The following is a 61,210-nucleotide window of genomic DNA, read 5'->3' as shown; positions in this document are numbered from 1 at the left end:
GGGGAAGGAAACAAAGGGAACTGTGTTATGAGGGAGATTACTTGGGGATTAGATGTAAACAGATGATTGCACATGTCAGGCCCTTGTTGCACTGATGAGACAGGATAGACACACACACACACACACACACACACACACACACACACACACACACACACACACACACTACAAAGCAGCTCTACACCAGCCCTCTGTTAACAAAGCATTAACTTGGGTATTACATAGCAAATCTTTGAGAGCAGAAAGGAGAGAAGAGGAGACCGAAAATAAGGAAGAGAACAGTGGACTCTCCCAACAGGAAGTTGGTTTTGAGATCCGTCACTCGTCACCTTTGACTTCCTGTCTCTGTCTGTTGACAGCCCCCTCCGCCATGTTTGTTCTTTCACACCAACTAACAACACTCACACACATGCAGGAGGAGGGTGAAGGAGGGAAGTGTCAAATAACCAATCATCACTTCTTTCTTTGCCTTCTTTATCTCTCAGTTATTCAAGGATGAGAGGACAACAAGGCCCTGTGTTTTGCATGGCAAAGAGAGAGAGACAGACATGGAGAGACAAACACCAAGATAGACCAACTCACGGAGATTTCCTCTGAACCTGCTTGATCCATTTGACTTTCTATAGGTGTTATTCACCATCTTCTACTGGCTGATTCTAACCCAAACCTGGGTATTGGTTTGTGCTACACTTAGACCTCCCCACCATGTTTTCATTCCTTCTCTCTCTGCCTAAACTGAGGATGATCAAAGCATGGGTCTGTCTGACACATCTCCAGGACTGGGCTCATCAAAGTCAATGATAGTCTACAGATCAACTGGAAGGCTTGCTCTGATTCCACTGCATTCTGGAGATAGAGTTTATCAGTCTGTACCAAAGGACTGAGACTTCGGGGGTCACCAGGGTCAGAGATAGCTGACTGGAGTATACTAAAAGACTCCAAGGTGTGGGGGATGCACAAGGTCAAAGACTGCTGGACAATGAACACCAGAGCCAGTTAAAGACTGCTGGACAATGAACACCAGAGCCAGTTAAAGACTGCCGGACAATGAACACTAGAGCCAGTCAGTGCAGATATGACACAGACAGACATGAGAGGGTCAGACAGAGACCAAGAGCTTGCATATGTGCCTATCAATGATTTATACATACATGACTGCCACCGCACCTCCATTTTACTACTCCCCCACAATTGTAAAAAAGATTTTGGATTTATTGATGTCTACATTCATTTTTACCATGTTTATTATATTACAGACAACTTAATGCACACTTTTAAATGACATTGTGTGAGTTAAACATACAAATAAAAAAAACATTTTTTTTGAGAGTACTTATGTTACTGTCCCCACAACAACCAAATAATACTTAAATACATGTTATTGCGTCCTTGAAACATTGAATTGAAATACTGTACATTCCTATGGAGGACTGCTTCTTCTGAGGAGTACCAATATGGCCGACGGGAGGCTTCAAAGCTTCTCATTGGCCAATACATAGCAAATTGCAATCTAGTGTTTATGTACATCATTGATGTCTACTGACAAATCTAACAACACAGAATGGAATGAGATTATACTAAATCTATTCATGCAGATTACATTTATTTAAATGTTAATTACTGTACCATATCCCCCTCCACTGGTTATGATTAAAACTACAACATTGACAAAAAGGCTGTGGAGTGTGGGTGTGGGTGGTGGGTGAGTGAAAACCTTGAGATGAGTGTGTCAACATCCTACCTAAGGGCACCGTGAGCCACGCATTCAGACATCGCTGAGAAATTCTGATCTTGTTTAAAACAGAAGCATGCACCCCTTCCTCCACATCAGCACTCTGTGGTGACAGTTTATGGATGGCAATGCACCATTTCAGAGTACACAAATTCAACGGCTGATATAGATATTTCAGCAAAGAAATATGATCTTATGTGAGAGACCGTTAGACAATCTCTAACTTTTCCTTTGAACTTTTCAATATTAGAAGAGGCATTTGTAGAAGGTCAACACAATATAATAGCCATATCTAGGAAAACCAAAGTTCCGAAAGGCTGGTAATAGGAGGTTGTACAATACGTTTTGTAGTGAATCATATGTTGATGATTTAAAGAATATTTGCTGGTCTGTGGTGTGTAATGAGGAGCAACCAGACGCACATTGGCACATTTGTGAAATTGCTTATTCCAGTTACTAACAAGAACGCACCAGTTAAAAAATGACTGTAAAAAGGGTTCAATCCCCTTGGATTGATGAGGAATTGAAAAATGTTATGGTTGAGAGGGATGTGGCAAAAGGTATGGCAAATAAGTTTGGCAGCCCAACTGATTGGCAAACGTATTGCAAATTGAGAAATCATGTGACTAAACGAAAACTAACTATACTATGAAACAAAGATACATGATATAAAGAATGATAGTAAAAACCTTTGGGGCACCTTGAATTACATTTTGGGGAAAAAAAGCCAACTCGGCTCCATCATTCATTGAACCATCAGATGGCTCATTCATCACAAAGCCTGCTGATATTGCCAACTACTTTTCATTGGCAAGATAAGTAAACTTAGGGATGACATACCAGCAACAAACGCTGACACTACACATCCTCTTATATTGGACCAAATTATGAAAGACAAGAATTGTAGTTTTGAATTCCATAAAGTCAGTGTGGAAGAGGTGAAAACTGTTTTGTTGTCTATCAACAATGACAAGCCACGAGGTCTGACGATCTGAATGGATAATTACTGAGGATAATAGCAGACGATATTGGCACTCTTATTTGCCACATCTTCAATTTAAGCCTATGAGAAAGTGTGTGCCCTCAGGCCTGGAGGGAGGCTAAAGTCATTCCGCTACCTAATAGTAAAGCCCCCTTTACTGGCTCAAATAGCCGACCAATCAGCCGGCTATCAATCCTGGAAAAAACAGTGTTTGACCAGATACAATGCTATTTTACAGTAAAGCACACTCACAGCCTCGCCTTGTTGGGGCAGGAAGTCCAAATAAGGCTTGGGTGTGGAGCCAGGGGGCTGCAAGATATCTCCCCTCAATAACCACTCCCCTCACCTCTCCCTGCCATCTGCCACAGCATTCTTTAACTTAGGGCTAGGCCCCTTTTTCTCTCCACTTCCTGCCTGAATGACGTGCCCAAAGTAAACTGCCTGTAGCTCAGGCCCTGAAGCCAGGATATTCATGTAATTGGTACCATTGGAAAGAAAACACTTTGAAGTTTCTAGAAATGTATAATGTAGGAGAATATAACACAATAGATATGGTAGGAGAAAATCCAAAGAAAAACCAACTAGATTTAAAAATAAATAATAATGTTTAGAGACCATCCTCTTAGAAATGCAAGAGAAAGGTCATATTGAAAATTAGCTCCCTGGATGCAATTTCTATGGCTTCCACAATGTGTCAGTTGTCTATGTTCAAGGTTTCAGGCTTGTAACTTAAAAAAAAGAAGAAATGTCAGTTTTAGTAGAAGGACACAGTCTTGGAAATTCTTGATTGCGTGCGCCATGAAGACATTATGGGCCTGCTAAAATCGGTTTCCTATTGAACATACTTCTTTCCTAAATAAATATTACAGTTTGATTACATTTTAGGGTATCTGAGGAGTAAATATAAATGTATTTTGACTTGTTGAAACAAAGTTTAGGGGTAGATTTTTGGATTCCTTTCTCTGCAAGTTGAATGAGTGGATTACTCAAATCGATGGCGCCAACTAAACAGACTTTTTGGGATATAAAGAAGGATTTTATCTAACAAAACGGCACTACATGTTATAGTTGGGACACTTTGGATGACAAATCAAAGGAATATTCTCAAAAAGTAAGTGAATATTTCATTGTTATTTGTGAATGTATGAAACCTGTACCTGTGGAAAAATATTTTGATGTCGAGTGCCGTCCTCAAACAATCGCATGGCATGCTTTCGCTGTACTAGCTACTATAAATCGGACAACGCAGTTAGATTAGCAAGTATTTAAGCATTCAGCCGATATATGACACTTAAATGTACATAAATGTTTAAAATCCATAATATTTATGATTGTTTATTTGAATTGCGCGCCCTCCAGTTTCACTGGTAGTTGTCCCGCTAGCGGGACACCAATCCTTAAGAAGTTTAAATGGAAGCCTCTCAAACATAATCCAGGTAGAATCAGGAATTCCCCAGGGTAGCTGTTTAGGCCCTTTGCGTTTTCAATCTTTACTAACGACATGCCACTAACTTTGAGTAATGTATGCTGATGACTTAACACTATACACGTCAGCTAAAAAACTGAAATGAAACTGAAATGACTAACATTTAACAAAGAGTTGCAGTTAGTTTCAGAGTGGGTGGCAAGGAAAAAGTTAGCTCTAAACATTTCTTAAACTTAAAGCATTGTATTTGGGACAAATCATTCACTAAATCCTAAACCTCAACTAAAACTTGTAATAAATCATGTGGAAATTGAGCAAGTTGAGATGACTAAACTGCTTGGAGTAACTCTGGATTGTAAACTGTCATGGTCAAAGCATATTGATACAACAGTAGCTAAGATGGGGAGAAGTATGTCCACAATAAAGCACTGCTCTGTCTTCTTAACAACACTATCAACAAGGCAGGTCCTACAGACCCTAGTTTTGTTGCACCTTGACTACTGTTCAGTCTTGTGGTCAGGTGCCACAAAAAATGACTTACCGTAGATTGGCAATTGGCTTAGAAGAAGGCAGCACGGCTGGTCCTTGGATGTACACAGAGAGCTAATATTAACGTCAGTCTCTCCTGTCTCATAGTGGAGAAGAGATTAACTTCATCACTACTTGTATTTATGTATTGACATGTTGAATGCACTGAGCTGTCTATTTGAACTACTGGCACACAGCTCGGACCCCCATGAATACCCCACAAGACATGCCACAAGAGGTCTCTTCACAGTCCCCAAGTCCAGAAGAGACTATGGGAGGCACACAGTACTACATAGAGCCGTGACTATATGGAACTTTTTTCCACATCAAGGAACTGATGCAAGCAGTAAAATTAGATTTAATAAACAGATTCAAAAACACCTTATGGAACAGCGGGGACTGTGAAGCAACACATATAGGCACAGACACATGCATACACACACACGCACGCACGCACACACACTCATGATAACATACATGCACATGGATTTTGTACTGTAGATATGTGGTAGTGGTGGAGTAGGGGCCTGAGGGCACACAGTGTGTTGTGAAATCTGGGAATGTGTTATAATGTTTTTCAAATTGTATAAATTGGCTTAATTTTGCTGGACCCCAGGAAGAGCTGCCAAGGCAGCAACTAATGGGTATATAATGGGTATCCATAATATATACAAATACATTGTCCCAAACTCACACCCACACTGTCACTCCCCCGCTAATATGTTGTTCGATTGGAGTATTACTAAAATACTTTATGTGAAAAACACAATGTAGCTGACCCAAAATCAATAGGCTACTTCTCAGAAATCTGTATGTGGATGGCTTTTCAATAGCAGCTGCATATATATTGGAAAGTTTAAAGTGGCTTAAATTAATGACAAAAAAGCATTTGAAAATTGTCATAGTTGCCACAGGAGTAGCAAATGCTGAGTTCTATTAAACTATTATTAATTTGAGCTTTTATCAATTGATTTGAAGCTATTAAGCCATATTCAACTGTTCAAAAATGTACTTGAAACATGCACTTTTTATTGATCTTCGGTAGTTAGGCCACATATATTCTGCTGCACCAGATTCTGGGCTCAATCGAACCCACATAGTTGTATTTACCCACTAGCTATTTTTCTCATGGCATTTGTTATTGAGACTAATGTTCAGTGCTGCATGACAACACAATAATAGCATTTATTTTATCTAGGTCAGGTGATCTGGGTTTGCTCTTGTCAGCTTTCTGCAGGAACCACTAAATAGGTCACGGTACAGACGAGGGGTTTTTGACAACCTGCTATTGTTTCATAACTTCACCACAAACACTCTCATACAGGGGAGGCTGCCTCATAATAATGGCTGGGACGGAACGGCATCAAACCGGAAACCATGTGTTTGATACCATTCCATCTACTCCGCTCCAGCCATCACCACAAGCCTGTTCTCTCCAATGTTTTTATTTTATTTAACCTTTATTTAACAGGGCAAGTCAGTTAAGAACAAATTCTGATTTACAACGATGGCCTACTGGGGAACAGTGGGTTAACTGCCTGGTTCAGAACAACAGATGTTTGACCTTGTCACCTCAGGGATTTGATTCAGCAACCTTTTGGTTACTGGCCCAACACTCCAACCACTAGGCTACCTGCCACACTAAGGTGTCACCAACCTCCTGTGCCCTCATTATATTATTACTGACTATTCTGAGCTTGTAAAAGATGCTGGACTCATCAGACATGATAGCCAAACACCTTTTTTTATGCCAATGTGGGGTGATGTTGCTCTGTTTGGGAAAAGTCGAGGGGAGCCTGAGTTGGCCTTGAGCCTGCAGAAGTCCCTAGATTTGTACGGTCACTACTGTATGCATATCAGTCAAAACACATACCATTCAAGCAACATTAGGTGTGGACCTATGATATGACCGTAACCAGGTTATACGACTGAGAACAAATTAGCGACAACCAGTGCAACAACTGATATAGGCCTGAAACTAAACGGGTCATGGGAACAGGCAATGTTCGCATCTCTGTCAGCCATCGTGCAGAGATGGGCTTCCTGTCCTCAATTTAGAAACCACAGGTTAGGAGTGAAGGACATGATTGACATGTATCAGAATCATCAACAAACACACACTCACATGCACACACCTGTTTGTAGGGGTATATAGGATCAGTCCGTAGGCGTGTTTGGTGTATCTTCTCTAGTCTACCATCACCATGGCTCCCACATACCTGGAGACAATCCTGCTTCTCTGCTGTGTTGGGACCATGTTCAGTTCAACCTCAGCTGCATGTAAGTTTACCTGGTAACCAATTTACCCGTTTAAGAGTTTTGCCCATGTACATGTACCACTTATTTGTTTTACCAATGTCTGATAAGGTCTAGCTGTGAGACCTGCCAACTCTGTTTTGGGGGTCATGTTGGTTAGGTTGGATCAGATTAGAAGACTAGCATTGTAGTTCACAGAATAGATTACAGTGTGTGTGGCATGTGGCTGACTGATGTTTGTGCATGTGTTCAGACGGTCCTAGGAGACTTTACTGTTGTGTGGAGTACCAGGAGAAGCCTATACCCGACCAGCAGATAAAAGGCTACAAACTACAGCGCTCCAAGGAGGTGTGCAACATCGACGCTATCATGTAAGCCCTGAACAAAGTATACACACACACACACACGCACCGTTACCATAATCTTAGAATGTATGCTCATATTTTGTCATCTCTATGAGGTCAAGGGTATAAACTACAGTCCTTAATTTAAACAATAACAAAGCGGGAACCCGCCTCTGTTTTGGTAAAAAGCTGAGGGAGGGGCCTGGAGAAATATAACCACTCTCAAATTCATAGTCAGAGCTATGGACGCAAGGACTGACTATCCACGACATATATATATATATATATAAAAAAAGTGGTTTTAACCATGTTGAGGCTATATCGTTTTACATTGTTTACAAACATTGGCGTCAAACACGCTTATGTATGGTGTGTTTTCTGTCGTAGCTTCTACACCTCGAAGAACAAAAAGGTGTGCGCCACAGTTAAGGACGAATGGGTGAGGAAGGCTCTGGCTCGTCTCAGGTACGCAAACACACTTCTCTTAATAAGACCACACATGCTGCCTTTCAACTGGAACACCAGTGTTACACTAGTGTGTACTCCTTGATGTTACACTAGTGTGTACTCCTTGATGTTACACTAGTGTGTACTCCTTGATGTTACACTAGTGTGTACTCCTTGACGTTACACTAAGGATATTGTGTTTCCATAGCTAGTGTTGACAGTGAGGACTTGTGAAGAACAGAATCAACAACCTCTGCACAATCACAACAGTTGCTTTGTGAAGTGTTAAAGTTCACAGTTAGCCCGTGGTATGTAAATGTCAGCTGAAAAGTACCAGTGTCCTGGCTTTGGAAAAATAAAATACACCAAAACCACAAGACTGGATGTCAATCGAACTTGCCGTACAGGTTTTACCCAGTGTCTTCATGTACAAGTGACTGCCTTCTAAAGAAAGAAATTCATGCGAGTCTGCTTCAAAATGTCCTGAGTTTCATGTTCTGTGTCATATGCAGCTCCGAACTGAAGAAGATGTCTAGCAGCAAGACTGTGACGGGAACCCCCCCCACCACCCCGATCTGAAAGGAACATCCAGCCACATCACCAGTAATCCCAAACGTTCAGTAATGTGGTGAAATGATGCAGCTATTATTTGAAATATAATGCATTGCATTAGCTCTGATGTTTGCTGTTGTTGATGACTGTAGTACTCGATTCATGCTTAAGCTTACAGGGGTCCTCTGAATCCACAATATAAGCTAGTAAAGTCAACGGCTTCAATTAATCATATTTTTTTCTACATTTAAATGTTGAACGTTTGTTTCTTTTAAGGTCGGCAGAAATAAAAAATTATTTGAGATAATGCCAGCCTTGATTACTTATTTGAGTCACATTACTGTATCACGACTTCAAATGATCACCTGAGACAAACCAAGAGGTTGGGGAAAAAATAACTGTATATTTAATCATTTTGAATTATATAAAGCCAATTCATACAATGTCATTTCCTCAATCCCAGTTAAGGCACAACAAATCCATAATGTCATCAGGAGTGTGTATTTGTGTTTAGAAGACCCCGTAGCACATCTGCTGGAAGGTGTCCATGCGGGCCACTTCACAGATGATGTCACCGGTGGCCGTGTCCTTGTTGTCCTCGCTCTCGAGGGGCTTGGGGACCGGCGTGCCCTGCTTGAGGTCATACATCAGCTGGAGGGGACACAACACAGTTACAACGCAGACCGGTATAATCACAATGTAGGCCGAGACACAAAAGAAAACGGGGACACACTCATCCTCTGTTGTGCAAGACGAGCCAACAAGGTCCGAGTTGGAAGTAGATGCAGAGACTTCCCATCAGCGCCATTACATGTGCTCTACCTGGAGGTACTCCTCGAAGTTGATGGACTTGTAGTTGTCCTTGTCCGCTCTACTAAACATTTCTTTCCTGGCCTCCATAGTTGATGCATCGTTGACCATGTTCAGAGAAGCGCAACTGTCAGGGGGTAGAGGGAGGTAAGTCTGTGCTCGCAGTAGCCACTTTATTCAAGTGTGATGGTTTAAAACCACGACTCACAATAAGACTACTAGTAGACCTACCTCGTTATTGTAGATGGCATTTGTGTGCGTGTGCTGCCACCTACAGCCCCCTAGGCCTGAGCTAAATACCACCGAGTAGCCACATGACATCAAAAGTCACATCGGCGTGTACTACGTTCACTCACAACTCGCCGAAGTCCAGCAGGCGGTCTTTGTTGGTGTCAAAAATCTCAAACTGCCGTCTCAGGTTGAGCAGGTCATCAGCTGTCCAGTGGGGGAACTCGTCCTTCAGATCCAACACACTGGTGTTCCAGTCGTAGCTGTACTCTACACGCAGGCAGACATACGGGTTACATTTATAAAAAACACAGCAGGCCAAATAACCCCCACAAGTAGTAAATACTTTCTGAACACACTGTACAGATCCTTTTTGACTTCAGATTGGTGATGTTAGTAGAAAAGTTTATAGGCAACATGATGACACAATATCAATTGCTTAAAACCGATCAATATCTTTGGTTTTGTACTGCTGATTTATGTCAGGGGCAGCGGGGGGGGGTCGCAGGACTTAGAACGCAGCTATTATTTGATTTCTCAAATACCACGGATAATTCGGGGACGGTCTCTCTATAAAAGTCGCTGGCCACACACCAATACACGGATATGACATTCAAACTCTCTCTTCAACAGCAACCAACCATTGTCACTGTTGATATCCTATGGCGGGTTGTGATTCGTTGAAGTTAACTAATCAGAGAAGGTGATTTGTTCCCTCTTACGTGATTGCAGCCTCCCGAAATCAACATCCGCCCATTCCAAAATATAGATAGAAGCCTTCTACAAATTCTCGTCAAACCAACCACGTATAGGTCATTCCAAGTTTCCGTACGGCCTTGATGTAATGTACGTTTAAACCAGCACATACTACCCAAACGCTTGGTCCGTTCTATTGATTTCAATGTGTAGTGATATGAGTGATTAACAATGTTACATTACACTTGCCACGTTGGTGACTCACGTCAATCAAAAAGCAAAACAGTTCAAAATGTAGCTCGTCTTCCACGTATTGTCCTCTACCAGGGAAATACAAATGATTCTTGAGTTGTGCTAGTGAACAGAATGTGCAACCTATCCCCTCTCGCTCTATTGAAATCAACTTGATATCGATAGGAGTAATTGACAAAACAGTGGTGTTTCTCTTCGTTTTGGCAACCCCCTTATCAAAAATTCAACACTGAAAAGTAGCTGTCCATCTTCTGCAGGTTGTCCTCTAATCCATGCTGTAAAAAAATATATCCAGTTTCCATGTTTTTTGTTGTTGTTGTTGTTGTGTTAGTTTCAACAGCACGTACAACCTGATTCCCCCCCTGATCAACATGAGTAATATATTGTCACTTTTGTCAAAACAACAGGGGTTTTGGTGCGTGTGTAGTTTACAAGGTGCTTGTTAAAAAAATGATCTAAGTAATATATATTATATTACTATTGTTGCACATGTATGTGTAGATAATACATTTGAATGTTTAGGTTTTCAATATATCAAACTGTTTCTGCATTGTGGTTATTGAATTGGAACTTCAAAACTGTTGTGACTTTGGGCTATTTATTAAAATCGGCTTGTCAACAAGATCAGCAACAGCATCATTTTCAACTAAGGTTTTCGGAATATAAATGGAATTTTAAAAATGAATTAAATCCAAAAACATGCTGTGATTGACTTATTTGATGATATACCAGAATTCACCAACATGGGTTTGCCCTGCCTATGTTAAGATGGAGCATTTGGCTGTTAAGGCTGTATTTCTTCATTATTTTATAGTCCTTAAAATTTCTCTCATCAAATTATATATTTTTTTCATGATTATTGTATTTATTATATTTGTATTTAACATTTTCTGTGTGTCCCTGATATCACTTTCCACCCTGTTACTTTGTAGTAATTTGTAGTAATTCTCCTTTAAGAAAACAGCCCCTTCTCACAATGACATCAAGTCCAGGAAGTGCCATTATTTTTTTGGGTGGGACATTGCTGTGGGGACTTGCTTCCATTCAGCCACATGAGCATTAGTGAGGTCGGGCATTGATGTTGGGCGATTAGGCCTGGCTCACAGTCGGCGTTCCAATTCATTCCAAAGGTGTTTGATAGGGTCGAGGTCAGGGCTCTGTGCAGGCCAGTCAAGTTCTTCCACACCAATCTCTCGACAAACCATTTTGTATGGACCTCGCTTTGTGTGCGGGGGAATTGTCATGCTGAAACCGCAAAGGGACTTCCCCAAAATGTTGCCATGAAGTTGGTGATGGTGAAGCGTGATTCATCACTCCAGAGGCCAATGGCGGCGAGCTTTACAACACTCCAGCCGATGCTTGGCGTTGCGCATGGTAATCTTAGGCTTGTGTGCGGCTGCTCGGCCAAGGAAACCCATTTCATGAAGCTCCAGACGAACAGTTTTTGTGCTGACATTACTTACAGAGGCAGTTTGGAACTCGGTAGTGAATGTTGCAACCGAGCACAGACGATTTTTACATGCTTCAGCATTCAGTGGTCCCGTTCTGTGAGCTTGTGTGGCCTTACCACTTCGTGGCTGAGCTGTTGTTGCTCCTAGATGTTTCCACTTCACAATAACAGCACTTACAGGTGACCGGGGCAGCTCTAGCAAGGCAGAAATTCGACAAACTGACTTGTTGGAAAGGTGTCATCCTATGACAGTGCCACGTTTAAAGTCACTAAGCTCTTCAGTAAGGCCATTCTACTGCCAATGTTTGTCAATGGAGATTGCATGACTGTGTGCTTGATTTTATACACCTGTCAGCAACGGGTGCTGAAATAGCCAAATCCACTAATTTGAAGGGGTGTCCACATACTTTTGTATATATAGTGTATATATACTCAGTTTGATCTATTTTCCCATGTTTGATGATGGTCTGTTTGTCTAATCCATACAGTTCCACCCTGTTGATAGGCTAAATTATAGAGAAAAGTAATCCAATTTAACCGGTTAGCATTATGCACCTAACAGGGATTTAAGATTATTCAATGATTGTAGTTTTATGCAGCTAACAGGAATTTGTGCCCGAGTTTGACCAATATGTTTTTCTTGAAAGTCAAACATTATTTTTTTTTGTATTTAACTAGGCAAGTAAGTTAAGAAAAAAATCGTATTTACAATGACCTCCTACCTCCCAACCGATTGAGCGCTGCCCTACGGGACTCCCAATCACAGCCAGATGTGAAACAGCCCAGGATCGAACCAGGGTCTGCAGTAACACCTCTAGCACGGAGATGCAGTGCCAAAGACCACCGCGCCACTTGGGAGCCCGAGTATTTCTGATAGGATATTTACAACAAATATTACGAGGTCCAAACTCACTGTCAAATTTGGCGGACTCCTTGATAGAGCGGATCCTCTGTTGGATCATGTCGTATGTGTAGCTCAGGTTAATCTCATGCATTTCCATTGCGAAATTCATCTCGTCGGAGTCTGGTGAGGCGTTGGGAAACAAGAATGGTACACCAGCCATGCACAGGTTATTCATTCAGCATTTGAGCTACTAACGGTTGTTGACGCCATTACCTTCGTTTAGATCAGGATCCACATAACTTTCTGGCTCTTTCACCAGTGGATATGACAACGACATCCCCATCTTGCACACTATGTTACCGTGGCTAGTTTGCACCTGTCAAGAATACAAAAGTACAGTACATTTAGGATAGCAGTTGATTAGCCGCTGGCCAACAGTTCGGCGAGTAACGTTAGCTAGCTAGGTAACGTTACGTTAGCGGTTCCAACTCGTGATTATTTTGCGTAATTTCGCTCGACTTGTTTACCGAATGACACGAACATCTAACGTAGCTAACTAACGCCATTCAATGTCTCATCAAACCTCCGTGTCACCTCATTTGATAGACAGGCTCCAGGTGAAACGTTAATAATGCCGTTAGCTGGGAAGCAAATGACTAGAAAAGGTCCGTTTGGAGCTTCGGATTTTTTTTGAAAGGAAACGTCCGAATGTCGCGTGTCAAGAGCCAGTGGAGTGCGAGATCGTGCATACATCTAGGAACTTTCTATCCCCCCTTCCATCTACACCAGTGCAGCAGGTCACACAACATGCTGGCTTTCATTTCCGTTTAGGCGTCCAACGTAATTGTATCAACTGTAACGCAAACCCTAGGAGCTGATGGAGCTTCGAAGTCAAGTGTGAAATGAAAGAGATGAAATAAGGAAAGGTCCATACATGTTGAATGTATGTAGCTGCAATGCTAAATTGAATCCGCCCGGTGGCGGCAAGAATCTATAAGTAGAGGCGATTCAGCCAAAATCTGGTTCAGAATGAAGCAATGAATGGGAGTGTGAAGCCACTTAACCCATGCAAATGGAGAATGTACAATACGCAGGACTCATGTTTCTAACGAAATGACTAAGGGGATTGATTATAAGATGGGATAGCAAAGGATTCAGTTGTTTTATTTGGTATAAATACTTGACATAAATTCTTACATCTCCAGTTTATTTCAACTTGAAAATAGGCTGTTGACCTTTGACTTTAAGATGCACATCATATGAATTAACTAAATGTTAATAGCATATAGCAAACTGCAATTCATACAAAGCCATTCAATCTACATATAAAACACCCAATAAATACTTCAACTGGCAATAAATAATAAATACACCAGTTTCTCTCATATTATCTCGATGGCTTTACATGTACCTTCTTTAGCATAAATAATGTAATAGTTTATCCTTTCAATTACAGGTTTAAACAACGCTATCCCTCAAGTTCAGCGAGTGACGATGATGATGATGATGATGGTGAAGAGCGTCCTCTATGGGGATGTGGTGGGGGAGTTGGCGGTGGGGACCTGTGTGTCCAGTGACTTTCTGGCCATCCTAGAAGAAACAGCAGCAAAAGTAAGCATTTCAACTTTCCATCAACCATTTATTTATTTTACATCCAATCTTTTCTCCTATGGCGCTTGTACAGGTCTTTATGCAAGTCACCTACTCTAGCCAGCCATGAAAGTATGTAATCTGTGAATATTACAGGATTAGCCTACAGGGAGTATTACACTATGTATATGAATGAATAGGACTGACTATTGATCACTCATTGGTTATATTGTCGAGGACTTACTCCAGTTGGAAGAATGCTTTTCGAACCCAGGACACTTTCCAATGGCTGCAGATGGTCTCTCCGTTGTCGGTCTCGAAGCTGTGCAGAACACAAGATGACAACATTGAGACAGCTGTCCTACTCTTTTGTCCTAACTCATTCGTCTGTCTGGAGGTTGTAAAAGTGGGCCTTAATACATTATGATTTGTGAAGTTCGGTGTTCTGTTGGGATGGAGAGGTTCTTACATGACAGCGTTGACGCAGGGGAGGGCCTTTTTCTGCAGTCTGGCGCCGATGATGGGAACGGTGATCTTCTGCTTGGAGACCTTTGTGCAACAGTTGTGAACCTTGTTGGCGTCTGAAGAGTTCAAGAAGCATATGTGGTTTAGTACAACATGTTTTAACCCACCACCACCACCACCCCGCTCTAATTTCCTCTAGTACAGCAAATTTGTAATAACTGATTTTATTCCAGAAAATATTGTATTTACAGAGTTTATAAAACACAAAAATAGGGCTAAACCAATAACTTTGCCAAGGGTTTACAGATCTCTTGGCATAATCTTAGTTGTTGGATGAACATATGCAAAGTTGTTGGTTCAAGTCCTGCAAGGGCTATACCCCCCAAATTCACTACAGTAGCAGACTGTACTTACCAGTGTCAGTGGCTGTTAACGAGAGAATGACAGCGAAGAGAGCGAGGCACGCCATTGGTCCGTAGCACAGCTGCATGGTTGCTATGGTGGTGTTCACAACTGTGTTCTTGTCTGATTCAGAAGGCTAGAACCGGCTGGAGGAGAGGAGATGACTGATCTTTCTTGACCAGGTCCTCAGCTTTTAAACCCTAAAATGAGGAACCTGATTCAGTCCGTCCGGATCTGTTTTTTATTTTTTCAGAGCGAGGATGGGGTTGGCAGAGGTCACTGGGGACGGGGGGACACTCATGGGTGCTTCTGCTTAGTCAGACAATTTCCTGCAAAGATTGTGTAATTAGGACCATGGTGTGCTTATTGAATGAAACTCTGAAAAAATGATGGTCAGGCCACTGACTAGATGGATTCAGGCCTATGGATTTCTCTAGTGTTGGAAAATGTAGAATTTATGTTGGATTTAGGTTAGGGGATGGTTCTTTCATGAGCCTTATAGGGACATGAATTTGCACGGGCCTAGTCCATTGAAATGAAACAAACCCAGGGCTAGGGGTGACCAGATTGTGATTTCCACTGTGCTGTGGTAGGTACTTGGGGTGTGTGTGTGTGTATGCACTACTCAAAATGTGTAGAATAGCAGGGAATTAGCAACTTAACAACTGCACATTTTTCTATACTGCCATACGACACTGTATGTATTTGTATGTGTATGTGTGACATGGTGGGGTGGGGTGGGGTGGGGTGACGGGGGCCACAAGTGAGGATGTCAACAGATATGTTTGGGCATGCTGTGAGGTCATGAGATCATGTGCTTGTGACTGCACACATTTCACAGCCCTCCTTCCTCCTCTCCCGCCCTCCCCCCACCCATCCTTCCTCCCACCATCCAGATCGGTCCTTTGCGGTCAGAGCAGGAAACTGAAAAGAGGAAGAAAGAGGGAGAGTTTTCCGTTCCCTGAAACCAAACCAATTCGTTGGCCTAGGGCAGGGAAGGGCAACTTTGATAGGGGTAGGGGACACAAAAAATCAGGGCCAGTCGCTCGCGGGTCTGTGTACCCCCCCCCCCACTATGAGCAAAACATTTCAGTGTCCCTCCTCTTGACAGCTGGGATAAAATATATATATATATATACAGTGGGGCAAAAAAGTATTTAGTCAGCCACCAATTGTGCAAGTTCTCCCACTTAAAAAGATGAGAGAGGCCTGTAATTTTCATCATAGGTACACTTCAACTATGACAGACAAAATGAGAAAAAAAATCCAGAAAATCATATTGTAGGATTTTTAATGAATTCATTTGTAAATTATGGTGGAAAATAAGTATTTGGTCACCTACAAACAAGCAAGATTTCTGGCTCTCACGGACCTGTAACTTCTTCTTAAAGAGGCTCCTCTGTCCTCCACTCGTTACCTGTATTAATGGCACCTGTTTGAACTTGTTATCAGTATAAAAGACACCTGCCCACAACCTCAAACAGTCACACTCCAAACTCCACTATGGTCAAGACCAAAGAGCTGTCAAAGGACACCAGAAACAAAATTGTAGACCTGCACCAGGCTGGGAAGACTGAATCTGCAATAGGTAAGCAGCTTGGTTTGAAGAAATCAACTGTGGGAGCAATTATTAGGAAATGGAAGACATACAAGACCACTGATAATCTCCCTCGATCTGGGGCTCCACGCAAGATCTCACCCTGTGGGGTCAAAATGATCACAAGAACGGTGAGCAAAAATCCCAGAACCACACGGGGGGACCTAGTGAATGACCTGCAGAGAGCTGGGACCAAAGTAACAAAGCCTACCATCAGCAAGGGCATTGAAGATGAAACATGGCTGGGTCTTTCAGCATAACAATGATCCCAAACACACCGCCCGGGCAACGAAGGAGTGGCTTCGTAAGAAGCATTTCAAGGTCCTGGAGTGGCCTAGCCAGTCTCCAGATCTCAACCCCATAGAAAATCTTTGGAGGGAGTTGAAAGTCCGTGTTGCCCAGCAACGGCCCCAAAACATCACTGCTCTAGAGGAGATCTGCATAGAGGACTGGGCCAAAATACCAGCAACAGTGTGTGAAAACCTTGTGAAGACTTACAGAAAACGTTTGGCCTCTGTCATTGCCAACAAAGGGTATATAACAAAGTATTGAGATAAACTTTTGTTATTGACCAAATACTTATTTTCCACCATAATTTGCAAATAAATTCATAAAAAATCCTACAATGTGATTTTCTGGATTTTTTTTCCTCATTTTGTCTGTCATAGTTGAAGTGTATCTATGATGAAAATTACTAACCCTAACCCTAACCCTAACCCTAACCCTCTCTCATCTTTTTAAGTGGGAGAACTTGCACAATTGGTGGCTGATTAAATACTTTTTGCCCCACTGTATATATCATTTTGCGTTCATTTGCAGTTTTAAAACAAGTTTGCTGCAATTCTACACATCTTGACATGGGGCAGAGAGGAACATGAGCCGGAGAGAAATGTTTGCAGTTTTTAATTTGATATCGGAGTGAGACTGACAAAATATTTGTTTTCTTAGCCAGGTCAGTAATTCGACCATAATAACAAGTTTAGATAGACTGTCAGTGACTGACATAACAAGAGAAAAACAGCTGATACACAACCATATTACGAAATTGCACCTTGTGTATTCTACTAATCTAACTCTCAACAGTAAGTTGACTGTGTAAAAAATAAATAATTCCAATGATCCGAGGGCTTTCAGATGGTCGGTGGGCGGCTAGTTGCTCATCCCTGGACTAGGGGAAGTTTCTTACCCTCACCAGCATCTTATCAGGCAGAAAGGTTAACCACAACAGGGAATATCGATGATGACTTTTTGCAGTGTGCAGACTGCACTCTCCTGTACTTCAGATTGCACTTTTGGCAAAGATAGGAATTGAGCGAAAATATGCCTTTTTGGATAAAAAGGCAACTCATAGTATATGCAGAAACGTATTGCCTAAAGCTATTGAGATGCATCCGTCCCATTGATTTCCTTAGAGACAGCTCTGTGTCTGTGTTACATATGAGTTTGGTGTGACAGGAAACAGGTAGATGGTGTGGGTTTTGAGTCATGTATGGACCCATGGGTTGGGTAGTCATGCCTTTCAGGGCACGGCCTGTCTCCAGACTGCATTGGGCAAGGTGTTTTTTTGGTGTTGTTGTGGTCGTTGAATAATAGAAACGTTCAGATAAAGTGCACCCTGAAATGGTGAAAGACAAATGACCAAATGTCTTGAATTCATGTTTGAAAACGCCATTATTCTCTAGTTCTGCATTGTGATTCCCCCTTCATGAAAAGCAGAAGTAGGCCTAGACTTTACCAGCAGTTTAGTCATTCAGATCCGTTTATCTGAATGAAGATGTAATTTAAGCTATTGCGAACGTCTTACATTTATGAATTAGAAAGGAAAGAGAGAGTGTAACAACAGAAGTTCTGCTTTTTCCCCATTCATAATCCAGAGTTTGGTCATTGCCAAGTTGTAAGAGCTTGACCGATCCCTTACCTGGGAATGTCATGCTGGGTTTAGTTTACATCTAGGTTTATTTGAACATCTTTGTCAATTCAGCGTACGCTAAAAAAGACTGTAATATGTGATGTCGGATGCTGTCTCGCAAAGCCTGTGTCAATGACTGATCTTGTCTAATGTTCCTTTGGCTGTGTGAACCTCTCACCTACTTCAGTTTAGGTAACTCTCTATTAATATATAAACTCAGCAGAAAAAGAAACGTCCTCTCACTGTCAAATGCGTTTATTTTCAGCAAACTTAACATGTGTAAATATTTATATGAACATAACAAGATTCAACAACTGAGACATAAACTGAACAAGTTCCACAGACATGTGACTAACAGAAATTTAATAATGTGTCCCTGAACAAAGGGGGGGTCAAAATCAAAAGTAACCGTCAGTATCTGGTGTGGCCACCAGCTGCATTAAGTCCTGCAGTGCATCTCCTCCTCATGGAGGAGGGAATGGCCCTAGCCTTCACCCTCCGATCCAACAGGTCCCAGACGTGCTCAATGGGATTGAGATCCGGGCTCTTCGCTGGCCATGGCAGAACACTGACATTGCTTTCTTGCAGGAAATCACTCACAGAAAGAGTAGTATGGCTGGTGGCATTGTTATGCTGGAGGGTCGTGTCAGGATGAGCCTACAAGAAGGGTACCACATGAGGGAGGAGGATGTCATCCCTGTAACACACAGCGTTGAGATTGCCTGCAATGACAACAAGCTCAGTCCGATGATGTTGTGACACACCACCCCAGACCATGACGAACCCTCCACCTCCAAATCGATCCCGCTCCAGAGTACAGGCCTCGGTGTAACGCTCATTTCTTTGACGATAAACGTGAATCCAACCATCACCCCTTGTGAGACAAAACCGCGACTCGTCAGTGAAGATAACTTTTTGCCAGTCCTGTCTGGTCCAGCGACGGTGGGTTTGTGTCCATAGGCGATGTCTGGTGAGGACCTGCCTTACAACAGGCCTACAAGCCCTCAGTCCAGTCTCTCTCAGCCTATTGCGGACAGTCTGAACACTGGTTGAGGGATTGTGCGTTCCTGTTGTAACTCAGTCAGTTGTTGTTGCCATCCTGTACCTGTACTGCAGGTGTGATGTTCGGATGTACCAATCCTGTGTAGGTGTTGTTACACTGGGTCTGCCACTGCGAGGACAATCAGCTGTCCGTCCTGTCTCCCTGTAGCACTGTCTTAGGCGTTTCACAGTACGGGCATTGCAATTTATTGCCCTGGCCACATCTGAAGTCCTCATGCCTTCTTGCAGCCTGCCTAAGGCACATTCACACAGATTAGCATCTGGGCATCTTTCTTCTGGTGTTTTTCAGCAGAAAGGCCTCTTTAGTGTCCTAAGTTTTCATATCCGTGACCTTAATTGCCTACTGTCTGTAAGCCGTTAGTGTCTTAACGACCATTCCACATGTGCATGTTCATTAATTGTTTATGGTTCATTGAACGAGCATGGGAAACGGTGTTTAAACCCTTTACAATGACAATCTGTGAAGTTATTTGGATTTTTACAAATTGTCTTTGATAGACAGAGTTTATGAACCTGAGCTACCCTTACAAGTTTATGAACCATACGAGTTTATGAACATCTGCTAAATTGCATATATTATAATATTATGATGATGATGATTATATTATTATTTAATTGATGTCTGTCTAGTTGGGTCCAGTGTCTGTCCAGTTGGGGTCAATTCTAATTCCATTTAAAATTCCACCTAGTATAAAACAAATATAAGTCATGTTTACATGGATTTATATATTGCCAGTATAGCTAACATGATCAGCCTGAATGGCTGAAGGAATTGGAATTTGTGTAATTGTTGGGGAATTGAATTGGGAATTGAATTCTTGGAATGCACCTAACATTGTAATTGTGGAGGAATTTAATCATCACTGAATTCAGAGACTGACCAGGAATTTGAATTGAATTAAATGGAATTTACAATGAGGGGGAATTGAACTAGAATTGCATTTGTGGAATTAACCCCAAACCTGGTTGTGTTATTTACTTCTCTGCCCTTTTCTGACTATCATGTGCAACCTGTCATCAAACCTTCATTACATTCAGGTTGGCTAGGAGTTTAAGTTATCTGTAGATAGGCCTCTCTCAGCCCAGAACATGGCTTAAAGAGAACTAGTTTGGAAATGACTATCTCCATGCTTACCCATTCATTTGCACACAAAAATGTGATGGAGGGAAGGACAACAGAGAGAGAGGGGAAGTGATGGTCAGAGTGTCCCAATGCCTCTCCCACCATAGGAATCCCTATACAGACGGAACAGTATATTAAATATGACTTAGCTAATATATCCTGGAGGCACATTAACATAGACTAGCCCTGAGGCTATACTCTCTTTGTCTCTCAACCGGAGAGCAACCCTCGGGCTTGGAACAGAAGTCTGTGTGTGTGTGTGTGTGTGTGTGGGCAACGTGCAGTGTGTACTTTTCAACACATGGGCTGTGATAACGGACTACAGTGTTCCAGTCTCTCCTACACACTTATCTCACCTACAGTACATGTTTGTGGTTAGACGACACCTCTGCTCTTTCTCTCTCACTCTCTGTCTTACTTTCTTTCTCTCTTTCTCTCTCTCAATTCAATTCAATTCAAGGGCTTTATTGGCATGGGAAACGTGGTAACATTGCCAAAGCAAGTGAGGTAGATAATATAGCAAGTGAGGTAGCAAGTGAGGTAGATAATATATAAAGTGAAATAAACAATAAAAATTAACAGTAAACATTACACATACAGAAGTTTCAAAACAATAAAGACATTACAAATGTCATATTATATATATATATACAGTGTTTTAACAATGTACAAATGGTTAAAGGACACGAGATAAAATAAATAAGCATAAATTTGGGTTGTATTTACAATGGTGTTTGTTCTTCACTGGTTGCCCTTTTCTCGTGGCAACAGGTCACAAATATTGCTGCTGTGATGGCACACTGTGGAATTTCACCCGGTAGATATGGGAGTTTATCAAAATTGGATTTGTTTTCGAATTCTTTGTGGATCTGTGTAATCTGAGGTAAATATGTCTCTCTAATATGGTCATACAATGGGCAGGAGGTTAGGAAGTGCAGCTCAGTTTCCACCTCATTTTGTGGGCAGTGTGCACATAGCCTGTCTTCTCTTGAGAGCCATGTCTTCCTACGGCGGCCTTTCTCAATAGCAAGGCTATGCTCACTGAGTCTGTACATAGTCAAAGCTTTCCTTCATTTTAATTTTGGGTCAGTCACAGATCTGTCTCTCTCTTTCTCTCTTTCTCGCTCTCTCTTTCTCTCTTCCTCTTTGTCTTTTGCACAGATCTATGCATACATGCTCGGCCACTTATATTTTAACTGTCTACATTGTATTATTATTACTTATAATTATTTTTATTATTGATGGTGTCTGCCTTATTTGCATGAACCGTACGAATAGGACACACAATCAATCTCTGTCCGCAGCTACTTTAAATGCTTCTTACTGTACAGTGGTTGTGTTGCAACTTATCTCATGCAAACACTGATGGAATGACTGAGTAGACCACCAACACTACCTCTACTTCCTTTCTTGTAAGCCCCTGTCTTTTGTTCACCTCTCTCACTCTCTTCCTGTCCCTCCCTCAGCCCCCATCACCTTTCTGTTCTTACCATGTCACACCTAGGCCCTGTGTTAAGAACACTTCATAACACATCATAAACCAGTGGAAAGAGCGCGTGTGTGTGTGTAAATTATCAGAGAATAGTAGCTCCACTCATCAGATAAAACCCTGACTCAGAACCCACAGCAACAGAAAAGGCATCTCTAAAAATAACCAATGATTCATCTGGGCAGTGATAACAATTACTTTCAGATATGACCCCTGCAAACAATAATGAGTTCGTTAGGACGACCCTGTGATGTCACGTAATAGTCGGCCTAAAGTCGTCAGGACGTCGTGTCCTGGTCCCTTGGTGGTTTTGTCTAGTTCTCGGTTGGTCCCGGGAATGTCCCCGAGGACGTTTTTAGGACGTTCTTGGGACGTTGTGTCATTGTCCCCTGGAGGGCGCCTGAACGTTCTTGGGATGTTGTGTCATGGTTCCCTGGAGGTTTTTGTCTAGTCCCCGGTTCGCTCCCGGGGACGTCACCTGATGGTCGCAAAGAGACGTTCTACCAACAAACAAACAAACATTTTACCCAGGGCACACGCACCCTAGTTTCATGACACATCGTCCTTGTTTACTGTTGCCAAGCCCATTAAGGCCCTGATTGGTGAACCACTGATGAATGTGTAGGGAAACTTCTGAAATTTGACAGATTTTGGTGGCCCAGCAGGAAGTCCACCCCAAGTCCAGAGGTTGTAAATTCAAACCCATGTGGGGTCATATTGAAAAGTCAGTGTGAAGTGATCATGCCAAATGCAATCATATAGTCACTGATTGAAGATTTTACACTATTTTAGCTGAACATTATAACAGTTACCTTATAACCCCCATACCATTTAATGACTTTACTTATAATCGTTTGGGGCACCTGGGACCATCACGTGTCAAACACCTCCAGGGGGCCATGACACAATGTCCCAAGAACGTTAAAGGGACTTTCAGGAGTATAAAGAACACGCGGCCACAGAAATACCATAACCAATGGAACGGTGTGTGTGCATGCGTGTGTGTGTGTGTGTGTGTGTGTGTGTGTGTGTGTGTGTGTGTGTGTGTGTGTGTGTTATTTAGAGAGGTCTAAACAATCTGTGCTCGGAGAGATGAGTAGCTCCACTCATCAGGTTTAACTTTACCTCAGAACCCGCAGCAACAGAAAACACATCTCGACTACGCAGGATTCATCTGGTCAGTGATGAGCATTACTCTCAAATAATATGACTAGGGGTTTTCCTGGTCAGTTTACCTTCAAAGTGATGGTCACCATGGTGCATACCATCATTATAGGAGTTGGACAATCACCACAGTATTTGTATGGCCTAGCAGAATATTTTGAGGAAATATCCTTGCCATCTGACAGATCAGTCTTGGATTGTTCAAACTGGACCTAAACAGTATTTACATGACAAACACTAACATGCTTATTTACTTTTTTTTTTTTTTTTTTGTAATGCATTTATTACCTAGTAAACTGTTTCTAAATCAGTTTAAGATAAATACATTATAACAGTAATGTGTTCGGCTTGATATTAGTTGATTTTACAGGTGTTTTTACTGCTGCAAAGCTTTGATATAAAAATAAAAGATCATTGGCAACTTCTCATTTTACCCCTGTGGTAACTAACTCATTCTCACACAGTGACAGATTGAAGTCTCCATTTTAACAGTGTCTGCCACACTTCTGCCACTACTGTGTGAATAGTACAGTACTGCACAGTCAGTCAGGGTTAGCGTAGGAATTGTTTGGCGTCCCACTCAAGCCACATCTTCCATTTGGATGTGACGCCTCTGAAAATGTCCTCCCTTGCATTCTCAACCTATCTTGTGGTTAGCTTCAAATGCTACATGGGCCTCTTATTAAACTGTCTCACTAATACTGAGAGACCAGTCGGGCATGTTATCATGCCATTTCTTAACCAAAACACAGCGCTTCCCTCTGTGTCCACATAGACATGCATTAAACCAGCCTCTCAGTACTAGAACTAGAAATATATGGCTAGAGTAGTGTCACTCACCACCGCTATGGAAACCCGCTAAGTCACCAGTGATGAGAAAGTGATAGCGGGGGAGACAGTCCTCATGGTTAGGGGGTTCTGTGGGAGGAAACCCGTCTGTGATGCTCTCTGAGTGTAGGAAAAGTATTTGCATACGGGTATGTTGTGTCTCTGCGTATGAGGTTGGTGGGCTTAAAAAGAGCTACAGTTCTGGTGAGCGTGACACATCTGACTGCAGACTCAGAGTCAGTGATACAGGCAGAATGAAGGCCCTCCTCGCTCTCCCGCTTCTCTTCACCACCGCTCTACTGATGTCCACCACTTCGGCTCAAGGTGTGTGTGTGTGTTCTGTGATCATGCATTTGGTTAGATAGTGTTAGATTCCACTCAAGATGTTTGTTCTTAGCATAGGAAGCAAATTGATGACGATGGAAATTCAAGAGGAAGAAAATGTTGTCATGCTTTATAAGTACAGTGGACATGGATGATGGTGATGATGAACATGACAATACAACTCTTCTCTCTCTTGTAGCCGGTGGATCAGTAATCTCCTGCTGTTTGGAGATTAAAGGCACTATAGTGCGCCGCAACCTGATCGATTCCTACTACCTACAGGACACAGCCATGTGTAACATAAAGGCAGTGACGTAAGTGCTCATAACATCATTGGCATTGTTGAATTCGATATTAAGAATAGCAAGCTAGGACTGATGGTGTGGTTAGCTAAACTAGCAACTCTGTTTGTTTGACTACCAAGGCAACTACAGTAGCTGTCGAGTAAACTTGCTAGCTACGTCAGTGGATGTTGAACACTTTTTTACCTGCAAATGAACACATCTCGAGCGGCAAATGTGTTAAATTATAGCCATGGTATAAAAGGCATAATCAACTCGGGGCTCTATGCGTTCTCTGGAAAATAATGCAACTGTGGAAGGTTAGTTTCACTCCGCTAGCGGGTCGTGGAACACACTTTTCACATTGTTCATTTTCCATTGATTATCCCTTACTTATTTCATCCTTTGTGAATGCAGTATATGAATGCATTATACCCAGATAGACAGTTGGTTCATAGAAAGCATGACTGTTTTGAGCGCGTATTGTGACTGGTCTAATAGTTTTTTTTAAACCTGTTCTTTCCCCAGGTTTGTCACAGTGAAAGGCCTACGAATCTGCTCTGACACTTCCAACCCCTGGGCACAGAAAACCATGCAGTACCTGAACGAGAAGAACAAGTCTCACACACTGCAAAAACATCACATCACCTCAACTACTACTTCTACTACAACCACCACTATCGCACAACCAGCCAACAACAACCCTCACAAAACAACATTTTCAGCTCGCCACCCCAAAATTGCTTCTCAATGGTCAACAACTCACCACAAGACGTAGAGGGAGAGAGAATTTTCCAGTTCCTAGTACAGCCGACTATTGACTTTGAATGTTTGAATATTTTCAATATGCAGCTATTATAACGTTTGTCACTTTAATGAATATCTTTATATATTTATGAATGATTCAATCGAATTTACTTCCACAGTGAATTTGATGATTGTGATTGTGTGTTAACTTTCTGGCTATTTGCCAGTATGCCTAAACAATGTATAATGTTTCTTAATAAAATAATAGTTTTAAATGGCCGATTTGTTGTCCTCTGTCATCCAATGTGATAGCCAACATGTGGGGAGGGTTCTGGTGCAAGATGGCTGCCATGCATCACCCTGGTGCGCGCTAGATATTAGCAATGGATGAGCAGCACTTTACAATACAATAAGTGAAAAAAATGACATAAAAGCAACGCATACCAATGATTAGGTGGGGTAAGTTAAGAAAAGCAGGTATTGATGTTAAAAGTGATGTTTTCTGCTGACCTCTAGCTGTGGATATTAGTCACTTTGTTCCACAACTAATTACCTATATGGCCCATAAGTTCCATGATCGTCACATCAGGCCATGCTAGAAAGGACAGATGGATAGACACACATGTTACACAAATGCTATTAACCCCAAACCTGAACTATAACCTTACCGTGAATTTGACCTCTTACCCTATTTGATAAAGAACAAGCTCTACCTAGTACCTACTCATCAAATCTGACCATATTGACACTATTATCCAGTTTATGTAATGTTCGTCGTCTTCCTCTGATGAGGAGTAAGAGAGATCGGACCAATTTGCAGCGTGGTATGTGTCCATATTTATTAAAATGAACACGGAAACAACAAAAATAAAAAAGAGAAACAACCGAAAACAGTTCTGGCTGGTGCCAGACACACAACAGAAAACAATCACCCACGAAACACAATAGAAAACAGGCTACCTAAATATGCTTCTCAATCAGGGACAGCTGCCTCTGATTGAGAACCATACCAGGCCAAACACAGAAATAGCAAATCATAGAAAAACGAACATAGACAACCCACCCAACTCACGCCCTGACCATACTAAAACAAAGACATAACGTGACAGAACGTGACAGTTTAGCATGGCCATCTAGTGACCTCTGTCTTTCAACCGTGGAGTCAGAACCAGACGGTGCTTTCTAGAATTAGACTCATTCTAGAATTATCCATTTCAATGGCTCCAGGAGAGAGGGAAAGCTGTGGAGTTGTTTCAACTGTATCGGTGTACACAGTAAAACATGGCTGGAGTTCCGGTGGAGCAACCGGTTAGCGCGTGGTGTACACTAACAGTGGCGGTTGATGTTAAATAGGTTACTACATGTGGGAAGAGAGAAAGTTAACGCTGTCTCTCTGTTAACCGGAGGGGTTTTGGGGGCTGCTGTGGAGTAGGTATGAGTGTTTGAGGTGTAGCGAATGCTCTAGTATGCCACAGCGGATTTTCCCCTTCCGTCTGTACAGCCACTTACAACACCTCCATTTCTGTTTCCACCTCTGTAAAGTCACATCGTTCTGTGCACTATGAATACTATTTAGTGTGTATGGTTGTGTGTAAGTCACACAATGTACAGTATGTTGCTAACTTAGCGATATGAGTTTCTTTGGATAAAAGCATCTGTTAATATTACCATATTATTGTATAATTCCTCATGTGTGTACAGTACCCTCCTTGGGTGTCTTGAAAGACAGTTAAAGCAAACTGTACCTTCATTTTGACTCTGATTATTCATGAAAAACATTTACATAAAAGCACTCACTTCTGGAGGGAGATTAGAAAACAATAATTTGTTGCTACTACATTGTTGGTAGCGATGATTAGGACTGCCTTTAATGCATTTCTTAAGTGATGTCTTTATTTTACAATTAGAGTTTGTTTGAGACTGGGAATGTCTTGTTCTCTCAAGGAATGAGAGGCAGTCTTGATTCGGAGTCAGAGTCATTGGTTTCTACTGTACCTGTATCTGTAGTTTTGCTTTGTTGTCATCATCAGTGACATCATTATCCTGTCTCGTTACCAGTGCAGTGAAAAGGTTCCAGTATTCTGTGTTTGTGTAGTGTATGTACTGTATGTATGTGTGTGTGTGTGTGTGTGTGTGTGTGTAGTCTACGTGGTTCAGTAAGAAGTGATGGAGAGGCTCTCTGTGGTCTGTCAGTCAGAAGGGGAAAAGTTAGGACTCCTACTGTTGTTCCTTTCTTCGCCAGTGTCAGAAGTAGAGGGTCCCACTAGCTGTGGTTAACACATGTTATCCACCATTAGGTAGGCTACATGTGTTAGCCTGACACAACCCACAGTGGAGGAAACCCTTCTACATTAAAACTATGCTCCTATCTTTTCCATGGAGACCAGAGAAAGGTTAGCAGGAGACGGAGGCAGCGATAATGAAAAGCAACTCAGTGGTTTAAAGGAAGAAGACAGTGTGAGAACAGGAGCAAACGTTTTCTGTGTGGCACTTTATTATCAGCTAGGCTGTATCACTGTCTAACGGTAGAGCTCTGTGGCTGAAACAACAGCTGTACACATTCTCTCGCGGGCCCTGTCATCGATTACTGGATTTACTTTGACCAGTTAGGCCGAGGTAATCTTTCATGAAAAATGCTTCTGAAAGAAAAGGTTTTAATCTGTCAGTCTGTCTTCATCACGCACATCCTGTATGTCACAATTTCTTATTATTATGTATTTGTATTTGTTTTGTTTTTCTGAGAACAAACTATCAGATATGTAACCTGTGGTTGAAACCAGGCCTGTATAAAGACATGCATATACGCACTATACACACACTATTCTACACACTCGATTCTAGAGTACAGGAAGTGGTGTTTTTGGTTATACGATGCTACGATTCAGTTCCAGTGAAAAGGTAGACACGCCACAATTATTTAGAAGATCATGGCCTCAGACTCAGATTAACACACTATTACTTTATTCATTTACCTTTAGCTACCCAGTGGTGTAAAGTACTTAAGTAAAAATACTTCAAAGTACTGATTAAGTAGTTTTGGGGGGTATCTGTACATGACTTTACTATTTATATTTTTAACAACTTTTACTTTTACTGCACTACATTCATAAAGAAAATATTGTACTTTCTACTCCATACATTTTCCCTGACACCCAAAAGTACTTGTTACATTTTGAATGCTTAGCAGGACAGGACAATTGTCAAATTCACGCACTTATCAAGAGAACACGTGGTCATCCCTGCTGCCTCTGGCCTGGCGGATTCACTAAATACAAATGCATATTTTGTACATAATTTCTGAGTGTTGGTGTGAGCCTGGCTAACCATACATTTTTAAAACAAGAACATTTTAATTGACTTTTACTCAAGTCGTTTTTTACTGGCTGACTCACTTCTACTTGAGTAACTTTCTATTAAGGTATAAAATACAATTAAATGATATTGGTCACATACAATTTTGGGGGGGCAGATTTTATCGCTGGTGTAGCGAAATGCTTGTGTTTCTAGCTTCAACAGTGCAGTAATATCTAACAATTCACAACAATACACACAAATCTAAAAGTAATAATGTAATTAAGAAATATATAAATATTGATTGATCTTCAAGATGTTCAAACGTTCATAGATGACCAGCAGGGTTAAATAATAATCACAGTGGTTGTAGAGGGTGCAACAGGTCAGCACATCAGGAGGAAATGTCAGTTGGCTTTTCATAGCCGAGCATTCAGAGGTCAAGACAGCAGGTGTGGTAGAGAGAGAAAGAGAGAGTCAAAAACAGCAGGTCCTGGACAAGGTAGCACATCTGGTGAACAGGTCAGGGTTCCCTAGCCGCAGGCAGAACAGTTGAAACTGGATCAGCAGCACAACCAGGTGGACTGGGGACAGCCAGGAGTCATCAGGCCAGGTAGTCCTAGGGCTCAGGTCCTCTGGTAGGGGAGGGAGGGAGGGAGACAGGGAGAACGAGAGAAGTAGAGGGAGCATACTTAAATTCACACAGGACACCAGACATAACAGACTGACCCTAGCACCCCGGCACATAGACTATTGCAGCATAGATACTGGATACTGAGACAGGGGTGGATCGGGGGACACTGTGGCCCCGTTCGACGAAACCCCCGGACAAGGCCAACCAGGCAGGATATAACCCCACCCACTTCTCTAAAGCACAGCTCACACACCACTATCGGGACATCAACACACCATCAACTTACTACCCTGAGACAACACTGAGTATTGCCCACGAAGATCTCCTCCACCACACGAACAAGAGGGGGCGCAAAACCAGACAGAAAGATCACGTCTATGACTCAAACCACGCACACCTCCTAGGGACGGCATGGAAGAGCACTAGTAAGCCAGTGTTTCAGCCCCCGTAATAGGGTCAGAGGCAGAGAATCCCAGTGTAGAGACAGGAGCCGGCCAGGCAGAGACAGCAAGGGCAGTTCATCGCTCCAGTGCCTTGCCGTTCACCTTCGCACCCCTAAGCACCTGTACTGACTTCACCTTCTGGATGATAGCGGGGTGAACCTAGTTGTGGCTCGGGTGGTTGAAGTCTTTGAGGATCTTTTTGGCCTTCCTGTGACATTGGGTGCTGTAGGTGTCCTGGAGGGCAGGCAGTGTGCCCCCGGTGATGCATTGGTGCATTGGTGCCCCCGGTGATGCAACCCTTGATTGTGGGCGGTGCAGTTGCCGTACCAGGCGGTGATACAGCCCGACTGGATGCTCTCAATTGTGCATATGAAAATGTTTATGAGGGTCTTAGAGGCCAAACCACATTTCTTCAGCCTCCTGAGGTTGAAGAGGGACTGTTGCGCCATCTTCACTATACTGTCTGTGTGGGTGGACCATTTCAGATTGATGGTGGGTGGACCGTCAGTGATGTGTACGCCAAGGAACTTGAAGCTTTCCACCTTCTCTGCTGCGGGTCCTGTCGATGTGGATAGGGGCATGCTCCCTCTGCTGTTTCCTGAAGTCCACGATCAGCTCCTTTGTTTTGTTGACGTTGATGGAGAGGTTATTTTCCTGGCACCACTCCGCCAGGAACGTGTTGAGCAACGTTAGCCAATTTAACTGATCAAATAATTGAGTTCATGATGTGAAAATTAGCTGGCAAATAAAGTCAGACAATTTTGCAACATCAGATGAGCTAATGTTAGTTACCTAACCAATTCGCTATAGTATTTACTGGTAACGCTATACGACTCCTTGCCGTTCCTCAAGTTATAATGCAGTGTTAGTTGCTTACTGGACCCTGGCAATCTGTGTGAAATGTTAACTAGCCAACGAACTAACTACTATATGTGAACTAATGTTTTGCCTCTACAGTATATGGTTAATTTTCAGAATGATAGAATTAGGTGAAAATGAGGCGTTGCTTGTTAAACAGTTAAGTGTAGCTGGAGCCGGGCCTGGCTTAAGCTGGATCCTACTATAGAGGTGCAAGGAACACCACACTCACTTCTTCTTTCTCACTTTTTCAATACAGTGGATAAAAAGGGGTATGCCAGGTGTACTCTCTGTCTGAAGGAGATCAATTATGCCAACAAAAGGGTATCATGCTCTGCTGGCACATTGTAGAACAGATATCCCCAGGCAGAACGTGTACAATGTAATAATGTGCAGTGTAGCCCAATGATATTGCTTTTGTTGTGTTAAACTTGACAGTAACACTTGGTGTGAGCGAGGGGGGATTATTAAACGTTTTACTCAGTGAATGTTATTTTTGCACACATGTAGCCTTGTGCACTTGATCTATGTCTACACTTATTCAGAGGGGTTGGGTTAAATGCGGAAGACACAATGATCAGGCCTTTCCCTTTCCCTACTATAGTGGCCACGATAATAGAGCAAAAATGTAATGCCTGTTTGTTTCATTCTATTTCTACTTAAGATAGCTCCCGAGTGGCGCAGTGGTCTGGGGCACTGCATCTCAGTGCTAGAGGCATCACTACAGACACCCTGGTTCAAATCCAGGCTGTATCACAACCGGCTGTGATTGGGAGTCCCATAGGGTGGCACACAATTGTCCCAGCATCGTCCGGGTTTGGCCGGCGTAGGCCGTCATTGTAAATAAGAATTTGTTCTTAACTCACTTGCCTAGTTAAAAAAAATAAAAATAATCCCAAGTGCTATATTTAGATGTGTGTCTGGTCACAAGCGTTCTATTGTGAAGGCTGTCATGGCTAACTGCAATGTTAGTGTATAGTTTTTTTTCTCAAGACTCGAGTGTCATTTGCTGTAAAGTCTAGGCAACAAATAACATTGGATTGCTTTCCTTACATTTTGCTGTGAGTTAGGTTCACATGAACCACTTTTTATTTTACACAAAGAGACTGATCATGTACAGTAGATCATGTTATTTGTTGTTTAATTAGTTTAAACCTGCAACATGTTTCAGTGCAAAACAAAAGTGTCACCTTTTTGGGCCCTCGCCAGTTTACATCCCCGTGTAATGAAAGGAGATGATTTAATGTTATTCATATGGGACAACTGTCATGTGATAGTGGCTTATTGTGTTAAGACTTAAAATACATCATGACCACCAGGTGACAAAAGTTATCATGATTATATCGTTTTATTGACTTAACATAAACACGCAGTATTGAGAGACAAAATGTACAAATATAAAGAACATTAAGAGGTAGCAGGGTAGGTAATAGATACAAATGTAACTTTAACACAGACAAGCATGTTATTTACATGTACTTTCTACTCATTTATCATGGCCGCTGTTGAAGTGAGCAGGGATGTGGGGTTTAAATGGTATTCAGATCAACCACTTGACTGTTACATGAACTTTCATTGTATTCCTTCATTCATTGTATACACTTCTACCCATATTTCTACCCTCGGCATCTGTTGCCAGGGTCGTAACCAGGGTTAGATTTTTAGTGAGGTCTGGATGCAGTAAATAAGCTTCAACTTTTAAAACATTTCTATACAAAAAAAAAATTATGTAATTGTATTTAGAGAACTGCAAAAACAAGCAAAATTGACCCCAGCCATGATCACCTTGGCTGCAGTAGGTTCATTCACCTCAGTCGATCTACAAACACAAAGCCTATTAGCTACACAATTGTAATGTTACATCCCTGAAAGGGGGGAAATATGAGAAAGGATTCACACTGACACATAGCATCAGCGAGGAAAGGAAAACATATGACATGATTTGAACTGTGTTGTTTGCATTTTGATTGCATGTTAATGTAAGTCTAGGCCTATATGGAAGAAAGGCCATGTGGAGATGTACATTCTAGTCATTTATCAGAAGGTCTGAGAAATGTATATAAAAACTAGGCTACATTCCACAAAGGTAGGCGAGGCAACGTACTGTACTACCATCATCCCAAGAGGCCTGAACCTTTCTCAAACATGCGCTAGTGGCAGCCAGTGCAATAAAAAAAAATTGATTTAAAAGTTCTGTGCTATGATTTTTTTTTTATTCAATATTTTACTAAAACAGCGTTGGTCCCATATATCAGTGACACAGAGAGTAAAAAAAAATAACTTTGTGTCCAGTCCTCATTGAAATGTTTATTTCTTTACAACATGCCGACATAGGCAGATGTCCTTGTACTGCTTTTACATTAGTTGATTTTCTTGCTCTCCTCCTAGAGGCAGAAATCCACGATTTAGACTTAACATCAATTGTGCTCAGTTACTCAATTGGTTTGTTACACCAGTTCTCTTGCGCCCTCTTCCCTCTCTCTTTCCTCCCCTCTTCCTTCCTTTCCCCTTTCCCTTTTTGGCTCCCTTCTTCTGTCCCTTTCCCTGCTTACGTGGCACTGCCGGTTTCATGGTCACTGTCTTGCCCTCCTTTCCCTCCTCCTCCTCTCTCTTGATTGCCTTGGTTTCGTCCACCTTTCCCATGGCCTTCCTTACCCAGTCACGTCCTGGGTCACCACAGATCGTCTTCCTTTCTATGGTGTGTAACCTGGAAGTAGATGAATCAAGAGGTCAATTGTCTCCTCTGGTGAGGTTATTTTTTTATTCACTTTGTCCTTTTCTGATCACGACATTGGTAGTGAAGTAAAACCAGGAGTTATGTATGACAGTGTAGGATACTCTCAATAGGATAAATTCTTATCTTTACTGTGTAGTGTGACTGTGTAGGAAACATGAATATAGGGTACTCACACTATGACTTTGATGGGACACAGTGCTGTAGTCTGTACGGTGTAGTCCACTACTTTCTTAGGGGAGATTATTTTCTGAGTCAGTTTAAGACAGCAAGTGTTGACTGGTCCAAAGCCTATACAGGGTAAAACATGGCAATACATTACTGGTTTACACACAGCTACACATTACATGCATACACCGTCGACACGCACACTTTCTGCCGTGAAATAAGAGGTAAGAACTCACTTGCATCGACCCCGGTCATCCATGTGGCTACACAGAGCAGAGAAGAGAACACCAGACTCAACCTCATTTTTAGGTGTTGGAAGTTTTCAGATTTGAAAGTCTTTAGGTATAGAAGTCTTCATTTGCTGCCCAGCCGTTCTGACTGATCGGCTATCTCTTAGCCCTGGCCTTATAGGTAGAGAAAGTTCCACCCACACCATTAGGTCTGATAACCCCCCCTCTTTCATCTTCCTCTTCTTCCTCCGAAACTATTTCCCCCCCACCCTGTGGTCTATCACTAACAGAGTGACTCTGCTGTGGTGGTGGAGAGGAAAATATGAGCGCTCACTATGAACGGAAGATTGTGACTAAAAGACCCCTCACAACAAATTAACACACACACACACACACACACGCACACACCTCTTATACTGGGCCACAGGTCTCTATTTAGAGAGATAGAAGACAGCGTGAGTTTGGTATTTAGTATTTTATTAGGATCCCCATTAGCTGTTGCAAAAGCAGCAGCTACTCTTCCTGGGGTTCACACAGAACATGAAACATAATACAGAATGACATAATACAGAACATCATTAGACAAGAACAGCTCAAGGACAGAACTGCCATCAATGTATAATATTAAACGCTGGACACGGGGAATGTATGAAATGATAGTGTATGCTGTGCAGTAGTAATTTGTGAATTCTTTCCCCCCTGAAGTGGAGAAATGGAGTGAGGTTTTCAGTGGGTGTGGGTGGGTGACAGTAGCAGAGCTTTTTTTACATTGTCTAAATGGGGCCTGTAGAGTTGCAATAGCTGCAATAGCTCTCTCCTTGTCCCATACAGTGAAGTCAATGTCATTATGTCCTTAGCTCAGGCCAGGTCTGAGTTAAACTTCACTGCTCCAATTCAATTGTGTATAGTTGTGTGGCATCGGCTTCCTATGTGACAGACAGCGGATGTGTTTTACCGTGGGCAAGGTTGCAATGGCAGCTGTACTTGCTGAGGTTGGACTTTGAAACGGACGCCACATGTCCACTTTAACACAGCACTAGATCGACAGGGCTAGGGAAGGAGGGAGGGAGAGAGAGGGCAGAGGCCCAAATATTCACACTTTTGCACAGCAGTATAGCCACTCCGGAGAGAAGTACTTAATGCCAGGCTGAGTGGCAGTATAATAGACCTGCTTTCCATCTTATTACCACGTCTAACTGAACAGAACAAGACAGTGCACACAGAGAGAGAGAGGAGGGTGAATGACAGGATAAAGAGAGGGGGAAAGGAAGAGAAAGATAGATAGATAGGGGACTGGACGGCAGTGAAATGAGGAGATGTAGAGAGGTGTATATAATGAGAGGGGTAGAAGGAGAGAGATAAGGAAGGGTAGAGAGGGAGAGGGGCCGAAGGAGAGGTATAGTAAAAGGGAGGGAGGAAATAACTAGGCCCCAGTTGGAGAAAAGAGATGATCACCACATTTGTATTCTCAACCATAACTCTTAACTCTAATGCTTGCTCTGATATTAGGAGTGAACCCTTGAATCCCGTCCCACGTGGGATACAGCTGAACGCATCCCAAATATTAGTTTCCTTTCTCGTCTGTCAGTAAACAACATCAAATCTCCAGCGACATAAAAGCCTGAATCACAAGCATCCAATCATTAGATTAGGACTTGGCACCTGCTTTTCCCTGTACACTCATTCAATCTGTGTGGAGATATATATCCTTACGCACATGCACGCGCACGCACACACACACACACACACACACACACTCTTTGAGAGTCATTGTCAACTCTCCATACAAGCACCCTGTTTATCTATGCAGGGGTGAGAATGGCTTGGTAGAATATTCATTTATTTGTTATTCATTTATTGGTTATTCCCTGGTTCTTTTGGATCACTGACTGCGCTGCAGATAGAAATTAGATTGGTGATACGGCAGGCGATTGGAATGAGCGTTGCAGGAAATTACAATCAATACTGACTCTCATATCCTCACCCGACATCGATCTGGGAGCTGAGAGGAGAGACTCATCGTAAACAGCCAGGAAACAAACATGACGGAGATAGAATAATGCACACACACACACACACACACACACACACGCTAATACTGACACACATGCACACAAATGAAGGGTTGCATTAAATAGGCTTATTGTTTTATAGAACCCTGAGGAGAGTCAGATAAGCACATGAGAGCCAGACAAATCTCCACCGTACAACACACACACACACACACTCACAGACACACACACACACACAAGCAGACAGACAGACACACACACACACACAGAGAGATGTGTTTGTTGTTCTCTTAGTGAATTGATTATGGCTGATCAAAGTTTGGCCTGTCACACAGATGTAAACATAATGTATAATAATAATATATGCCATGATTGTTTTGTCTATAAAAAAACATCAGCTCATGGCCGCTATTGAAGTGAGCAGGGATGTGTGGGTTAAATGCTATTCAGATCAACCACTTGACTGTTACATGAACTTTCAGTGTATTCCTTCAGCTTAAATACACTTCTACCCATATTTCTACCCCCAGCATCTGTTGCCAGGGCCGTAACCAGAGTTTGAGTTTTAGTTAGGTCCGGATGCAGTAAATGATCTTCGACTTTCAAAACATTTCTATACGACTAAAAAACGTTAAAATGGTATTTGGAGAACAGCAAAAACAAGCCAAATTGACCCCAGCCTTGATCACCTTGGCTGCAGTAAGTTCATTCACCTCAGTCGATCTACAAACACAAAGCCTATTAGCTACACAATTGTAATGTTACATCCCTGAAAGGGGGGAAATATGAGAAAGGATTCACACTGACACATAGCATCAGCGATGAAAGGAAATGCAAACAATACAGTTAACTAAACAATCATGACATCATTTGAACTGTATTGTTTGCATTTTGATTGTATGTTAAAAGGATCCGCCCCTTTAATTAAATGTTCGCCTAAAATGATATACCCAAATCTAACTGCCTGTAGCTCAGGACCTGAAGCAAGGATATGCATATTTCTTGATACCATTTGAAAGGAATCACTTTGAAGTTTGTGGAAATGGGAAAGGAATTTAGGAGAATATAACACATTCGATCTGGTAAAAGTTAATACAATTTGTACCATCGTCTTTGAAATGCAAGAGAAAAGCCATAATGTATTATTGCAGCCCAGGTGCAATCTATAGTTTGGCCACTAGATGGAGGAGGTGTATGTGCAAAGTGTTAGACTGATCTAATGAACCATTACATTTCTTTTCAAAATGTTGCATCATAACTGCCCAAATGTGCCTAATTTGTTAATGAATAACTTTTCATTTTCTAAATTATGCACTCTCCTCAAACAATATGAAAACTAGGCTACATTCCACAAAGGTAGGCGAGGCAACGTACTGTACCACCATCATCCCAAGTAGCCTGAACATTTCAAAAGTGAGGAAATATGAGAAATAATTCACATTGACAAGAGTGCTGCACTATCTGAGGCACATTGAGTATTCATTGCATGTTTTCATTGAAAACCTATGACTCCTGGTTGAGTGGACAGACAGAAAGACAGACAGGCAGGCAGGAGGGTGGGCAGTGTGAATGTGTGTAATAAAACAGCTTAATAACACTGCAGAGGTAATTACACTTCTGTAGAGCAGCCGCGCGTGAACTATTATAACACAGTACCAAAGCACTGGCTGCCTCCTGCCCAATGACTATTCCACAGATTGTAAGTGGCTGTGGAGGTGCAATGTGATGCTCCTACTTCACACTGTAGCTAGTGTGTGTGTGTGTGTGTGTCAGCTCCACCCCAAGGCAACCTTTTTCTGAGAGTGCCCACAGGGGTGGCAGAACCTTTGATTCCTCAAGTCTTTTATCATTTGCATGTTTAGCATGGTGTGTGTCTGTGTGTGTTCTTCTCTGTGGGTGGATGTAGTGGCTAGACTAGAGTGTGCATGGAAGTATATAGCCTCGTGATTGTTCTTTTATTTACTTACTTTTAATGACATTTTTTAAAACTTTATTTAATAAATATTTTCTTAACTCTATTTCTTGAACTGCATTGTTGGTTAAGGGCTTGTACGTAGGCATTTCACGGTAAGGTCTACACCTGTTCCATTCGGCGCATGTAACAAATAAAATTGTACGTTGATGACCTTGCTCCTTCAGAGAAGCCAAGGAACAAATGTAGGACGCTACCTCCCACAGCATGGCCTTCGCTCCAGATCAAAACTCCAAACCTACAAACCAAGGTTCCCTTTTTCCAAGCTATACGGAGGGTGCTCTAGCAAACAAACAGCAGAAACCTGAGGACACCGTCCAACCTGGAACTGAGTGAGTAGTGTTTGGTCTGATGCTATTTTGAAAGCCAAGAATATATATATCTTTTTTAATAAAAAAATAAAGTACATTACAATGATATATTTTACTTTATGGGGACTGAATGCTGAGTTAAGGCTCCCAGGTTTGCTAGGACAGACCAGATACAACTTAAATTAGCACTGAGGTGTGAAGTGAGAGGTGTCGAGGCCTTTGGGCCCAAAAAGTGGTAGGAGTCTTTGAAGCCCCATTTGAAGCCCCCTCCCGCTGTTCAAAGACCATCCACTGGAATTTTCTACAATAAATCTGCCTCCAGAAAAAAAAAAAGCTTCTCCCAAGTGGGTGTGTCACCTACTCCCGTTGTCTGCTGCACTGCTGCTTGGATTCCACCTGACGATCTGTTCACCGTCTGCCCTGGCCTGTCTCCCCCTGTCTGGTACAGGTACCCCCACCGCACTCCCCTCTCTCTCCCGAGCTTTCGCTTGCCTCCAACACACAACGCACTGTTGGGGCGAGTGATTCGGAACTTACAATGGCTAGCCCCAAGTCGTTATATATAAAAAATATTATATTGTACATTTTGCTATTTGTCTCATGACTCCTGCATGCTTTGTTGACTACGAACTTTCTTTATCCAACCGTGGGACAGACTATGTTTGTTCCCACACTCGGGAGGCCCAAGGTCTGTGTAACCACTGTCTATTGGTTACACAGACTTTTGGCCTCTCATCCTATTCTAACCACCTCTTGCTGGCTTTCTATTCATGTTACCTGATGAAATTGCTGTACAACATGATCTTGTTGCCATCTAATGCACATTCAGATGTCATAAATCAGCACTGTAGAGCTGTCCCTGTACTCTGCCGTGCCTTGATTGTATTACTGTTGATGATATCTGGAAATGTGCATGTACACCCTGGCCTGTCTAATGCTGCTAGCCCCAATTCTGACTTGTGCTCTGATATCTGCTTCACTGATTTCTGCTCTCGTAAAAGCCTGGGTTTTCTGCACGGTAACACTAGAAGCTTATTACCTAAAATGGATCAATTGAAAGTGTGGGTTCACAGCTCCAATCCAGATGTGTTGGTCATTACTGAGACGTGGTTAAGGAAGAGTGTTTTGAATACTAATGTTAACCTTTCTGGTTATAAGCTTTTTCTGCAAGACAGATCTTCCACAGGTGGTGGAGTGGCAATCTTTACTTTAGGATCACCTTCAGTGCTCGGTTGTCTCCATCAAGTCTGTCCCAAAACAATTTGATTTGCTGGTTTTAAGCATTCAACTTTCAAATAGCTCTTTGTTGACTGTTGCTGTGTGCTATTGTCCTCCATCAGCACCGGCCTGTACCCTACCTGCCCTAAGCTCTCTCCTTGCACCTTACACTAAGTCTGAATTTGTCCTGCTAGGTGACCTGAACTGGGACATGCTTAAACCACCTGACCAATTCCTAAAGCAATGGGACTCGCTAAATCTTTCTCAGATTATTACCAATCCCACAAGGTATGACTCCAAACACCCAGAAAAGGCTACTCTCCTCAATGTTATCCTCACAAATAATCCTGATAGGTATCAGTCTGGTGTTTTCTGTAATGACCTTAATGATCACTGTTTTACAGCATGTGTTCGTAATGTAGCTGCTCAGTGAAAGGACCTGTCCTGATTTGTCATAGACACTTACTAAAAAACTTTAATGAGCAAGCCTTCCTTCATGAACTGACCTCTGTAAAATGGTATAGAATCAGCTTGATCCCCTCTGTCGAAGATGCTTGGACCTTCTTTTTTTGATATTTTCAGTGGTATTGTTAACAAACACACCCCCAAAAAGAAAATGAGAATTAAAAACAGGTTCAGCCCCTGGTTCGACCGTGATCTTGAGTTACTCCACCTCAAGAATTACATTTGGCGAAAGGCTCGGCACAAGCATACTCAGGCTGACTGGCTGTGAGAAATAAGGCAAATGAGAAATAGGTGCACTCAGGTTATCCGGAAGGCAAAAGTTAGCTACTTTAAGGACAAGTTATCTCTCTGTTAGTCTAACCCAAATAAGTTCTGAAAAAAGGTTAAAGATCTGGAGAATAAACCCTCCTCCTCACTGCTGTCCATGTCCCTTAATGTTAATGATGTGGTTGTTGCTGACAATAAGCACATGGCTGAGCTCTTTAATCACCACTTCGTTAAGTCAGGATTCCTATTTGACTCAGCCATGCCTCATTTCCCGTCCAACATTTCCTCATCTCCTACCCCTTCTAATGCGACTATCCCCGATGCTTCTCGCTCTTTTTCCCCCTGCCCCACTACAAAGTTTCTCCCTGCAGGCAGTCTGAGTCTGAGGTGTTAAAAGAGGTCCTGAAACTTGACCCCCCAAAAAACATCTGGGTTTAGTCCCTTTCTTCTTTAAGGTTGCTGCACCTGTCATCGCCAAACCTATCGCTGACCTTTTTAACCTGTCCATCCTTTCTGGGGAGGTACCCATTGGTTTGAAGGCAGCCATGGTTTGTCCTTTACTTAAAGGGGAGATCAAGCGGATCCTAACTGTTAAAGGTATATTTCTATTTTGTCCTGTTTGTCAAAATTGTTGGAAAAACTTGTCAATAATCAACTGACTGTCTTTCTTGATATCTATAGTATTGTCTCGGGTATGCAATCTGGTTTCAGATCAAGTTATGGATGTGTCACTGCAACCTTAAAGGTCCTCAATGATGACACCATTGCCCTTGATTCTAAGCAATGTTGTTCTGCTATTTTTATTGAGTTGTCCAAAGCTTTTGACATATTGTAGACCACATTCCATTCTTGTGGGCCGGCTAAGGAGTATTGGTGTCTCTGAGGGGTCTTTGGCTTGGTTTGCTACCTCTCTCAAAGAGTGCAGTGTATAAAGTCAGAAAATCTGCTGTCTCAGCCACTGCAAGCCAGCAGTGGGATGCAGGGTGGTATGCCAGCAGCATAACACCCTGCACACCACTGCTGGCTTGCTTCTGAAGCTAAGCAGGATTGGTCCTGGTCAGTCCCTGGATGCTGCTGGAAGTGGTGTTGGAGGGCCAGTAGGCACTCTTTCCCAATGCCCCAGGGCAGTGATTGGGGACACTGCCCTGTGTAGGGTGCTGTCTTTTCGGATGGGACATTAAACGGGTCTCCTGACTTATTGCACTTATGGCACTTATTGTAAGAGTAGGGGTGTTAACCCAGGTGTCCTGGCTAAATTCCCATTCTAGTCTTTATACCATCATGGCCACCTAATCATCCCCAGCTTACAATTGGCTCATTCATCCCCCCCTCCTCTCCCCTGTAACTATTCCTCAGGTCGTTGCTGTAAATGAGAACGTGCTCTCAGTCAACTTACCAAGTTAAATAAAAATAAAATAAAAACCAAGGGAGTACCCCAAGGCTCGATCCTAGGCCCCACGCTCTTCTCAATTTAGATCAACAACATTGCTCAGGCAGTAGGAAGCTCTCTCATCCATTTATATGCAGATGATAGACTTATACTCAGCTGGCCCCTCCTGGGAATTTGTCTTAAATGCTCTACAACAAAGCTTTCTTAGTGTCCAACTAGCTTTCTCTTCCTTTAACGTTGTCCTGAACAGCTCCAAAACAAAGGTAATGTGGTTTGGTAAGAAGAATGCCACTCTCCCCACAGGTGTGATTACTACCTCTGGGGGTTTAGACTTTGAGGTAGTCATCTCATACAAGTACTTGGGAATTATGGCTACTGTCGTTCTCTCAGCACATATCAAAACTGCAGGCTAAAGTTAAATCTAGACTTGGTTTCCTCTATCGTAATCGCTCCTCTTTTACCCCAGCTGCCAAACTAACCCTGATTCAGATGACCATCCTACCCATGCTAGATTACGGATAAATAATTTATAGATCGACAGGTAAGGGTGCTCTCGAGCGGCTAGATGTTCTTTACCATTTGGCCATCAGATTTGTCACCAATGCTCCTTACAGGACACATCACTGCACTCTATACTCTTCTGTAAACTGGTCATCTCTGTATACCCATCACAAGACCCACTGGTTGATGCTTATATATAAAACCCTCTTAGGCCTCACTCCCCCCTATCTGAGATATCTACAGCAGCCCTAATCCTACACGTACAACACCCGTTCTGCCAGTCACATTCTGTTAAAGGTCTCAAAAGCGCGCACATCCCATGGTTGCTCGTCTTTTCAGTTCGCTGCAGCTAGCGACTAGAACAAGATGCAACAAACACTCAAACTGGACAGTTTTATCTCAATCTCTTCATTCAAAGACTCAATCATGGACACTCTTATAATGTTTGTACCATGTTTTGTGCTACCATGTTGTGTTGCTACCATGTTGTTGTCATATTGTGTTGCTACCATGCTGTGTTGTCATGTGTTGCTGCATTGCTATGTTGTCTTAGGTCTCTCTTTATGTAGTGTTGTCTCTCTTTTTGGGATGTGTGTTTTGTCCTATACTTATATATGTACACTTCCGGTCAAACGTTTTAGAACACCTACACATTCAAGGGTTTTTCTTTATTTGTACTATTTTCTACATTGCAGAATAATAGTGAAGACATCAAAACAATGAAATAACACACATGGAATCATGTAGTAACCAAAAAAGTGTTTGATTTTATATTTGAGATTCTTCAAATAACCACCCTTTGCCTTGAAGACAGCTTTGCACACACTTGGCATTCTCTCAACCACCTTCATCTGGAATGCTTTTCCAACAGTCTTGAAGGAGTTCCCCCATATGCTGAGCACTTGTTGGCTGCTTTTCCTTCACTCTGCGGTTAGACTTATGTATAGAGTGTTGGGCCAGTAACCGAAAGGTTGCTATATTGGCTCCTCGAGCTGACAAGGTAAAAATCTTTCATTCTGAACAAGGCAGTTAACCCACTGTTCATAGGCTGTCATTGTAAATATGAATTTGTTCTTAACTGACTTGCCCAGTTAAATAAAGGTTAAATATGATTCTTTTTAAAACATCTCAATTTGGTTGAGGTCGGAGGATTGTGGAGGCCAGGTCATCTGATGCAACACTCCATCACTCTCCTTCTTGGTAAAATAGCCCTTACACAGCCTGGAGGTATGGTGGGTCCTTGTCCTGTTGAAAAACAAATGATAGTCCCACCAAGCCCAAACCAGATGGGATTGCATATCGCTGCAGAATGCTGTGGTAGCCATGCTGGTTAAGTGTGCCTTGAATTCTAAAGAAATCACAGACAGTGTCACCAGCAAAGCACCCCCACACCATAACACCTCCTCCTCCATGCTTTACAGTGGGAAATGCACATGAAGCAATCATCCATTCACCCACAGCGTCTCACAAAGACACGGCGGTTGGAACCAAAAATCTCCAATTTGGACTCCAGACCAAAGGACAAATTTCCACTGGTCTAATGTCCATTGCTTGTGTTTCTTGGCCCAAGCAAGTCTCTTCTTCTTAGTGATGTCCTTTAATAGTGGTTTCTTTGCAGCAATTCAACCATGAAGGCCTGATTCACACAGTCTCCTCTGAACAGTTGATGTTGAGATGTATCTGTTACTTGAACTCTGTCAAGCATTTATTTGGGCTGCAATCTGAGATGCAGTTAACTCTAATGAACTGATCATGTGTAGCAGAGGTGACTCTGGGTCTTCCATTCCCGTGGTGGTCCTTATGAGAGCCAGTTTCATCATAGCGCTTGATGGTTTTTGCAACTGCACTTGACGAAAATTTCAAGGTTCTTGAAATTTTCCATATTGACTGACCATGTCTTATTAAAGTAATGATGGACTGTCGTTACTCTTTGTTTATTTGGGGTGGCAGGTAGCCTAGTCGTTAGAGCGTTGGGCCAGTAACCAAAAGTTTTCTGAATCGAATCCCCGACCTGACAAGGTAAAAAATCTGTCATTCTGCCCCTGAACAAAGCAGTTAATCTGATCTGCCGTTATTGTAGAAAATAATTTGTTTTTAACTGATTTTGAATTTGAGCTGTTCTTACCATAATATGGACTTGGTCTTTTACCAAACAGGGCTATCTTCTGTATACCACCCCTACCTTGTCACAACACAACTGATTGGCTCAAACACATTAAGAAGGAAATTAATTCCACAAATTAACTTTTAACATTGCACACCTGTTAATTGAATGCATTCCAGGTAACTACCTCATGGGGCTGGTTGAGAGAATGCTAAGACTGTGCAAAGCTGTCATCAAGGCAAAGGGTGGCTATTTGAAGAGTCTCAAATATAAAATATATTTTCATTTGTTTAACACTTTTTTGGTTCATAGTTTTGATGTCTTCTCTATTATTCCACAATATAGAAAATAGTAAAAATAAAGAAAAAACCTTGACTGATAGGTGATCTAAAACTTTTGACCAGTAGTGTGTATATATATATTTTTAATCCCAGGCCCCGTCCACACAGGAGGCCTTTTGCCTTTTGGTAGGCCATCATTGTCAATAAGAAATTGTTCTTAACTGCCTTGCCTAGTTAAATAAATGTGAAATAAATAAATAAATATAATTCTGAGCTCTCTCTTACCCCCTGCTGGTAGTGTACGTCTGAAAGGCAAGGGAGAGGGGGATAGAGAGCGCGGGAGGATTTCACGGAGAGGGGAAGAGGGAGGTAGATATTTAATTAGCTAGAGAAAGAGAGAGGGGGATGTTAGACAGAGAGAAGAGAGAAATGAAAAAATAGGAGGGAGGGAGAGGTAGGTATTCTATTAGCTAGATAAAGAGAAACTTTTTTTTTGTTTTTAACTAGGCAAGTCAGTTAAGAACTAATTCGTATTTACAATGACGGCCTACAAAATGGAAAAATGCCTCCTGCGGGAACGGGGCTGGGATTAAAAATGAAAAAGAAATAAAAATATAGGACAAAACACATCACGATGAGAGACACCGCAACACTACATAAAGAGAGACCTAAGACAACATAGCATAACATGGCAGCAATACATGACAACACAGCATGGTAGCAACACAACATGACAACACAGCATGGTAGCAACACAACATGACAACAACACAACATGGTAGCAGCACAAAACATGGTACAAACATTATTGGGCACAGGCAACAGCACAAAGGGCAATAAGTTAGAGACAACAATACAGCCACAACTGTCACTAAGAGTGTCCATGATGTATTCTTTAAATGAAGAGATGGAGATGAAACTGTCCAGTTGGAGTGTTCTTTGCAGCTCGTTCCAGTCGCTAGCTGCAGCGAACTGAAAAGAGGAGCGGTCCCAGGGATGTGTTTGCTTTGGGGACCTTTAACAGAATGTGACTGGCAGAATGGATGTTGTATGTGGAGGATGAGGGCTACAGTAGGTATCTCAGATAGGGGGGAGTGAGGCCTAAGAGGGTTTTATAAATAAGCGACAGGTATACAGAGATGACCAGTTTACAGAGGAGTATAGAGAGCAGTGATGTGTCCTATAAGGAGCATTGGTGGTAAATCTGATGGCAGAATGTTAAAGAACATCAAGCCGCTCGAGAGCACCCTTACCTGACGATCTATAAATGATATATCAGTTTTGTGAAAAGGTCAGTCTGTCACGTTTTAGGGAAGACCCAGATGCAGACAGTGTCGAAGTAACAAATGTTTATTACTAGAACAGGGGGCAGGCAAAACGACAGGTCAAGGACAGGCCAGGTCAGATTCCAAAAGGTACAGAAAGGCAGGCAGTCTCAGGGTCAGGGCATGCAGAGGTAAAAAAAAAAAATCCAGGGTGGTGTGACAAGGTACAGAACGGCAGGCATGCTCAGGGTCAGGGCAGGCAGAATGGTCAAAACTGGGAAAACTAGAAAACAGGAAAGCAGATCCCGGGTGGACAGCCATACCATCTGCCCAAGACGATACCGGGGAGACGGGATCCGGTGGCGGTCCGCTTGTCGTCGATACACGGAGGTGGTCTGTAGAAGAGCCGCTGGCCATCTCTTTGGCGGAGGGTAGCTTGGGGAGAAGAATGAAGTGGGCGGCTTTGGAATACCGGCCCACTACTGCCAAGATGGCAGTGTTGCCATCAGACGGGGGGGAGACCTGTGACAAAGTCCAGGGATATGTGAGACCAGGGACGGTGAGGGACAGGCAGAGGTTGAAGGAGACGAGTCGGAGCTTGCCGAGGAGTCTTGTTCTGTACAGGCGTCTTGTTCTTGCCGAGGAGTCTTGTTCTGATGCGGAGGAGTCAGGAACCATGGTAGGTCACCAAAAGTGTTTTCGCTCAAATGCCAGGGTCTGACGGGAGCCCGGTTGAAAGGCACTCCAGGACCAAGGAGCGGACCGCATCAGGAATGCTGCACCTCATGAACATACTTCCCTATTCCCCAGCTGAGTGCCGTCGCCAGGCACGAGGTGGGAAGGATGGTCATTTCTAAAGAACATTTTAAAACTTGCTCTAAGCTTAATCAACAGACAACACACTGACTATCCATGTACAGTATCTCATTCTTTCTCTAAATGTTCCCTCTCCCTCTTTCTCTGTCCATCTGCATCGTATCAGTCTATCTCTATCCTTCTCTGAATCCCTTCTTCACTCCCCTGTTTCTGCGTATCTGCTGTCTGTCTGGCCTTCGTCAGTTACAGAGGGAGGTATGATTAGTGGCTCGGCAGGCAGGGTGAGAGATGCAGCGTGAGATGGAGAGAAGACTGTCTGTCTGTTCTGAGATTCAACAGATCTGTCGATTATTCACCAGCCCGCTGCCTGGCTCAAGGCTAAACACACCACAGCTCACACACACGCACGCACGCACTCACGCATGCACACACGCACGTACACACGCGCCTGGCTTGCTGATGTATAGCTAATGGGACCCTGAGATAAGGTCAAGTTCAGTGGGGAAAACAGATGAAAAGTTGTTGATTCAAGTCCTGCAAGGGCTATACCCCCCAAATTCACTACAGTAGTAGACTGTACTTACCAGTGTCAGTGGTCGTTATTGAGAGAACGACAGTGAAGAGAGCGAGGCACGCTATTGTTCTGTGGCACAGCTGCATGGTTGCCATGGAGATGTTCTGTAGTGTTCTCAACTGTCTTCTTGTCTGATTCAGAAGGCTAGAACCGGCTGGAGGAGAGGAGATGACTGATCATTCTTGACCAGAGCCTCAGCTTTTAAACCCTAAAATTAGGAACCTGATCTGGTACGTCTGGATCTGTGGGGGGTTTTTCAGAGCGAGAAAGGGGTTGGCTGGGAGGACGGGGGGGAACACCCAACAAACGTCTGCATAATCATACGTTTCCTGTAAAGATTGTGTAATTACGACCATTGAATCAAAACAAACCCACATTTGTGGGTAGAAAGTGTCAAGTCCTTTCTACCATGACCAGATTGTGATCTGGTTGTCCACTGGTTGGTTCTTGGGGTCTTTGTGTGTGTGTGTGTGTGCGTGTGAACGACACAAAATGTGTCGAATAGCAGAGAACTAGCTTTTTTTTTTAAATGATCGGCCTCATTGCAAAATATGTAGAATAGTATGACATTAGCTATACAACTGCACATGTTTCTGTATGCCTCATGGCAATATGTGTAGAATAGTATGACATTAGTTATAAAACTGCACATGTTTCTGTATGCCTCATGGCAATATGTGTAGAATAGTATGACATTAGTTATAAAACTGCACATGTTTCTGTATGCCTCATGGCAATATGTGTAAAATTGCAGGAAATGAATCCTTGCTGAGACCTTACAGGGAGGCTTCATGAAACTGGGGTACGTGTATTTGTATGTGTATGTGTTCCACCGTGAGGGGACGGGGTCCACAAGTGGGGAAGTCAACAGATGTGTTTGGGCTTTTCCGTTCCCTGAAACCAAGTGCACCAGCCCACACCAATCCTTTGGGGACGTTTGGTATGGTTGGCCTAGGGCAGGGAAGGGCAGATTTGACAGGGGTGGGGGACACAACAAAATCTGAAGTCATCATGATGGGCCCCCCTACATTGCGAGCAAAATGTTTTAGTGTCCCCCCTCTTGACAGCTGAGGTAAAAAAAAATATATATATATATCTTAACTTAATTTCCTGCAATTCTACACATTTTGCTATAGGCTGGAGAGAAATGTTTGCAGTTTTTAATTTGATATCTAAGTGAGACTGACTGACAAAATATTTGTTTTCTTAGCCAGGTCAGTAATTCGACCATAATAACAAGTTTAGATAGACTGTCAGTGACTGACATAACAAGAGAAAAACAGCTGATACACAACCATATTACGAAATTGCACCTTGTGTATTCTACTAATCTAACTCTCAACAGTAAGTTGACTGTGTAAAAAATAAATAATTCCAATGATCCGAGGGCTTTCAGATGGTCGGCGGGCGGCTAGTTGCTCATCCCTGGACTAGGGGAAGCTTCTTACCCTCACCAGCATCTTATCAGGCAGAAAGGTTAACCACAACAGGGAATATCGATGATGACTTTTTGCAGTGTGCAGACTGCACTCTCCTGTACTTCAGATTGCACTTTTGGCAAAGATAGGAAATGAGCGAAAAGATGCCTTTTTGGATAAAAAGGTAACTCATAATATATGCAGAAACGTATTGCCTAAAGCTATTGAGATGCATCCGTCCCATTGATTTCCTTAGAGACAGCTCTGTGTCTGTGTTACATATGAGTTTGGTGTGACAGGAAACAGGTAGATGGTGTGGGTATTGAGTCATGTATGGACCCATGGGTTGGGTAGTCATGCCTTTCAGGGCACGGCCTGTCTCCAGACTGCATTGGGCAAGGTGTTTTTTTGGTGTTGTTGTGGTCGTTGAATAATAGAAACGTTCAGATAAAGTGCACCCTGAAATGGTGAAAGACAAATGACCAAATGTCTTGAATTCATGTTTGAAAACGCCATTATTCTCTAGTTCTGCATTGTGATTCCCCCTTCATGAAAAGCAGAAGTAGGCCTAGACTTTACCAGCAGTTTAGTCATTCAGATCCGTTTATCTGAATGAAGATGTAGTTTAAGCTGTTGCGAACGTCTTACGTTTATGAATTAGAAAGGAAAAGAGAAACTGTGACAACAGAAGTTCTGCTTTTTTCATGCATTCTCTAAATCCCCATTCATAATCCAGAGTTTGATCGTTGCCAAGAGCCTGACCTATCTCTTACTTGGGAATGTCATGCTGGGTTTAGTTTAGATTTGTTATCTTTGTAAATACAGTGTACCCCAAAAAAAGACATACTGTAATATGTGATGTCGGATGCTGTCTCGAAAAAGCCTGTGTCAATGACTGATCATGTCCAACGTTTCTTTGGCTGTGTGAACCTCTCCCCTACTTCAGTCTAGGAGACTCTGTATGAATATTTTGTGTGTAGCATCCATCTGACCTGACCTCTAACCCACTCTACAGTCAGAGCTCTAGAAAACCCTTTAGTGACTGATGATGATGTGTCATAACTAATGCTGTGTCATGGAAAGTATGTTGACCTGCAGCTCAGTTGGTAGCTCATGATAGGGCTTGCAATGCCAGGATAGGGGGTTTGATTCCTGGGACCACTCGTACGTAAAATGATATGCTCTCATGACGTCGCTTTGGATCTGCTAAATTCATCTGCTAAATTGCGTATATTATAATATTATGATGATGATTATTATTTGATTGATGTCTGTCTAGTTGGGTCCATGGTTGGGGTCAATTCTAATTCCATTTAAAATTCCACCTAGTATAAAAACAATGGACTGCGTGACTTGTTTTAAGTCATTTTTACATGGATTTGTATATTGCCAGTATAGCTAACATGATCCGCCTGAATGGCTGACGGAATTGGAATTTGTGGAATTGTTTGGGAATTGAAATGGGAATTGAATTCTTGGAATGCACCTAACATTGTAATTGGGAAGAATTTAATCATCACTGAATTCAGAGACTGACCAGGAATTTGAATTGAATTAAATGGAATTTACAATGAGGGGGAATTGAACTAGAATTGCATTTGTGGAATTAACCCCAAACCTGGTTGTGTTATTTACTTCTCTGCCCTCTTCTGACTATCATGTGCAACCTGTCATCAAACCTTCATTACATTCAGGTTGGCTAGGAGTTTAAGTTATCTGTAGATAGGCCTCTCTCAGCCCAGAACATGGCTTAAAGAGAACTAGTTTGGAAATGACTATCTCCATGCTTACCCATTCATTTGCACACAAAAATGTGATGGAGGGAAGGACGACAGAGAGAGAGGGGATTCCCACCATAGGAATCCCCAGACAGACAGAAATAGAACAGACAGGGAGATACAGTCACACAGTTATTTGATACAATACAGCCATGGAGAATTGCATTGCAATTGAGTTCTGCACATATACAGTATGTTAAATATGACTTAGCTAATATAACCTGGTGGCACATTAACATAGACTAGCACTAAGGCTATACTCTCTTTGTCTCTCAGCTGCAGAGCAACCCCCGGGCATAGAACAGAGGCCTGTGTTTGTGTGTGGGCAACATACAGTGTGTATTTTTTGATCACACATGGGCTGTGATAACGGACGACAGAGTTCCAGTCTCTCCTACACACTGTGCTCACCCTATCAACATGGCTGCAGAGATAGGAACGTCCAATCGTTGCCAAATTAGCTTTCTTTAAGAATAAGTAATGGTTAAAAGCCTGGGCAAAAAAAAAATAGGCCTGGCACGAAAATAGGCATGAATGATCAGTTCCCGACGGAGATTGCAGAACAGCGCAAAGTTCTGTACTCCATGGCTATTCTAAACTACTATAAACTAATACAAAGTTCTCATAGAGGAGGCAAATAATGGAACACCCAACATTATCCATGGTAGGGATAATAATAATAATAATAATAATAATAATAATAATAATAATAATAATAATAATACAAAAATAATGATAGAAAAGCAATAAATACAATTATTGTTAAAGAAATAAAGTACAACTACACTGTACCTTTCAAGATAGGGAATGTTGTAAAAGAATAAAAAATAAAAATAAATATTCCATTAAAAGTATTTTATAAATGGACAAGACAGCATTAGAAGAAAGGATAAATGGCAAAATAACACATCTTCAAATATGACTGATTGGAACACAAACGACTAATTCAACGCGGTGGAGATAAAAACACAGCAGACAGAAGGTGCGGTATGTGGGTGTGTGTGGATGTATCGTGATGGATGGTCTGGCGTGTGTTTTTGGTGTTTGGAAAAGTGTGGCGTTAAATGAGTGGGAAAGGAAATGTTTGCATATCCTAGAGTCATATTTGAATGCATACATTATATTTATTTTTTAATAGCTATAATATTGCTATTCAAAAATATATACGGTATATATTCAAATATCTTGCATATCTTTAATTTCCATCATTAACAATTGATATGCGTAGTCATGTCAGCAGTTTGTGCAAAGGATTGTTACCTAAGATATGTATGTATTTATATGTATGTTTATGTGTATATCTACAGTTGAAGTCGGAAGTTTACATACACCTTAGCCAAATACATTTAAACTACATTTTTCACAATTCCTGACATTTAATCATAGTAAGTCTTAGGTCAGTTAGGACCACTTTATTTTAAGAATGTGAAATGTCAGAATAATAGTAGAGAGAATGATTTATTTTAGCTTTTATTTCTTTCATCACAATCCCAGTGGGTCAGAAGTTTACACACAATCAATTAGTATTTGGTAGCATTGCCTTTAAATTGTTTAACTTGGGTCAAAAGTTTCAGGTAGCCTTCCACAAGCTTCCCACAATAAGTTGGGTGAATTTTGGCCCATTCCTCCTGACAGAGCTGGTGTAACTGAGTCAGGTTTGTAGGCCTCCTTGCTCACACATGCTTTTTCAGTTCTTCCCACAAATGTTCTATGGGATTGAGGTCAGGGCTTAGTGACGGCCACTCCAATACATTGACTTTGTTGTCCTTAAGCCATTTTGCCACAACTTTGGAAGTATGCTTGGGGTCATTGTCCATTTGGAAGACCCATTTGCGACCAAGCTTTAACTTCCTGATGTCTTGAGATGTTGCTTCATATACAGTGCCTTGCGAAAGTATTCGGCCCCCTTGAACTTTGCGACCTTTTGCCACATTTCAGGCTTCAAACATAAAGATATAAAACTGTATTTTTTGTGAAGAATCAACAACAAGTGGGACACAATCATGAAGTGGAAAGATATTTATTGGATATTTCAAACTTTTTTAACAAATCAAAAACTGAAAAATTGGGCGTGCAAAATGATTCAGCCCCTTTACTTTCAGTGCAGCAAACTCTCTCCAGAAGTTCAGTGAGGATCTTTGAATGATCCAATGTTGACCTAAATGACAAATGATGATAAATACAATCCACCTGTGTGTAATCAAGTCTCCGTATAAATGCACCTGCACTGTGATAGTCTCAGAGGTCCGTTAAAAGCGCAGAGAGCATCATGAAGAACAAGGAACACACCAGGCAGGTCCGAGATACTGTTGTGAAGAAGTTTAAAGCCGGATTTGGATACAAAAAGATTTCCCAAGCTTTAAACATCCCAAGGAGCACTGTGCAAGCGATAATATTGAAATGGAAGGAGTATCAGACCACTGCAAATCTACCAAGACCTGGCCGTCCCTATAAACTTTCAGCTCATACAAGGAGAAGACTGATAAGAGATGCAGCCAAGAGGCCCATGATCACTCTGGATGAACTGCAGAGATCTACTGCTGAGGTGGGAGACTCTGTCCATAGGAAAACAATCAGTCGTATTTTGCACATATCTGGCCTTTATGGAAGAGTGGCAAGAAGAAAGCCATTTCTTAAAGATATCCATAAAAAGTGTCGTTTAAAGTTTGCCACAAGCCACCTGGGAGACAGACCAAACATGTGGAAGAAGGTGCTCTGGTCAGATGAAACCAAAATTGAACTTTTTGGCAACAATGCAAAACGTTATGTTTGGCGTAAAAGCAACACAGCTGAACACACCATCCCCACTTTAAAACATGGTGGTGGCAGCATCATGGTTTGGGCCTGCTTTTCTTCAGCAGGGACAGGGAAGATGGTTAAAATTGATGGGAAGATGGATGGAGCCAAATACAGGACCATTCTGGAAGAAAACCTGATGGAGTCTGCAAAAGACCTGAGACTGGGACGGAGATTTGTCTTCCAACAAGACAATGATCCAAAACATAAAGCAAAATCTACAATGGAATGGTTCAAAAATAAACATATCCAGGTGTTAGAATGGCCAAGTCAAAGTCCAAACCTGAATCCAATCGAGAATCTGTGGAAAGAACTGAAAACTGCTGTTCACAAATGCTCTCCATCCAACCTCACTGAGCTCGAGCTGTTTTGCAAGGAGGAATGGGAAAAAATGTCAGTCTCTCGATGTGCAAAACTGATAGAGACATACCCCAAGCAACTTACAGCTGTAATCGCAGCAAAAGGTGGCGCTACAAAGTATTAACTTAAGGGGGCTGAATAATTTTGCACGCCCAATTTTTCAGTTTTTGATTTGTTAAAAAAGTTTGAAATATCCAATAAATGTCGTTCCACTTCATGATTGTGTCCCACTTATTGTTGATTCTTCACAAAAAAATAAAGTTTTATATCTTTATGTTTGAAGCCTGAAATGTGGCAAAAGGTCGCAAAGTTCAAGGGGGCCGAATACTTTCGCAAGGCACTGTATCCACATAATTTTCTTTGCTCATGATGCCATCTATTTTGCACCAGTCCCTCGTGCAGCAAAGCACAACATGATGCTGCCACCCCCGTGCTTCACGGTTAGGATGGTGTTCTTCGGCTTGCAAGACTCCCCTTTTTCCTCTAAACATGGTCATTAGGGCCAAACAGTTCTATTTTTTGTTTCCTCAGACTAAAGGACATTTCTTCAAAAAGTACGATCTTTGTCCCCATGTGCAGTTGCAAACCGTAGTCTGGCTTTTTTATGCCAGTTTTGGAGCAGTGGCTTCCTCCTTGCTGAGCGGCCTTTCAGGTTATGTCGATATAGGACTCATTTTACTGTGGATATAGATACGTTTGTACCTTCTTCACAAGGTCCTTTGCTGTTGTTCTGGGATTGATTTGCACTTTTCGCACCAAGGTACGTTCATCTCAAGGAGACAGAACGCATCTCTTTCCAAGGCGATATGACGGCTGCGTGGTCCCATGGTGTTTATACTTGCGTACTCTTGTTTGTACAGTTGAATGTGGTACCTTCAGGCATTTGGAAATTGCTCCCAAGGATGAACCAGACTTGTGGAGGTCTACAATGTTTTTCTGAGGTCTTGTCTGATTTCTTTTGATTTTCCCATGATGTCAAGCAAAGAGGCACTGAGTTTGAAGGTAGGCCTTAAACTACATCCACAGGTAAACCTCCAATTGACTCAAATTATGTCAATTAGCCTATCAGAAGCTTCTAAAGCCATGACATTATTTTCTGGAATTTTCCAAGACAGGCAGAGGTCAGTAATCCAGATCAGAGTCCATAAGGTACAGAATGGCAGGCAGTCTCGGGGTCAGGACAGGCAGAGGTCAGTAATCCAGATCAGAGTCCATAAGGTACAGAATGGCAGGCAGTCTCGGCGTCAGGGCAGGCAGAGGTCAGTAATCCAGATCAGAGTCCAAAAGGTACAGAATGGCAGGCAGTCTCGGGGTCAGGGCAGGCAGAATGGTCAAAACCAGGAAAACTAGATAACAGGAACTAGAAACAGACAGGAGCAAGGGGGAAATCACTGCGGACAAAATTAACTGGCAACAGACAAACAGAGATATTGATGTTGATGTTAAAGGTGACGTTTTTTGTTGACCTCTGGCTGTGGATATTAGTCACTTTGTTCCACAACTGATGACCTACATGACCCATAAGTTCCATGATCGTCACATCAGGCCATGCTAGAAAGGACAGATGGATCAAGAGAGACGCTCAAGTGTTTTAGTACTATATCTCTTGACACAATGATGAAAATAATCATGGCCTCTAAACCTTCAAGCTGCATACTGGACCCTATTCCAACTAAACTACTGAAAGAGCTGCTTCCTGTGCTTGGCCCTCCTATGTTGAACATAATAAACGTTCTCTATACACCGGATGTGTACCAAACTCACTAAAAGTGGCAGTAATAAAGCCTCTCTTGAAAAAGCCAAACCTTGACCCAGAAAATATAAAAAACTATCGGCCTATATCGAATCTTCCATTCCTCTCAAAAATTTTAGAAAAGGCTGTTGCGCAGCAACACACTGCCTTCCTGAAGACAAACAATGTATACGAAATGATTCAGTCAGGTTTTAGACCCCATCATAGCACTGAGACTGCACTTGTGAAGGTGGTAAATGACCTTTTAATGGCATCAGACCGAGGCTCTGCATCTGTCCTCGTGCTCCTAAACCTTAGTGCTGCTTTTGATACCATCGATCACCTGCTTTTAATCAGGGCAAGGTGACCGGAAACATGACGTGTAGCTATTCCCTCCGCAAGGCAATCAAACAAGCTAAGCGTCAGTATAGAGACAAAGTAGAATCGCAATTCAACGGCTCAGACACAAGAGGTATGTGGCAGGGTCTACAGTCAATCACGGATTACAAAAAGAAAACCAGCCCAGTCACGGACCAGGATGCCTTGCTCCCAGGCAGACTAAATAACTTTTTTGCCCGCTTTGAGGACAATACAGTGCCACTGACACGGCCCGCAACCAAAACATGCAGACTCTCCTTCACTGCAGCTGAGGTGAGTAAAACATTTAAACGTGTTAACCCTCGCACGGCCTCGCAAGGCCCAGACGGCATCCCCAGCCGCGCCCTCAGAGCATGCGCAGACCAGCTGGCTGGTGTGTTTACGGACATATTCAATCGATCCCTATCCCAGTCTGCTGTTCCCACATGCTTCAAGAGGGCCACCATTGTTCCTGTTCCCAAGAAAGCTAAGGTAACTGAGCTAAACGACTACCGCCCCGTAGCACTCACCTCCGTCATCATGAAGTGCTTTGAGAGACTAGTCAAGGACCATATCACCTCCACCCTACCTGACACCCTAGACCCACTCCAATTTGCTTACCGCCCAAATAGGTCCACAGACGATGCAATCACATCACACTGCACACTGCCCTAACCCTTCTGGACTAGAGGAATGCCTATGCGAGAATGCTGTTCATCGACTACAGCTCAGCATTTAACACCATAGTACCCTCCAAACTCGTCATCAAGCTCGAGACCCTGGGTCTCGAACCCGCCCTGTGCAACTGGGTACTGGACTTCCTGACGGGCCGCCCCTAGGTGGTGAGGGTAGGTAACATCTCCACCCCGCTGATCCTCAACACTGGGGTCCCACAAGGGTGCGTTCTGAGCCCTCTCCTGAACTCCCTGTTCACCCACGACTGCGTGGCCACGCACGCCTCCAACTCAATCATCAAGTTTGCGGACGACACTACAGTGGTAGGCTTGATTACCAACAACGACGAGACGGCCTACAGGGGGGAGGTGAGGGCCCTCTGAGTGTGGTGTCAGGAAAATAATCTCACACTCAACGTCAACAAAACTAAGGAGATGATTGTGGACTTCAGGAAACAGCAGAGGGAACATCCCCCTATCCACATCGATGGAACAGTAGTGGAGAGGGTAGTAAGTTTTAAGTTCCTCGGCGTACACATCACAGACAAACTGAATTGGTCCACCCACACAGACAGCATTGTGAAGAAGGCGCAGCAGCGCCTCTTCAACCTCAGGAGGCTGAAGAAATTCGGCTTGTCAACAAAAGCACTCACAAACTTCTACAGATGCACAATCAAAAGCATCCTGTCGGGCTGTATCACCGCCTGGTATGACAACTGCTCCGACCACAACCGTAAGGCTCTCCACAACGCATCACCCGGGGCAAACTACCTGCCCTCCAGGACACCTACACCACCCGATGTCACAGGAAGGCCATAAAGATCATCAAGGACAACAACCACCCGAGCCACTGCCTGTTCACCCCGCTATCATCCAGAAGGCGAGGTCAGTACAGGTGCATCAAAACTGGGACCGAGAGACTGAAAAACAGCTTCTATCTCAAGGCCATCAGACTGTTAAACAGCCACCACTAACATTGAGTGGCTGCTGCCAACACACTGTGTCACGTATTAACAAGGTAGGTGGAATCAAGCGCAGAGAGCAGGTGCAGTGAGTCGATAGTTTATTCTCCGGAACAAACACTGAAAACCCGAAAACAGGGTGAAATAATCCAACACAGGATTAAGATATATCGGAGCAAATAACACAATACGTATTCACTAAAATACATGAAACCAAAACAATCCCGCACGAAACAAGGGCGGGACAACCTACTATAAATAAGGACGTCAATAAACTAAAATACACACAGGTGAAACTAATAAGACAAAACCAACAGACAAACGAAAAAGGGATCGATGGTGGCTAGTAGGACGGTGACGACGACCGCCGAGCACCGCCCGAACAGGCAGGAGAGCCAACTTCGGCGGAAGTCGTGACAGTACCCCCCCCCTGACGCGCGGCCCCCGCAGCGCGCCGCCACCGTCCTCGAGGACGACCCGGAGGACGAGGTGCTGGGCGATCCGGGTGGAGGCGGTGGAAATCACTCAGGAGAGAAGGGTCCAAAATGTCCCTCACCGGAACCCAGCATCTCTCCTCCGGACCGTACCCCTCCCAGTCCACGAGGTACTGTAGGCCCCCCACCCGGCGTCTCGAATCCAGAATGCCCCGAACTGTGTACGCCGGGGACCCCTCGATGTCCAGGGGGGGCGGAGGGACCTCAGGCACCTCACCTTCTTGCAGGGGACCAGCCACCACCGGCCTGAGGAGAGACACATGAAACGAGGGGTTAATACGGTAATACCTAGGAAGTTGTAACCTGTAACACACCTCGTTTATTCTCCTCAGGACTTTAAACGGCCCCACACACTGCGGCCCCAGCTTCCGACAGGGCAGGCGGAGGGGCAGGTTCCGGGTCGAGAGCCAGACCCTGTCCCCCGGTGCAAACACGGGGGCCTCACTGCGGTGTTGGTCAGCGCTCCTCTTCTGCCGTTCGCCCGCTACCCGTAGTGAGTCCTGAACGGCTTTCCATGTGTCCTTGGAGCGCTGTACCCATTCCTCCACCGCAGGAGCCTCGGTCTGGCTCTGATGCCATGGAGCCAGGACCGGCTGGTAACCTAACACACACTCAAAAGGAGACAAGTTAGTTGAGGAGTGGCGTAGGGAGTTCTGAGCTAGTTCAGCCCAGGGAACATACCTTGCCCACTCACCAGGCCGGTCCCGGCAATAGGACCGCAGAAACCTGCCCACCTCTTGATTTACGCGCTCCACCTGCCCATTACTCTCGGGGTGAAAACCTGAGGTTAAGCTGACCGAGACCCCCAGTCTCTCCATAAACGCCCTCCATACTCTGGACGTGAATTGGGGACCCCGATCAGAAACGATGTCCTCAGGCACCCCATAGTGCCGGAAGACATGGGTAAACAAGGCCTCAGCAGTCTGCAGGGCCGTAGGGAGACCGGGCAACGGGATGAGACGACAGGACTTAGAAAACCGATCCACAACGACCAGGATAGTAGTACTTCCCTGGGACGGGGGAAGGTCGGTAAGAAAGTCCACCGATAAGTGTGTCCACGGCCGTTGTGGAACGGGGAGGGGTTGTAATTTCCCTCTAGGCAAGTGCCGAGGAGCCTTGCTCTGAGCACACACGGAGCAGGAGGAGACATAAAATCTCACGTCTTTAGCTAGCGTGGGCCACCAGTATCTCCCTCTCAGACTCCGCACTGTCCTCTCGATGCCAGGATGACCCGAGGAGGGGAGAGTATGAGCCCACCGAATCAGCTTGTCCCGGACCCCCCTCGGTACGTACTGGGTTCCTACTGGACAGTTGGGAGGGGCCGGCTCTGACCGTGAGGCCCCCTCTATCTCTGCGTCCACCTCCCATACCACCGGTGCCACGAGACATGACGGTGAAATGATGGGAGTTGGCTCAACGGGCCGCTCCTCGGTATCATAGAGGCGGGACAGCGCGTCGGCCTTGGTGTTTTGGGAGCCGGGCCGGTATGAGAGGGTAAACCGGAATCTGGTAAAAAACATGGCCCATCTAGCCTGACGTGGATTCATTCTCTTCGCTGCCCGGATATACTCGAGATTACGATGGTCAGTCCAGATGAGAAAGGGGTGTTTAGCCCCCTCAAGCCAATGTCTCCACACCTTCAGAGCCTTGACTACAGCTAACAACTCCCGGTCCCCCACATCATAGTTTCGCTCCGCTGGGCTGAGCTTGCTCGAAAAGAAAGCACAAGGGCGAAGTTTGGGTGGCACGCCCGAGCGTTGGGACAGCACGGCTCCGACCCCAGCCTCGGACGCATCCACCTCCACTATGAACGCTAAAGAGGGGTCCGGATGCGCCAACACGGGCGCATTGGTGAACAGCTCCTTCAAACGAGTGAATGCTCTGCCCGCCTCTGCTGACCAGCGCAAGCGCACCGGTCCTCCCTTCAGCAGCGAGGTGATGGGAGCAGCTACCTGACCAAAACCCCGGATAAACCTCCGGTAGTAATTGGCAAACCCTAAAAACCGCTGCACCTCTTTCACCGTGGTCGGAGTCGGCCAATTACGCACGGCTGTAACGCGGTCATCCTCCATCACCACCCCAGAGGTGGAAATACGATATCCCAGGAAGGAAACGGACTGTTTGAAAAACTCACATTTCTCCGCCTTGCAATACAGATCATGCTCCAGCAGTCGCCCAAGTACCTTACGCACCAGAGACACATGCGCCGCGCGTGTGGCAGAATAGATCAAGATGTCATCGATGTACACTACCACTCCCTGCCCGAGCAGGTCTCGGAGAATCTCGTCTACGAAGGATTGGAAAACGGCTGGAGCATTCTTCAACCCGTATGGCATGACGCGGTACTCATAATGACCAGATGTAGTACTGAATGCAGTTTTCCACTCATCCCCTCCCCGGATACGCACCAGATTATACGCGCTCCTCAGGTCCAGTTTTGTGAAGAAGCGCGCCCCGTGAAATGATTCCACCGCCGTGGCGATGAGAGGTAGTGGGTAACTAAACCCCACTGTGATGGAATTTAGACCTCTATAATCAATGCACGGACGCAGACCTCCATCCTTCTTCTTCACAAAAAAGAAGCTCGAGGAGACGGGTGATGCGGAGGGCCGAATGTACCCCTGTCTCAGTGATTCAGCAACGTATGTTTCCATCGCTACCGTCTCCTCCTGGGACAATGGATACACGTGACTCCTAGGAAGTGCAGCGTTCTCCAGAAGGTTTATCACGCAGTCCTCTCGACGATGAGGTGGTAATTGGGTCGCCTTCTTTTTACTGAAGGCGATAGCCAAATCGGCATATTCAGAGGGAATGCGCACGGTGGAAACTTGGTCTGGACTCTCCACCGTAGTCGCACCAACGGCAACTCCTCTACACCTACCTGAACACTCCTCTGACCACCCCTTAAGAGCCCCCTGTCGCCAGGAAATCACCGGGTTGTGTTGAGCTAACCAGGGAACCCCCAACACCACCGGAAACGCAGGTGAATCTATAAGGAACAGACTAATCTGCTCCTTATGATCCCCCTGCGTTACCATGTCCAGTGGCACCGTAGCCTCCCTAATCACTCCTGACCCTAATGGTCGGCTATCTAATGAGTGCACGGGGAAAGGTTGATCTACCGACACCAGGGGAATCCCTAGCCTTAACGCAAGCCCACGATCCATGAAATTCCCAGCTGCGCCTGAATCGACTAGCGCCTTATGCTGTAGAGAGGGAAAAAACCCAGGGAAAGAAATCAAAACATACACATGACCGACAGGAGGCTCTGGGTGAGTCTGGTGCTTACTCACCTGGGGTGATCGAGCAGTGCTCCGCCTGCCCTCCCGACTCCCAGACGAGTTCCTCCAGCACCGGTCTGACGTGTGCCCTCGTCGACCACAACTGGTGCAGGAGGACACTCCTCCTCCGGTCTCCCTCGAAGCTGCCCCTCCTAATTCCATAGGGATAGGGGCAGGAGGACTGGGAAGTGGAAACGACAGGGCCTGATCCGAACGCCCGCGAGCAGCCAGCAGATTGTCGAGACGGATAGCCAAGTCAATGAGCTCATCCAGTGTGCAGGTGGTGTCCCGACATG

At 43.4% G+C, this 61,210-nt stretch overlaps 5 protein-coding genes across 7 annotated transcripts; 2 read left to right on the top strand and 3 right to left on the bottom strand.

The window, feature by feature from the left end:
- The first annotated feature begins 6,754 nt into the window (after nucleotides 1–6,754).
- Nucleotides 6,755–8,579, top strand: LOC110508456 (C-C motif chemokine 20). Its single transcript, XM_021588982.2, has 4 exons — nucleotides 6,755–6,948; nucleotides 7,178–7,295; nucleotides 7,656–7,733; nucleotides 8,228–8,579. Exons 1-4 carry the CDS (start codon nucleotides 6,873–6,875, stop codon nucleotides 8,292–8,294), a joined length of 339 nt encoding a protein of 112 aa, XP_021444657.2. The 5' UTR covers nucleotides 6,755–6,872; the 3' UTR covers nucleotides 8,295–8,579.
- Nucleotides 8,580–8,650: 71 nt separating this feature from the next.
- Nucleotides 8,651–13,613, bottom strand: si:ch211-122l24.6 (uncharacterized protein LOC557261 homolog). Of its 2 annotated transcripts, none has more exons than XM_036966818.1 (6): nucleotides 13,482–13,613; nucleotides 12,821–12,923; nucleotides 12,617–12,727; nucleotides 9,434–9,575; nucleotides 9,090–9,204; nucleotides 8,651–8,918 (listed from the first exon to the last, which is right to left on the bottom strand). In XM_036966818.1, the coding sequence occupies exons 2-6, from the start codon at nucleotides 12,888–12,890 to the stop codon at nucleotides 8,778–8,780; spliced, it is 579 nt and encodes a 192-aa protein (XP_036822713.1). In that variant the 5' UTR covers nucleotides 12,891–12,923; nucleotides 13,482–13,613; the 3' UTR covers nucleotides 8,651–8,777. The 2 variants fall into 2 exon arrangements, with proteins under 2 accessions (XP_036822713.1, XP_021444654.1); XM_021588979.1 differs by lacking the exon at nucleotides 13,482–13,613 and adding an exon at nucleotides 13,142–13,373.
- Nucleotides 13,614–13,956: 343 nt separating this feature from the next.
- LOC100136057 (CC chemokine) lies at nucleotides 13,957–15,152 on the bottom strand. Its single transcript, NM_001124367.1, is given in 4 exon segments — nucleotides 13,957–14,137; nucleotides 14,382–14,459; nucleotides 14,607–14,718; nucleotides 15,017–15,152. Coding segments are annotated over 4 exon segments (330 nt in total). The 5' UTR covers nucleotides 15,093–15,152; the 3' UTR covers nucleotides 13,957–14,073.
- A 9,192-nt stretch (nucleotides 15,153–24,344) lies between these two features.
- On the top strand, nucleotides 24,345–25,802 carry LOC110508274 (eotaxin). The gene is made up of 3 exons (XM_021588700.2): nucleotides 24,345–24,500; nucleotides 24,700–24,814; nucleotides 25,310–25,802. Exons 1-3 carry the CDS (start codon nucleotides 24,431–24,433, stop codon nucleotides 25,557–25,559), a joined length of 435 nt encoding a protein of 144 aa, XP_021444375.1. The 5' UTR covers nucleotides 24,345–24,430; the 3' UTR covers nucleotides 25,560–25,802.
- Nucleotides 25,803–32,088: 6,286 nt separating this feature from the next.
- Nucleotides 32,089–47,236, bottom strand: LOC110508453 (C-C motif chemokine 2). Of its 2 annotated transcripts, none has more exons than XM_021588977.2 (3): nucleotides 47,073–47,236; nucleotides 33,665–33,779; nucleotides 32,089–33,461 (listed from the first exon to the last, which is right to left on the bottom strand). In XM_021588977.2, exons 1-3 carry the CDS (start codon nucleotides 47,155–47,157, stop codon nucleotides 33,182–33,184), a joined length of 480 nt encoding a protein of 159 aa, XP_021444652.2. In that variant the 5' UTR covers nucleotides 47,158–47,236; the 3' UTR covers nucleotides 32,089–33,181. The 2 variants fall into 2 exon arrangements, with proteins under 2 accessions (XP_021444652.2, XP_021444653.2); XM_021588978.2 differs by lacking the exon at nucleotides 47,073–47,236 and adding an exon at nucleotides 33,893–34,079.
- Between the last annotated feature and the right edge of the window lie 13,974 nt (nucleotides 47,237–61,210).

This window comes from Oncorhynchus mykiss, chromosome 28 (genome assembly GCF_013265735.2).
Source record: "Oncorhynchus mykiss isolate Arlee chromosome 28, USDA_OmykA_1.1, whole genome shotgun sequence".
Taxonomy (NCBI): Eukaryota; Metazoa; Chordata; class Actinopteri; order Salmoniformes; family Salmonidae; genus Oncorhynchus; species Oncorhynchus mykiss.
The sequence above is the reverse complement of the archived record's forward strand: the minus strand, read 5'-3'. Positions and strand labels throughout refer to the sequence as shown.

Bases quoted from the DNA above. Each gene is read 5' to 3' on its own strand.
- LOC110508453 (XM_021588977.2), bottom strand. From the start codon at position 47,157: ATGGCAACCATGCAGCTGTGCCACAGAACAATAGCGTGCCTCGCTCTC. The intron at 33,780-47,072 runs GTAAGTACAGTC...TACCCTGTATAG, and splicing joins AATAACGACCACTGACACTG to GCTTTGGACCAGTCAACACT. The intron at 33,462-33,664 runs GTGAGTACCCTA...ATCTACTTCCAG, and splicing joins TGTCCCATCAAAGTCATAGT to GTTACACACCATAGAAAGGA.
- LOC110508456 (XM_021588982.2), top strand. From the start codon at position 6,873: ATGGCTCCCACATACCTGGAGACAATCCTGCTTCTCTGCTGTGTTGGG. The intron at 6,949-7,177 runs GTAAGTTTACCT...GCATGTGTTCAG, and splicing joins CAGTTCAACCTCAGCTGCAT to ACGGTCCTAGGAGACTTTAC. The intron at 7,296-7,655 runs GTAAGCCCTGAA...TTTCTGTCGTAG, and splicing joins TGCAACATCGACGCTATCAT to CTTCTACACCTCGAAGAACA.
- LOC110508274 (XM_021588700.2), top strand. From the start codon at position 24,431: ATGAAGGCCCTCCTCGCTCTCCCGCTTCTCTTCACCACCGCTCTACTG. The intron at 24,501-24,699 runs GTGTGTGTGTGT...TCTCTCTTGTAG, and splicing joins GTCCACCACTTCGGCTCAAG to CCGGTGGATCAGTAATCTCC. The intron at 24,815-25,309 runs GTAAGTGCTCAT...TTCTTTCCCCAG, and splicing joins TGTAACATAAAGGCAGTGAC to GTTTGTCACAGTGAAAGGCC.
- si:ch211-122l24.6 (XM_021588979.1), bottom strand. From the start codon at position 13,300: ATGTATGCACGATCTCGCACTCCACTGGCTCTTGACACGCGACATTCG. The intron at 12,924-13,141 runs GTGACACGGAGG...TATTCTTGACAG, and splicing joins GAGCCTGTCTATCAAATGAG to GTGCAAACTAGCCACGGTAA. The intron at 9,205-9,433 runs GTGAGTGAACGT...ACCCCCTGACAG, and splicing joins CTGCTGGACTTCGGCGAGTT to TTGCGCTTCTCTGAACATGG.